This window comes from Danio aesculapii, chromosome 20 (assembly GCF_903798145.1).
Source record: "Danio aesculapii chromosome 20, fDanAes4.1, whole genome shotgun sequence".
Lineage (NCBI taxonomy): Eukaryota > Metazoa > Chordata > Actinopteri > Cypriniformes > Danionidae > Danio > Danio aesculapii.
In genome coordinates this window covers 46,259,615-46,331,703 of record NC_079454.1, presented here as the reverse complement: position 1 = coordinate 46,331,703, position 72,089 = coordinate 46,259,615, and the positions used below count along the sequence as shown (strand labels likewise).

The following is a 72,089-nucleotide window of genomic DNA, read 5'->3' as shown; positions in this document are numbered from 1 at the left end:
ACTATTGACTTTTTATAGTATTTGTTTTTCCTACTATGGAAGTCGATGGTTACAGGTTTCCAACACTCTTCAAAATATCTTCATCACTGTGCATAGTATACATACACAAACGCTGACCATTTTTGGTAAATCTTTCTTCGTTTGAACACAAATAAAGATGTTTTGAAGAATGTTTTTCATATTTTTCCTACTATGGAAGTCAGTGGATTGCAGCTTTCAACATTCTTTATAATATCTTCATCATTGTGTATACATGTACATGCATACATGCTGACCCTTTTTTTAGATCTTGTTAAACACAAAAGAAGATATTTTGAAGAATGTTGGAAATTGGTAACCATCGACTTCAATCGTAGGAAAAACAATTACAAAATATCTTCATGCTTGTGTGTACATACACAACCATTGACCCTTTTTTTTTAGTTGAGCACAAAAAAAGATATTGACTTTGATAACCATTGACTTACATTGTATTGTTTTTTCCTACTATGGAAGTCAGTGGTTACAGATTTTCAACATTCTTCAAAATATCTTTTTTTTTGTGTTCAACATAAGAAATAAAGAATTATAAGGTGAATAAACCAAACCTTTATGATTTTAGTTTAAATTCTGATTTGATTTGTTATTTTCAGCAGAAATTCAAACAGATTTATTTAATTCATTTAAATGTCGAATGTAAATTCACTACCACCTAACAGTCTCCAATTTGAACCTTTAATTTGTGTGGTGTGACGTTTTCTGATAACAAAAACTTCTATGCAGTATTAATTTTCATGTCTTTCCTCAAACCCCTTTTCATTCTTTGATTTATTTTTCTTCTCCCACCATCATTTGATGGTCATTTGCCTCTTTTTCCAGAATACATGAATGCTTGGTGCCTTCAACTTCCTCTGATGCCAGTAATGTCTTCTGTTTCCTGGTTGTGTGTGATATTTAATAAGCCATTGGCTGCTGCCTGACAGATCCTGCTCACTGACTATAGCATTAAGAGAACTGTAGTGTTTTACAGCAATGATGTGAGGCACTACAACTCCTGAGTGAGCTTGAGTGGCTTTTATTCAAATTACTGGAAAGTTCAGCTGCCTGTTACATCATTGTGAACATTACAGACTTCCTCTTTATTTGGATGACCTAGTTTTTCTCCCAGAACTCAGAGTTACAATGCAGATGTGCATACGTTTTATGGGTTTTTTTACATACTTGTCAAGTTAACAGCGCATGAATCCCTTTTGTGGGCTTCAATGACTTGAACATTGAAGAAGAAATAAATGAATGGATGGATGTTTGGCTTCTGCTCTCAAACCAGCATGATTGATTGAGTAGGGCTGCACAATATATCGTATAATTATCTTTATTGCAATAATAGTAAATGCAATATATGTATCGCAGACATCTATTTGATGAATTGGTTGTTTAACTAAATTAGACCAATTAAGGGCCTTGCTATTTTAGCCCCGCCTCCCCTGTAGTTGCTGTTCTGCTATTGGCTGAAGGTAAACCCAGATATAAAAATAAATACGTATTGCGGGAAATGACAACAGCCAATCAGAGCCAGAATATCTGCTGAGGTTTTCACTCATTCATAGTGATTTAAAGGCTAAATGTTTGCACCTTGACACTGTTTGTCTGAATTAAATCTGAAAAATATCATTTATGTTTATTTTAATATTATTAAGTAAATAAATAATTAAAAACACAGCTAATAAAAAAGAGCATTTTTTTCTAGGGAAATGTTATATTGAAAAAATATTATCGCAATAGTCAACAACAGTATTGCATATTTTTCCAGTATCGTGCAGCCCTATGATGGAAACGCATGGCAGAAAAATCTTTATTTGTCTATATATGAATGAACATAATGCTTTTTAACTGCTGAAACTGCGGAATATGGTCATACAGATGGCAATTTAATGTATAACATGGATTTTTACTTAGTTTTGGACGTACACAATCATGTAGGAATCATACACATAATCATATACAAAAGATCTACATACACATGGGGCACAAGACGTGTTTGGCACGATGTGTTGCTATTTTCAGACCAGCGCAACCCTAATTTTCCTGTTTTGCGCCACGTTGTTAAAATAGCAAATCCATTTGTGCCACTTTGTGGACTCATGGGTGTGCTGGTCTATAAAGGAGGTGTGTTAAGGCGCGTTGTTGGCGCGTTGCTATTCTGGGGAACTGAAATAGACTGCACCACTGACCAACTAAAAGCTGGTCTAAACGCTGGTCTAAAGCATTAGTTGTGCGCCTTAAACACTTACACATTTCTTAATACACACAGGATGTCCAACAATACTCCAATATCTTTACATATGGAAAAAAACTTAAGGATTAAAATGTTGCAAAAATTATTATTTTACATAAAAATAAAAACAACTACCTCCATCATCTTCCCCTCATCATCTCAGGGTGCTTTTCCAGTTTATTCATGACAATTTGCATTTGCATACTGTTGTTATTATTATTAGTAGTATTATTTATTATATACATATTTATATTGTTTTATTAAAAACAAGCTTAGATTTGTCCACCTGTCGGGTTTTGGACCATGTGGGGCATAAGAATTAGACATGTTTTGGATATAACTCAGTTTTTGATCACACTTCCTTATTATTGTTCTTTTATTTGTTTGCTGGAAATTAGAACTGAATTTAGAAATAGTTTTAAAACAAATCTTTGCACTTAACAAACAAAATTAAACATGTAGGCTGATGGATGTCTTCAGTGGAGTGCGTACAACACCGTTTCCTTACTCCACAAAGGTAAAGACTAAAAGTGAAGAGAAAGAGAATGTAAAGAGGCTGAATGGAGGACGCTCGTTCTTTATCCTCGTGCTGCAGATGCTCTGTTTAACTGTTTTCTCGCTAGCGAAGTGTTCAGTTTGTCCACTTACAAAGTCCACTATGTGAATAGCAAATCCGCCATGGCACGACGCAACTGACTCTTAAAGGGAATGGGAGAATGGGAGACTGCGATTGGTTTAATGCACGTTATGCTCAAAACACACCCATAACTCATTAAGAGAATAAGCACAACCCTGTTAGACCATGCGCCAGGGCGCAGAGCATATTTTTCCGTCCTTAAAATAGCAAAAGTGTATTCAGACACGCCCTAATGCTTTTGCGCCATGTGCTTTAGACTTTGCGCCTAGATCGTTAAAATAGAGCACATAAACTTCATCTCCACATCTGCTCTGAGTGTGCTTTTGCGAGCATTTTACCTTTTTATTTGAGAAAAGTTATCGTCAAATCAAGTACAAAGCATGTATAAATTACATGTATAATTAAATATATAAAATAATCAATAAAGCTAAAAGAATCACAGTTTTTTATGTTTAAATTTTACCTTGAGTAAAACTACTACAAATTAAACTAGAAGTTGCGCAAATAGTTTATAACATATAAACACTATATTGTTCATTCATTCATTTTCCTTCAGCTTAGTCCCTTTATTAATCAGGGGTCGCCACAGCGGAATGAACCGCCAACTTATCCAGCATATGTTTTACACAGTGAATGCCCTTCCAGCTGTGACCCAGTACTGGGAAACACACATACCTTCTACTTTTTGTATGATCGCAGATGGAAACTTCTAGCTTTTTTCCTTAAAGTACTCCACATATAAAATACAGTTTCCTTTGTTTATTTCTGCCTCAGAATCTGTGAAGACAAGCTCGAGCAGTCGAACATCTTTAAAATGGAGGAGCAGGGAGGAAGCCTGAAGGAGGTCATCCAGACGTGTGCCTGCTCCACCTACAGCATCCCCTGCTCCTCATTTCCCTGCCCCGGAAGACCCAGCGAGACCAATGGAGAGTCCGACTCGGGCCTCAGTTCCTCCTGAGAGCCACACACTCAGAGTCTATAAACTTCCCACAATGCATCACAAGTAACGCACAAATACACTCTGTCATTAAGCCAAATGTCGTTTGAGTTGCAGCATATAATCACGTCAGATGAATGTTGTAGGGGAAAAGCATAAAACGCTATCTTAAAGGGATAGTTTATCCAAAAAAATGAGCATTTACTCACTTATACTCTCCCTCAAGTGGTTCTAAACCTTTAAGAGTTTCTTTATTCTGTTGAACTCAAAAAAATAGATATTTTTAATATTGTTTGAAACCTGTAACCATTGACTTCAATAGTTGTTGAAATAATATGGATGTCAATGGTTACAGGTTTCCGGCTTTTGTAACCATTGATTGCATAGTAGGAAATACTATGGAAGTCAATGGTTACAGCTTTTCAGCATTCTTCAAAGTATCTTCTTTCTTGTGTGTAGTAGAGGACAAGAACAAAATGCTATCCTTAAAGGGATAGTTCACCCAAAACATTAGCTTTTACTCCCTTTTTACTCTCCCTCAAGTTGTTCTAAATCTTTATGAGTGTCTTTATTCTGCTGAACACAATATAAGGTATTCTGAAGAATGTTAAAAGCCTGTAACCATTGACTTTTATTGTAGGAAATACTATGGAACTCAGTGGTTACAGGTTTTCAGCATTCTTCAAAATACTTTCTTGTGTTGTAGAGGACAAAAATAAAACATTATCTTAAAGGGATAGTTCATCCAAAAAACAAACATTTACTCGGTTTTAACTGTCCCTCAAGTGGTTCTAAACCTTTATGAGTTTCTTTATTCTGTTAAACACAAAGAAGATATTTTGAAGAATGTTAAAAACCTGTAACCATTGACTTTCATTGTAGGAGATAAAAATAATATGAAAGTCAATGGTTACATGTTTTCAGAATTCTTCAAAATATCGTCTTGTTTGTTCAACAGAAGAAAGAAGATTTGTAGCAGGTAAATTGTGAGTAAATGATGACCGAATTTTAATCTTTGAGCGAACTGTCCCCTTTAAACGTATTCAAAACAATATTTTTGCTTTGTAGACTATTTGCTGTATAGCTGGATGCAGAAATTGTGTATAGAATGGGTATTTTGCTTGTATGCAAACAAATGTATAATTTTTATTATTCTAGAGCAGCAAGTATTGAACATTTATGCTATTTAGTATTCAGATGTCACGAACAACAGAAATGCAGGACTTCACTGAATTGATTTATTATCTAATGCTTATTATTTAATAGCTCTCACTTTGAGCTATTGAAGTCTCTTAAAAACAGATTTCTTTTTTAAATGACACTCATTGAGATGTATATTATTATATTGTCACTACTATATAAAACCACACATTCATTTTAAAGGGATAGTTGACCAAAAATGATTCATTTCAGTTAATTTACTCACTCACAGACCATCAAACATATATAATTTTAGCTGAAATCCTTCATAAAATGCAACATTGGGAGTCCAAATGAATAGCCATGGCTTCAGTTTCATTTCATAATACCTCGATGCATTATCAGGAGCATCTAATATTATTTCAGTAGGCCTGAATATGTTTTTTTTGACTCTCAAGATACCATTAGCTGTTGGCTTGTATTGTATGAGGAGTTCAATCTTCTTTAATGTTCTTGTATGGCCTGAGAGTGAGTGAATAAACATGAATTGGCATTTTTGAGTGAGCTGCCCCTTTAAATGAAACACTGATGGTCTCAGCAGAACAAAATGGAGTCTTTTTTTATCAGCTGTGCAATTGACTGAACTGTTTGTGTATATGTGTGTGTATATTCGGATGGATGTGCTGCTGGTTTCAGTGTGTGTGATTCATCTCGTTTCCTTTCGCAGAGAATGAATACACGCGCACACACACACACACACACACACACACACACACACACTGAACAATGCTCTGAGAGCCAGAATAAACTAATTTAATGCCAATCACAGATTCTGTTCTTCTCTTCAGGATGGGTGCTACGAAATCATTGCAACACATTGGTTGTACACTTTTAAATGAGTTGCATTATGGGTAGAAGGTAGCAGTGTTGTTATTTTACTGTCATGGATTACTGATTTTGAATTAGATTCTTCTATATTTATTTCTATAAAATATGTTTGTAAGTGTATCCTGAATAAAAATACAGTTGAAGTCGGAATTATTAGCCCTTATTTTAATTGTTTTTACTTTTTTAAAATATTTCCCAAATGATGTTAACAGAGCAAGGAAATTTTCACAGTATTTCTGATAATATTTTTTCTTCTGGAGAAAGTCTTATTTGTTTTATTTCGGCTAGAACAAAAGCTGTTTTTAATTTTTTTAAAACCATTTTAAGCGTAATATTATCCCTTTTAAGCTATATATTTATCAGATAGTCTACAAAACAAACTATCATTATACAATAACTTGCCTAATTACCCTAAACTCCCTAATTAACCTACTTAAGCCTTTAAATGTCACTTTAAGCTGTATAGAAGTGTCTTGAAAAATATCTAGTCAAATATTATTTACTGTCATCATTGCGAAGATAAAATAAATCAGTTATTAGAAATTAGTATTAAAACTATTATGTTTAGAAATGTGCTGAAAAAATCTTCTCTTCTTTAAACAGAAATTGGGGGAAAAAAATAAACAAAGAGGCTAATAATTCCGTGGGGCTAATAATTCTGACCTTAACTGTATGTGTGGATGTTGTCAAAGCCAGTCAAAGATACTGAGGAATAGCATTGTGCGCTGAATTTATACAGGTTTTATTTATAACTTGTAATAAGTTTTATTTTAGTTAATATTTAATGATTTTTGTTTTTCTTTTTAAATTATTATTTTGTTATTATTTTTGTTTTAATCAAACACTTTTCTTAGTTTAGTTTTTAATTGTTTTGTTTATAGTTTAATTATAATATAAATATAATAGCAATTCATTCAATTCAATTTTCAAAACTGCTGTCATTGTATACAAAAATCAAAATATAATAAAAAAAAAAATAAAAATAAAAAGGTTAATCGATTTGGATTAAATACCATTATAAGCACACAATCATGATTACATTTGCAGACGAGGTCATGTTGGCACAAATAGTCACATTAAAGTTGCAGTGTGTGATCTGCCAAAATGCTAACAGGTTAGTATAATATCTTTGAAACAAAGTCCCTCCACTTCCGTCCAAAGCCACGCCTCCTGAAATCACGAGTGTGCGCATTGCGACATGACTGCAGACAACCCAATAGTTCATGTCATTCTCCATGAAGAAATGTAGTTAGTGGTTGGCCGACGGCGTGCAGGAATTACATTTGTTACTAAACCATACTTACATGCTACTTCAGACCGAATATTCAGAGTAGCGGTAAACAATATAGGGAGCACGTCACAGGTTGTCGCTGTTTAAAACTGAACCAATGTGAATATAAAAGCAACTTCAGCTCAGTAAAGCAGGCTAGGCGGAATAGCGCTGTTTACTTCTGTTTTGTTGTTAAACTAAATATAGATCTACATTATCGATGCTGTAAAAAGGACGTTATGAAACTGAAAATAGATTTCAGTGGCTGAACAACACTTCTGTGCATATAACCCATTCATAACAACACAATCTACATCAGCTTTGCATGAAGCTAAATTAGTTTTGAAACAGAACATCACCTCTCTAAAAGAAATACTTCAGCCATGGTGTCGTCCTTCCTCCAGCATGTAAAAGTAACTCCAATATTGATTCAGGTTTTTAAAAAGTTTTGATTCTGCATTTGATTTTACAGCGACTGTGATTGTCTTGTGTGCACATGAACACGCGGCGCACAAGCAGGCATGCACACGCATGCCTGCGGGTATGCAGGAACAGTGATGGGCAGAAGCCCAAATCTACATTTGTTGACAGAGTTTGGGCTACTTATCATAATTATGGGAATTATTGGCCCGACAATATTTAATTGGATGAACATTTTTTAGTCTTCTGCCTTACCCAGAATATAAAAATACATATAAATAAATTTAGATCATTTACTTTAATCAATACTATTGGAATTTGAAGTGACTTTCAACCAATACAAAACATGTTTGAAGACAATCACCACACAATGAATTAAGTAATGTGGGTTACATTAAAAAAAAGAACTTAAAGAGCACCTATTTTACCCCTTTTCCAAGATTTAAGAGATGTCCTTTGTGTCTCCAGAATGTGTCTGTAAAGTTTCAGCTCAAAACATCCATCAGATTATTTATTAGAGCTTTCAGAAGATTGTCATTTTCAGCTCTGAGTATCTTGCAGCTGTTTTAGTTGCCTGTGCCTTTAATGCTGGTTTTCCCCGCCCACCGTTCCCAATTGCCTGTCAGAGTGTGCCTCAATCTCTGGCTGCGTGAGATAAACAGTGACAGACATGAAGGAAGCAGATCTCGCGTAACGTTTGTGAGAAATACTACAGTAAGAACTTTCCCAATGATTGTTTGATGTATTTGTTGTGGAGTTAAATCAAACCCTTTGATGAGTCCGAGAAAAACCAGGGATTAAAGCATCTTCTTTTATAATTGTACTGACATTTAAAGATGGTAAAATCGCTGTAATTCATTAACATGCACTGTTTTAAAATCGTTTTAAACTTGTAAAACTCATTCTTGATCACATTTGATGATGATTGATGATCACAGAGAGCTGAACAGATCTTTTAATCCCGGTTGCTTTGCGCAAATCTTGTCTTGTTGATCTGATTATACGTGTTACTACGGAGATGTGTTAATACGTGGCTGTCAATCAATTCAATGTGCGGGGAAACCGCACTCCTACGTCACGTTGTGGTCGGCCTCAAAATGGGAGGGACTCGGATCTTATTTTAACGTCAGGACAAAAGAGACTTATTGTCTTTATATCACCCCAATATGATCGTGGACACTCTATACCCACACACAGTCATGTCCAAACAGGTTTTAAAAGATCATTTTCATCAAAGGTGCCCTTTAAATAATATTTTTAACCCAGCAGTTGGGTTTGTCCCAATTAACCCAGCATTTTATTTGCGTATACTATAGGTAATAATCATTTCTATCAAATTAAATATTTCAAATGTTTGAATGACTGTGTTGGTGTAGTGGCAGTAGTGTATGTGTGTGCATGTGAGAGTGTATGGGTGTTTCCCAGTACTGGGTTGCAGCTGAAAGGGAGCTGTGTAAAAAATACGCTGGATAAGTTGCGGTTCATTCCGCTGTGGCAGCCGAAGGAAAATGAATTTATTAATGATTGTGTGTGTGTGTGTGTGTGTGTGTGTGTGTGTGTGTGTGTGTGTGTGTGTGTGTGTGTGTGAGTGAGAGAGAGAGAGAGAGAGAGAGAGAGTGTTAGTAAGTTTGTGTCTCCGTCTGCATGTATGTGTATGTTTGTGACTGAGGAAGTGTGAATGAGGTTGTGTGTGTGTGAGAGAGAGTAAAATAGTGAGTGTGTGTGCAGATGTGTCTGTATATATTTGTGTGTGTGTGTGTGTGTGTAATGTGAATTTATATATTTGTCTATGACCATACATCCAAAGCATGAGGGGGTCAGCATTAAATATTATTATGAGCACACAATTAAGCTTTCATTAGCAGTTTTATGAGCACACAATTAAGCTTTCATTAGCAGTTTTATGAGCACACAATTAAGCTTTCATTAGCAGATGAGGTAAGTGAATAAATGAAAAAAAAAAACTTTTTAGGTTGGAGCTATGAAACTTTAACAGAGGATGCTAAACGTTGGAGTAAGTAGACTTCATTCAAGTGCACTTTAAATGTGTGATGTTAAATTGCTCTTTTATCTCTTACAGGTAAGCTGCTGATAGATGTGTAGTGTCATGCGTTTGACTGCATTAATATTTGAACACTGTGCTCGGCCCCTTCCTGTTTATTTTTCCACCTTAAATATAAAAGCAGCCAAGGAAAAGCACCAGCAGATCTGCTCATGTTCACTCTAAAGCAGGGGTCGGGAACCTTTTTTCAACAGAGCCATTTCTGATTTTTATTTTTTAGCAAATGCATTATTTAAAGAGCCATTTGGATGTATGTATATCTCAAAATGCCTCTTTAAAGATGCATTTACTACTGTATCACTGCTATAAATATACAGGTTTAAACTAAATTTAATTTATGTCGGTGCACAGCTCAAAAATAAACAAATATGAAGCATCACATGTTGAGCAAGTCCATGAATGAAGAAAGACCGTCCTTTTATTGTTAACAGTTCTTATTAATTTTGCTGTAAAAAATTACAATAAAGAGGAAATTGTAATTGTATTTTCAATAGGAAAGTGACGGTTATAATATTTTATACAGTAAAATATTATTGAAGGGGGACAGCTGGAGAGCCATAGGTTCCCTACCACTGCTCTAAAGGCTGTGTCAAATCACCGATTTGAAACTTTATTGTGATGAAGTCGGATTTCTGTCTTAAAATCCACCCCAGAAAGAATCAACCTTTATCCTTTTTCTCATTACTTTATATGAGTATTTGAATCAGTATTAAGTTTTTGAAATGATTTTGACTGATGAAAGTTGATAACAATTGTCCTCTTGTGGGGCGATTTGTTTTGCAGCGTAATAGATTTACAGTATGTATCACACCACACACACGTAAGATAAACATCACACTACATTAATCGTACTAAAAACAACAGCTTCCCATTCAAATTCAGCAAATCTAGCTGTGTGTAGTGTACTTATTTGTTTTGAAATTGTGACCTGTAATTGTTTTCCACATATAAAGCAAGCATGAAAAGAAAGGAAACGACTCGCCTTTTTCCTGAAATGAAGTTCATGTAAATAGAGGAAAGGTGTGACGCTTTATTTTCGGCATGTTACACATTAAAATGTTTTTTTCACTGTTTTTTTTTATTTATTTATTTTTTCTCCTTTGGTCACAATGTCTGGATTTTCACACTTGATTATGTACACTTACCGGCCACTTTATTAGGTACACCTTACTAGTACCGTGTTGGACCCCTCTTGCCTTCAGAACTGGCTTAATCCTTCATGGCATAGATTCAGCAAGGTGCTGGAGATATTCCTCTGAGATTTTGGTCCATATTAACATGATAGCATCACGCAGTTGCTGCAGATTTGTTGGCTGCACATCCAAGATGCGTTCCTGTTCCACCACATCCCAAAGGTGCTCTATTGGATCTGGTGGCTGTGGAGGCCATTTGAGTACATAAAGGGATGAACGTGGTAAGCAACAATACTCAGGTAGGCTGTGGCGCTAACACGATGCTCAATTAGTACTAATTAGCCCAAAGTGTGCCAAGAAAAAATCCCCCACACCATTACACCACCACCAGCAGCCTGAACCGTTGCTATAAGGCAGGATGGATCCATGCTTTAATGTTAATGACAAAGTCTGACCATCCGAATCTCGCAGCAGAAATCGAGACTCATCAGATCAGGCAACATTTTTCCAATCTTCTATTTTCAAGTTTTGGTGAGCGTGTGTGAATTGTAGCCTCAGTTTCCTGTTCTTAGCTGACAGGAGTGTCACCCGGTGTGGTCTTCGGCTGCTGTAGCGTGTCCACCTCAAGATTTGACGTGTTGTGTGTTCAGAGATGCTCTTCTGCAGACCTTGATTGTAACAAGTGGTAAATTAAGTTACTGTTGCATTTCTATCAGCTCAAACCAGTCTGGCCATTCTCCTCTGACCTCTGGCATCAACAAGGCATTTGTGCCCACAGAACCGCTGCTCACTGGATACTTTCACTTTTTCGGACCATTCTCTGTAAACCCTAGACATGGTTGTGTTCGTGAAAATCCCAGTAGATCATTCGTTTCTGAAATACTCAGACCAGCCCATCTGGTACCAACAACCATGCTACGTTCAAAGTCACTTAAATCACCTTACTCCCTCATTCTGATGCTCGGTTTGAACTGCAGCAGATCGTCTTGACCATGTCTACATGCCTAAATGCATTGAGTTGCTGCCCTGTGATTGGCTGATTAGAAATTTGCGTTAATGAACAGTTGCACAGTTGTACCTAATAAAGTGGCCGGTGAGTATATGTTGTTCCATTTATAAATGCTACTAGAATGTTCTTTGTACTTTCATCTGGTTTCCTCTTTTAAAAAAATAATCAGGGATGCACCATTATGGATTTTCTGGACAACAGCTTTGAACAATAACTATCTAAATTTACAAAAATATATAATTTTGTAGACGTTTTTATCCAAACAAACTTACACATGAGAACAATCATAGTAATCAAAGAACAAAAATATGCAAATCATTTGACAATTGCAATGTGAACATGGCATGTTTAAACCACTAGTTGAGCAGCTATGGGAACAAATATCCCATTTTATCCCCTCTATATACCCATTTTCTTTGGATGTTTTATTATATTACATTTAGTTTATTGAGTTATATCATCTATAATCCAGTGTTAATGATTCTTTCCTTGAATACTGTAGTGAACTAGATATTTAATGCCATCTAGTGCTCAGTAATATTTCCTCATTATATTCTCCATATTACTCCTGATCTCAGAAATCAATACTGTGGTGAAAGCATGTTAAAAGTTTACCATGTGTTTCCTTACATACATTAACCTAAACCACAAATCTGTTAGAACTAAAAAAAAACACACACACACACTAAAGACTAAAATGACTACAAAATGCGTTAAAGGCGTAGCTCACCCCCCCCCCCCCCCCCCCCCCCAAAAAAAAAATCACAATTCTGTCATTTACTCCTTTCCTCATTTCAAACATTGTTGAAAATGTTTATTAAAACATGACAGAAAATGTTTTGAAAAGTGTTGTAAACCCGTAACTATTGACTGCCATAGTAGGAAAAACAAATGGTAGTCAATGGTTACCTGTTTTAAGCTTTCTTCTAAATATATTTTACGTTTAACAGAAGAAGAAAAGAATCTGACAAAAAGTTTAGAGTAACTAGTGAGTAAATTTTCATTGTTTGATTAACTATCTCTTTAAGTAAGAAATATGTTGTCAATATAACTTTACCTTATAAAATTTATGACAGAATTAAGTAGGTATTAGTCAATTTAACGATTGGGATATTACGCAACGCGCTTTTCAGCATGTGCGTGGGAGTTGTAGTTCAGATTTTCACTAAGTCCTTCGTTTCAAGACGGTCACAGGACTACATATCCCAAAATGCCTCGCTCGAGCGTCCCGTACGCCCACGGTTAATAAACGCAACGACAGTAATCCCCCGCTGCCATAGTGACAGAGCGAGAGAAGCGAGCGGAGAAATCATAATATAATTTACCATTTACCTATTCATTTATCCACAGAAACAATGGACAACTCCGGTAAAGAAAAGGAAGCTATTCAGCTTATGGCCGAAGCTGACAAGAAAGTAAAGTCTTCCGGCTCTTTTTTAGGAGGAATGTTTGGGTAAGATTAAATGGATGCTTCCGTTCTTGTTTATCCGATCTGTATCCGCTAGCCTGTAACAATATTGTTAATATAATCATGCTGTCGAGCTTTGGCTTTAGGTTTACCAGTTAAAACTGATTATATAACAGCATAAAAGCTACAAATATATTGTAATTATATTGTACAGGAGACCAAAGCTGTGACAGGCCGCTTTGCGCATCAATCGATAGAAAACAGGCTTGTTTATTAAAATAAATAGCAGATTATTTTTTAGATTCATGTCTTGCATGATTGTAGTGATGTAAATTGACCAGTTGTTTCATGTGGTTTGATGATTTGGCTCGTGAATGAAGTGTTTTGTGTTTTGCGCATTAGTGGCGCAGTGCCTGCGGTATTTACATTCATTTCCTGCTTTTTTATGTCAGAATAAAACTAGTTACAAAATAGGAAACTAATATATAATCATGCTCGAACACAGTATCATGCTACTGCCACCATGTTCAGTAAACAATTTGACATTGCATCCGAGTGGTCAAATTTATATACTCAGACAAATGAATATTACATTTTGATAATCATATTAATACACAATAAAACCAGCACCAATTAAAAAATGTATATCTAACTGATTTGCCACTGTCATTCAAACCAGATTAACCAGGTTTTAATCTCATTCATTCATTTTCCTTCAGCTTAGTCCCTTTATTCATCAAGGGTCGCCACAGCGGAATGACCCGGCAATTTATCCAGCATATGTTTTACCTTCCAGCTGCAACCTAGTACTGGGAAACACCCATGCACACTCATTTACACACATACACTGCGGCCAATTTAGTTTATTCAGTTCACCTATAGTGCATGTCTTTGGACTGTGGGGGAAACCGGAGCACCCGAAGGAAACCCACGCCAACACAGGGAGAACATGCAAACTCCACACAGAAATGCCAACTGGCCCAGCTGGGACTCCAACCAGTGACCTTCCTGCCGTGAGGCAACAGTGCTAACCACTGAGCCACTGTGTCTCTCGTTTTTAAATCTCCAATAATAAAATGCAGTATAATCACTTATTATTTGATGTAGTTTAATAGGTTCACAAGCATTATTTGAAATATTACAGTGTGCACCTTGAATTTATCTGTAGTTTATGTAGTAAATGTCGTGTTTTAGTACACTTAGGCTCACACTTTTAAGAGTCCAGTGTCTACAGCGAAATAGCAGTGAGATTCCATACAGATGCTTTAAACATTTAAGGACATGTTTGGTTATTTTTAGTAAATAAGCTCTGACCTAGTATGTTGTGAAATGGATTTAATTCAAATGGGTTTGATTAATATGATATGAACTGACCCAATTGAAAATTCCCACCAGAACAAAAGTTTTCTAGGCCTTTCTGTTTATTACAAGCCATGCATTTCACCTAATACCTAAATAATAACATGTATACTTATAAAGCTTGTGGTTTTTAGCATTAAAGTAATAATATTGAGAAAATTCAAAGCTGAATATTTTGACTTCTTTCAGAGGAAATCACAAAGTGGAAGAGGCTTGTGAGATGTACGCCAGAGCGGCCAACATGTTCAAAATGGCCAAAAACTGGAGTGGTATGTGCCTTTTTTTAACACCTTAACAAGGATTGTTGTATTATATAATGTTTAAAGGGGCAGTTCACCAACAATGCAAATTTGTTGTTAATTTACACCCACTCAAACTATTGAGATGTAAGTGATGTTTTTTTTTTTTCAGTAAGACATTGAAGAAGATTTCTAGCTGAAAAAGTTATTCGTAACTCATACATATTTTTTTTAACAAGCAGCAGCAAAAAATAAAGCACAATTTCAAACATTTTGATTTCTACATCATCTGAAATCTGAATAAATAATCTTTCCATTGATGGTAAACATTTTTGGCTGAGATCCAGCTCTTTGGAAATCTGCAATTTGAGGGCTCCAAAAATCTAAATATTATAAAAATCGTCTTTAAAGTCGTCCATATTAGGTTCTGCCTTTCAATAATTAATAATTACGTTTTTAGATATTTACGGTAGGACATTTACAAAATGTCTTTATGGAACATTATATTTACTTAATAGTCAAATGATTTTCGGCATATTAAAAAAAACTAAAATTTTGACGATGTATGTTGATATTTCCTACAAATATACCCATGCAACTTAAAGGGGTAGTTCCCTCAAAAAATGAAAATTTCCTCCCTCGAATGATTCCAAACCTGTTCCACTTTCCTTCTTCTGTTAAACTTAAAAGAAGATATTTAAAAAGCTGGATACCTGTAACCATTGACTTGCATAGTATTTGTATTTCTTACTATGAAAGTCAAGGTTTACAGGTTTTCAGCTTTCTTCAAAATATCTTCCTGAGCATTTATCAGAAAAAAGAAAGGCAAAGAGTTTTGGAACCACTTGAGGGAGCGTGAATAATGAGTGCATTTTCACTTTTGACTGAACTATCCTTTTAAGACTAGTTTCGTGCTCTAGGGTCGCATTCTTGTGTGAACTGTCCCTTTAAAATAGGCCATTACCCAACATACATTCAGTAGACTAAATGATCACCAATCCTCAGTCATACATTTTAATACAAATGCTGAATCATAAATATAATTAAAGTCATTAATGAATATTATTTTTTAGCTTTATTTGACAGGATGTATTATGATGTGTGTTTAAAACCGAGGATGTTTGTGTGTTGTTTTCTAGCTGCAGGCAATGCTTTCTGTCAGGCGGCCAGACTTCATATGCAGCTTCAGAATAAACACGATTCTGCCACCAGCTACGTCGATGCTGGAAACGCTTTCAAGAAAGCTGATCCACAAGGTGAAGACAAACACTATTACTCTGTGTCATAAACATCACAAAGCTGATTTATTCTGAAAGAGGAGATACTGATGATGATACCTGACTGCTTTGCATAAGCATACATTTTTTTAGCAATTGTATTTTTATATTATATTTCAAATTATATATGCATTTTATATATGTTTATATATATATATATATATATATATATATATATATATATATATATATTTTTTTTTTTTTTTTTTTTTAATTATATATAAATTTAAATTTCAACATTTATTTAAAGTTATTTCTTATTTTATTTTCAATTTTTATTTGATATCATCTTTATTTTAGCCAATATTTTGTTATTATCAGTATTATTTTAGTATGATTATAATTTTTTTTAGCAAATCTATTTTATATTTCATATCAAATATTTCTTTTATATGTATATTTATATAGAATTTTAAATAAATTAAGTAAATTAATTAAATAAATTGTACAATTTACATTTATATTTAAAATATTTCTTTTTTATTTTATTTTATATTTTTGTTCGATAATACCTACATTTTAGCCAATATTTTATGTTATTATTGGTATTATTTTAGTATGATCATAAATAAGAGTTTTTAGCAAATCTATTTTCATATTATATTGCATATTATATATTTATTTTAGATGTATATTTATATTCAAATTTTCATTTTTAAATAAATGTTAATTAAATGTTGAAATAATTTCAATTAAATGTTTAATTATTATTTATTTTATTTGATATCTTTATTTTAGCCAATATTTTATGTTATTATTAGTATTATTTTATATCACATTTTTATGATATGTTTTTTCATAGTTTCATTTCATTAAGAACAATAACTGGAACTGCTCACAACTTAACAAGCATTGTTGTATTATATAACGTTTGGAGGGACAGTTCAGCACAAATTTATTTTTGCTGTTAATTTTCTTTTCTTTTTCTTTTATGCCGTTTTCTTTTCTTTTATGTTTTTAGTTTGATGTACTTTGCTGTTAATTCATTTTTTTATGTGACAATTTGTATAATAAATATTTTTCAGAGTTTCATTTTTCATTAACAAGAGCAATAACTGAAACTGATGTCATTTTGACTCTATTTGGCATAAGAATAAATGCTGCTTTGCAAAAAAAAAATTGCTGCATTGCATCTAATATTAGTGGCATTTTCAGACAGCAAAGGTGTGAAAATTATGCCATTGCCCACTTACAATTATGTTATGCAAAAACAGTTATGCAAACAGTTTATGGGTGAAAAATGGGTTTTAATTTGTATTGATTATTGTGATTATTTAATCATCTCTTTTTATGAACTGATCCCAAACCTTTGGGTTATTAGAAGTCTATTATTATTATTATTATTATTATTATTATTATTATTATTATTATTATTATTATTATTGACTGCTTAGAATCCAATCAGTTGTTTAATTTCAATTTTATTTATCTGACTGTCTAACTCTTCCTCCTCCTTCTCTTTAATGCTTGCGATTAGAGGCTATCAAGTGCTTAAACGCAGCAATTGATATTTACACAGACATGGTAAGATTTTTTTTGTAGCTGTCAAAATCATATATTGTTGATCTGTGAACATTTTAATCAGCAATACACCCGTTACGCTCCCCCAGAGCAGTTGAACTGAACTGTAATAGGACAGTAAATCATCCAGTCTCCATTTCAATATCTGGTAGAAATTTCAGAAACGTCTCTAGATGAAGTGTCTAATGTGGAAGCAACAAATCTTGGAGATGTTAAAGTGGACCTATTATTCAGAACTCACTTTTATAAAGGGCTTAAACACAGCTGTGTGGCAGCAGTGTGTGAATATAACCAACTTCTAATAGTAAAATTGTATTCATTTTATTTATTATAATCACACTTGATTAAAAACCGTCTGTAGAAACACTTTCATTGGCATTCTCCCTTTGTACGTGTCATCAGAAGGAGTAAACCCCTCCCACTAGTGACCATCTCTGCCTCATTAGCATAGAACGTTAGTCTTGTTTTTGAATCTGCTGCTATACTGACACATAGGCATTTACAGCTCCACCCTCTTTTGAAAAGAGCTCAATCTTATTTGAATTTAAAGCGACAGTCACCAAAATGACACAATTAGGATCAAAGCGCTAAAAGAGGCAGAGTTATAAAACATTATTTGGGGCTTATTTTGAGATGAAACTTCACATACACACTCTAGGGACATCAGAGACTTACTTTACATCTTGTAAAAGGGTCCACTTTAACATAGAGCTGAAAGCTTGATAGATGCTGAATAAAATATTCCATTGATGTTCAGTTTTGTCTCCTCTATTCTGTCTTCAGGGAAGATTCACCATCGCAGCAAAGCATCACATCACAATCGCTGAGGTTTACGAGTCAGAGCTGGTGGACATCGAGAAGGTACTGACATTTTTTAATGGCCCATTTCTACTGAATGGTATGGTTCTGTACATTACAGTACACATTTAGTTCCACTGTCAACACTACCAAAATATTGAACCGTGCCATACCACTTTTTGGTATCCTTTTCTAAGAGTATCTAGCACATCAGTACGGTACCAAAGGAGTGGAGCCAGAATGAATGCTATTGGTTTACAGAAAATCGTCACTTGTGCGTGCAATAACATAATGGAACGATTACACAGGAAGTGTTATTTTTAAACACCGCTAAAACATGCCACCTTAACTCTATTCTTAATAAGTATATTTATTTATTTATTATAATAATATTTATTATAAAAATGTAATATATTTGTTTAATTTATAATAATGAGAGAGAGTGTGAGTGAATGAGTGAAGCAGCAGGAAAACAAAGTAACAGGGTGTCCACGGGGTCTTAAAGTATTAAAAGTTGATAAATCAAGGCGATTGAGGGTGCTTTCACACCTGCATTATTTAGGTCGGTTGAATCACACTAGAGTTTGTTTTCCCTCATGGTGCACTTAGTTTGGGCAGGTGTGAATGTGGCAATCGCATTCGAGTGCGCAACAAAAGCGGACCAAAAAAGCAGACCGAGACCTTCTGGAAGAGGTGGTCTCGGTACGCTTTCAAACAAACCCTGGAGCGGTTCGTTTGTGGTGAGAACATGATCCGAAATAAAACAGAACCAACCGCAAAGAGTACTGCGCATTATGGACTAATCCAGCTGCCGTAGTCTAATGCGCTGTCCCATCTTATGGGGTTTGGAGGAAAAATACTTGTTGACAGTGCTGTACCCAGAGTTTTAAACAGAGAGGGAAAAACATTACCTGATGAATCGTTGGTAGTATTTCTGGAAGATGACCATGTCGCAGTTTAGCTAAATTAATTCACGCCTCTAAAACATTGTTTTCCAGCTGCAGCTGCGCTTTATTCTCGAAATGTATAGTTTGTCTAAAGTGATGTATGTGAACTAGTATACTATGACCAGGGATACAGTCAGCCAGTGCAGCCGGTTTGTTTACTTGCGGCAGTTCCATTGGCATTTTCCCGCATGTTAATTCCGACCAATCGAAAAGCAGTTTAGGAAATACGTTCTATAACATCTGGTCAATGAGTGATGTGGATTTTGGAGATATATATATGTGTGTGTGTGTGTGTGTGTGTGTGTGTGTGTGTGCGCGCGTGTGTGCGCGTGCGTGTGCGCGTGCGCGTGTGTGTGTGTGTGTGCGTGTGTGTGCGTGTGTGTATATATACATGTATATGTATAATTTTTTACATTTTTTTAAATAATTTTTTTACTACTGCTATTTACTGTTTACTATGTTTTTTTATTATATATGTATGTCCTTTTTTTAATGTAAACTTTATAAGTGTTTTGGCAGTACATTTGTAACATTTGTCATCCCAATAAAGCGATAATTGAATTAAATTAAATTGAGAGAGATAGAGATAAAATAGATCTTTCAGTAATTTTGTCAGTACTACCAGGGCTTAAAGTATTCCGGCACCATGCCGGATCTCCGGCGTTCGGCCGTGAGAGAAAAAAATATTTATATTTTAGAGCCTGCGCATGCGGTTTAATTAGGGATGCTCAAAATAATTGATTAACTGTTAACCGAAAGGGTGCGTTTGTAACCGATTAATGATATCAGTTAAACGATTAAAAAACATTATTTTATATGTTTTTAAAGTTTGGCTGCAAGAAGTATATTTCTGGTCACAGTTTGAAACAGATGAGGTGACGTAAACCAGCGCTGAGGCTGATTGCCTGCTCCATGTAGCGGTGTCATAAATTTAAACAGGCTATTGATGATTTAGTGAACAATCAACAAACCAGCCTTTATTCCCATTTGGAAAGTTGACAGTTATTAATAGTTCTTCTACAATATCAGTTTTTAAAATAGCCTACATAATCTACAAATCAAACAAATCAAAAGATTTTCTTGATTTTTTGTATAATGATAACTAAAGTGAGGCTTTCATTTTACAGCTTATAAAACGTGTTTGCAAATTAATGCAATATCCTATGTAAACAACAAAATTGTTTTACCAAAAGTCAGCATATGAGCCTTGAGGTTCATTGTCATTTTCTTTCACACGCAGCGCGCGCACATGAACCGCGAGTGAGATGGAGTAAATAAGTCATAATCATAAGACATAATCTTTAAACTAATGACTTGTATTAAAAACATTGACAGAGGTTTTGTGAAATAAAAATAACAGCGGAGCATTAATGAAATATTTCCTGTGGAGCGATCGATTTGAGGTAGCCTGATATTTTTATTTGACTGAGGAAGAAAAAAACAGCAGACCCTCAGCCTCCTCTACTGTACCAGCTCTATCTTCTGGTCCAAATGTCTTAGAGTTTGCAGGAACCTTGCTTACAACCCAGAAAAAAATTAAAAAGAAGTGATAATGGCCTTGATTTCATTTCTAATCTTCAGTTTAGCAGTTCAGTTCTTTAGCACGTTGAGCACTTGTTATTCAAGCACGTTGAGCACTTGTTATTGTTTAAAAGAAAACACTTTATTTGACATAGTACTTTTAAATAATGGTGTAAAGCACAATCATTGAAGAGAGTGCAGTCCTCCCTCCCGCCCTCAGGATTTTTATTTACTTTAACCCCTAAGTACTACAAATATTGTAATTGTTGTTAGTAATAAATGATTATTATTAATAATAATACATTATAACTACTTTAATAATAATAATAATAATATATAATGTATATCTTTTTATCTTTTTTTTGTCACTCAATGATAAACAGAACAGTAAACTCCATTAAAGTCTTAATTTTTGTTTGGTTAATTAGTTAGTTGGTTGTAATCTTTTACATTGCTGTCGCTCAGTGCTAAACCGAACCGTAATCTGTCTCCATTTAAGCTGAATCTGTTTCTCCCTGTCCATAGGCAATTGCACATTATGAACAAGCTGCTGACTATTATAAAGGAGAGGAATCAAACAGGTAAGCCTGCATTACAGAAGACAGATAATCAAGCTTTTTTCCACTCCATGTATAACCACTTTGTCTCTAAGGTAAATTGTGGCATTTAGAATGTGAGTTTGAGCCTTGATGTGGTGTGTTTGCTTCATTCACAGCTCTGCAAACAAGTGTCTGCTGAAGGTGGCTTCATACAGCGCTCAGTTAGAGCAGTACCAGAAAGCAATAGAGATTTATGAGCAGGTAAAACATCTGTGGCAGATTCTTCCAGAGTTACTCGCTCTCCTGCAGTTGCTCAGGCTATATTTACACTACTCAACATTGCATTGTTATTTTCACATCACAGTCTACAGTGATACAAAATATAAATGCACGTGTAGAAAACGTTGCACTACATTTACACTAAATGAAGTTACTGGAACATAAAATATTTAGTTAAATTTTGGTTTGTACATACAGTTATTCAAATATTAAATTGACACTTGCCATGATGACAGTAAAAAAAGGTTTGACTAGATATTTTGTATGTATGCATGTATGCGTGTATGTATGTATGTATGTATGTATGTATGTATGTATGTATGTATGTATGTATGTATGTATGTATGTATGTATGTATATATGTAAGTGTCTTGAAAAATATCTAGTCAAATATTATTTACTGTCATCATGGCAAAGATAAAATAAATCCGTTATTAGAAATGAGTTATTAAAACTATTATGTTTAGAAATGTGTTAAAAAAATCTTCTCTTCGTTAAACAGAAATTGGGTAATAAACGGGTCTAATAATTCAGGGGGGCTAATAATTCTGACTTCAACTGTGTATATATATATATATATCTTGTTGTGTCTAATACAGTGAAACATTTTAAGTATTTGCAGTGATCTTAAATTTAACATTCCTTTATTAAATGCAATTTAATAGTTGTTTATAAAGAATATGTTATCACTTGTGTAAAAATTTGCATATAGGCTAGAATTTGGTACTTTAATATTATAACTTCTTTTTCGGTCACATGGAGATCTTTTCTGAAATGTACTGTAGATGCCAATTTGGATGATATCTAATATTGTTTATAACATATTTGTGTTAAAGGGGACTTATGCAAAAAATCCCTTTTAAAATGGATTTAAACACTGTTAAGTGGCAACAGTGTGAATTTAATAATATTAGTATTAGTAATATTAGCGACTAAGAGGCATTATGAATATGGAGCATTAAAACTATCTTCTGAGCCATAGAATTTAAAACAACAGTGACTAAAATGGCACATATTAGATCAAAGCCTAAAAGAGCGAGTTTCAAAGAGTAATAAAAGATTATTTGTGGTGTATTTTGGGCTAAACCGTCACATACACACTCTAGGGACAGTAGAGACTTATTTTACATCTTGCAAAAAGAAGCATAATAGGTCCCCTTTAAAACAAAAACTCATTAGTGTAAACATGGCCTACATCACTCAGCGCTGCCTGTCTGTGTGTGTGAACAGGTTGGAAGCAACACCATGGACAATCCCCTTCTGAAATACAGCGCCAAAGAGTATTTCTTCAAAGCCTCTTTGTGTCACTTCATCGTGGACGAGTTAAACGCAAAGGTCAGTTCTCAATCTACACATCAGGATGCAGAGATTAACATGGAGAACAAATATAGATGATTCGTGGGATTTCTCTGTTGCAGCTCGCTATTGGAAAGTACGAGGAGATGTTTCCAGCCTTCTCAGACTCAAGAGAATGCAAACTGCTGAAGGTTTGTGATAGTAGAGTGTGCTGTATAAAAGATTCAACCGAAAATAGAACACTCTTTATGCATTTTGGCTGAGTGTTTTGAACAGAAATTTAACAAAAAGTGTTTTGAACAGAACATGAACAATCATGTAACCTATAAAAACACACATTTTAGTAAATACATACTAGTAATACCCTGGTAATCACTAGATTTGGTCATGAAATGCATTCATTCATTTTCTTTTCGGCTTAGTCCTTTATCATGAAATTTGACTAATGGTTCATTTCTAAGGAACAATTGTTATTATGCCATTAATTGCCTGTTTTGGGGCCCAAACATAAATTAAAGATATGACCAAAAATGAACATATACTATAATAATAATAGTTAATATATTTGAAGCTACGCTCACCACTTTATTAGGTACACCTGTCCAACTGCTCGTTAACCTAAATTTCTAATCAGCCCATCACATGGCAGCAACTTAATGCATTTAGGCATGTAGACATGGTCAAAATGATCTGCTGCAGTTCAAACTGAGCATCAGAATGGGGAAGAAAGATGATTTAAGTGACTTTGAACGCGGCATGGTTGTTGGTGCCAGACGGGCTGGTCTGAGTATTTCAGAAACTGCTGATCTACTGGGATTTTCACGCACAACCATCTCTAGGGTTTACAGAGAATGGTCTGAAAAAGAGAAAATATCCAGTGAGCGGCAGTTCTGTGGGCGCAAATGCCTTGTTGATGCCAGAGATCAGAGAAGAATGGCCAGACTGGTTTGAGCTGATAGAAAGGCAACAGTAACTCAAATAACCACTCGTTACAACCGAGATCTGCAGAAGAGCATGTCTGAATGCACAACACAGCCAACCTTGAGGCAGATGGGCTACAGCAGCAGAAGAACACACCATGTGCCACTCCTGTCAGCTAAGAACAGGAAACTGAGGCTACAATTCGCACAGACTCACCAAAATTGGACAATAGAAGATTGGAAAAACATTGCCTGGTCTGATGAGTCTCGATTTCTGCTGTGACATTCTGATGGTAGGGTCAAAATTTGGTGTCACATGAAAGCATGGATCCATCCTGCCTTGTATCAACGGTTCAGGCTGGTGGTGTAATATGTGGGGGATACTTACTTGGCACACTTTGGGCCCATTAGTACCAATTGAGCACTGTGCCTACCTGAGTATTGTTGCTGACCATGTCCATCCCTTTATGACCACAGTGTACCCATCTTCTGATGGCTATTTCCAGCAGGATAACATGCCATGTCATAAAGTGCGAATTATCTCAGACTTGATTCTTGAACATGAAAATGAGTTCACAGTACTGAAATGGCCTCTGCAGTCACCAGGACTCAATCCAATAGAGCACTTTTGGGATATGGTGGAACGTGAGATTCGCATCATGGATGTGCAGCCAACAAATCTGCAGCAACTGTGTGACGCTATGAGTGTATATGTGCTTTTTTGTAATTGTAATTATTGAAAATGAATATGTAACCTGCCATTTTTGCATTTTTTATAAATTTATGTTGAATATATCTGCATGTATGACAAATAATTTTTATGTCTGTGAAATCCAAAGATTCCTGGTGATGGGTTGCAGCTGGAAGGGCATCCGCTGCGTAAAACATATGCTGGATAAGTTGGTGGTTCATTCCATTGTGGCCACCCCTGATGAATTAAGGGACTAAGCTGAAAAGAAAATTAATTAATGAATGAAATCCAAAGATGAACTTTTATTTTCAAATGTTTCATTTCTCTATGGTGGCTTTGTCATGCTTTTTAGTTATAAAAGAATTGTCACAGATTAATGAGATCAATTGATTCTTTTGTAAGTTGTCATACAAATAAAATGAAACAAAGCAGGACCTAAATACACTGAAAAAAATGTTTTGTCTTGTTTTAGTCCAAATATCTAAAAATTAAGTCAAGAAGCATTTTCTAGATTAGTAAAAAAAGTGTTTTCAGAAATAAGTCATGAAAAATAAGTGAGGTTGTTTTATCTTAAAACCAGTAAAATAATTAGCCAGTGGGGTTAATCATGATCTAGTTTTCGGTTTGAAATAATACTCTTTTGACAAATGATTTGACTTGTTTTAAGGAAAACTCACTTAATTTTAAGAAACATATTTCTGAAAACAAATCAATATTTTTTTACTAGTCTAGAAAATGCTTCTTGATTTAAGACTTTAGATATTTGGGCTCGAAACAAGACAAAAGCTCTAGTTTTTTTTGCAGTGAAGGTGTATGTCTCCCCTTGTGGCTAAAAAAGAAATTGCGGCAATCGTTTGATTTAAATAATCACAATTAAACAGTTATTCAATAATCACAATAGACCATAACTACTGCTTGACTTTCATTAATGTTAAATGGTCTGTATTTATAAGAGATTTGTCCTTACAGAAACTTCTAGAGGCCCACGAGGAACAAAATGCAGAGGCTTTCACAGAAGCGGTAAGATGTCACCCTCTTTCCCTTGTATGCTTAAGCTCAGCGTGAAATGGAAGTTATGTTATAATTAGCCCCCCTGAATTATTAGCCCTCCTGTATATTTTTTTGGTCTCCAATTTCTGTTTAACGGAAAGATTTTTTTCATCACATTTGTAAATATAATAGTTTTAATAACTAATTTCTTTTATCTTTGCCATGATGACAGCATGTATACATTGTATCATTGTACAATGATTTGCCTAATTACCCTAACTTGCCTAATTAAGCATTTAATTGTCACTTTAAGCTGAATACTAGTATGTTGAAAAATATCTAGTCAAATATTATGTGCTGTCATCATGGCAAAGGTAAAATAAGTCAGTTATTAGAAATGAGTTATTAAAACTGTTATGTTTAGAAATGTGTTGGAAAAAAAATCTCTGTTAAACCGAAATTGGGGAAAAAAATAAAGAGGGGTGCTAATAATTCTGTATACTCTATATATTTGATCATTCAGGTGAAGGAGTTTGACTCTATCTCCCGCTTGGATCAGTGGCTCACCACCATGCTTCTTCGGATCAAGAAGACCATTCAGGGCGACGAGGGCGACCTAAAATGAACTGGACGGTGGGGAAACCCACTGCATGGCGCCCTCCTTCCCCACTTCCATTTCACATCTCTTCTGTGCAATGGCCAAGTCCAGGTTTCCCAAAAACAGTATGTCAAAACGCATTGCTGCAACATTTCTAGAGAATATACTTCTAAGCCTGTACTGTTACATTGATATCCAGTTATATAATATAGCACATATCAAACATTTAGCACTCCAGTTCAAAAAGATCTGCTCCGGTTTCCCGGGGTATTTCTGGAAACGCGGGTTCAAGGGAAAGTCAATGGGGATTTGAGATGTTCCTCGTGTTTCTTTCGCAACAGCCGCCGAATTGGGATGTGCTAGAGCTGCATGAATTGTACAGATGTAATTATAAGTCAGTGCAGCAGGATTTTCTTTTTGTGTTACTATTATTATTGTTATTATTATTATTATTATTAAAATTTAGACAGTCATTAATTTTATTTGAACAGTTTTTGTCGTCTGATTGTCTAAACGGCATGCAGGCCTCAAAATGCAGATGTCATCCATGTTTAATTTAATCAGTGTAGAAGTTCTTATTTAAGCTCACCACTGGTAGTTTTGAAAGTAGGATTGAAATCCATCCTAACATGCCCTAAATGTGTCAAACATCATAGAAATAATGCAGTTTTTCTTCAATGACATTTTGATTTTGGGCTGTAATTTATTTCATTTAATAACACATCATTATATTGTGAATTATTAATTTTATGACTTGTCAAGAAAATATTATTAGTCTAATAATAGTATCATTTAAAATACAAAGGTATTATTAGTCTAATCATATTATATTAGTCTGAAAATTTATTTATTTTTATTTTCAAATTGTCTTAAAGGGACAGGTCACCCCAAAATGAAGAAAGTTGTTCATTTACCCTCAGGTTACAGATGTTAGTGACTTTTTATTCTTCAGTAGAACAACACCAACAGAAGGATTCTGGCTGAAACTGGTCCTTGGTGATGCATAAATTACACCACTCACGTGTAAATAGACATGTGTACATTTTGAGTTTACTCGCTTCACTCTAACACCAAATTCGCTTCATTCGTGCGTAAAATTCACTTCACAACAGATGAGGATTCGCGTCATGGGCAGGGTTTCTATCTACCCGGTGACTCTAGCTTCATTGCCAGATGACTAACATGGATTTTATTGAGAGATTAGTTGTGCTATATGTGCTTTAGGAAGGCTGAAAAACGGCGTAGATTCATTCGGCGCCGTGTCTAAGTCCACTAGGTTGTGATTTCAGAGTTGCACCCAGCTCTGTGAGTTCATTAACTCCTCCAGAAACTAAACCTGGATGATGAAAGCTTTCAGCTGTGCTTCCGACTGAGCCGAGCTCAGTTTGATGAGCTAGTCTCCGGTGTCACCAGGACGATTTCTCTTCGGGACACCAACAACAGGCACTACGTCATAATTACGCCCATATTAGAGCAAAGTAATGAGAAGAGTAACGCATTACTTTAAAAAAAAAAAAAGTAGTTCTATTTTAGTTACTTTTTTGAAAATGTTACTTTTTAGTTTAATTAATTTGCTTTTAAAAAATAAATTACTGAATTTAAATGAAAGTAGTCACAACGAATGCCGCAGTCAATGAGAGAATGTGTTCATTAGTTTGAACGCATAGAAGAAAAGGAAAAGGGGATTGCCTCAACGGACAATGATTTGAAGACAAATGGTACAAAAGAAGCAAACACATTGCTTTAAACTTTCAATAATGTGTATACGGCATATACAGCTCTGGGCTCAGGAAGTTCTCAGATAACATCCTAAATAATTTTTTGATGTGTTTTATTAAGGTAAATGAAGGTGTAGTTTATACGGTGCAGTGTATATGCTTTAGGAAGACTGATAAACAGCATAGATTCATTCGGCGCCGTGTCTGAGTCCACTAGATCCTTTCAGAGGTGCACCCAGCTCTGTGAGTTCATCAACTCCTCCAGAAACTGTACCTGGATGATGAAAGTTTTCAGCTGTGCTTCCGACTGACCCAAGCCCAGCTTGATGAGCTATTGTCCGGTATTTCCCCTTGGGACACCAACAGCAGGTTCTATGTCATAATCCCGCCCATACTAGAGCAAGCTCCTGATTGGTTAAAGCAACGCAAATCTCCGCTAAAGTTCAGATTTTCGAACTCAAGCAAATCGCATGGTAAGCGTGTCAAACACTCAATTGCACCGCTTCATTCGCACGAATCGCGTCATTTGCGCCACCTTGTTTGCGCGAATCACGCTGCAGGATGTCTATTGGCGTCTTTGCATTGACTTAACATGAAAATCACTCGCACAATGAGAGTCTTTGTAAGACCAACAGGTGGTGATTTAGTATTTATTTTTATTTATAGATTTTTAAATCTCAAAAGTGATGATAGCCATTGACTTTTATTTTATGAATCACCAAACACCATCTTTAATGCCTTAACATCTTCTTTAATGCTCCACTGAATAGTTACCAGCATCTTGTATTGCCTGAGGGTGAGTAAGGGGCCGTTCGCACATCGTGTTTTTGTGCAAGCCAGTATATTATTTTATCAAATATTATTTTATCCAATGGAGACGTGCAGCTTGCATGTGCAAATTTGGAGCAACATGCTTTTCCACGTGCAATTAGTTGAAGACATCTCAAATTTTCAGAATGTCAAATGTGAGTCATGTGACTAGAGCTAACCAATCAGCATCATACTTTGTATGGAATATACACATTTCAGTAATAACATTAGACAATATCAGACAAATGCAGCGCACCAAAACCCTCGAGAGAATGGTTGATGGTTGCCTAGCAATGGCCACGGAAGCATGAGTTCAAAAGCGCATTGAAATTGATAAAGTGATGATAATTGATTAAAATGACGATATGTGAACGGCCCCTCATTTTTATTTTTGATTGAACTGTCCCTTTAAATTGAACCACCACCACCATCATCAGCACTGAAATGGATGCGTTTGTACCCCCCCTCCCCCAATATAACCTTTATTAACATGCTCTCTGTGTGTGTCGTGTTGTGAAAGCATAGCTCATGTACACTCTCCACCTTCCGTGGTGTTTAGAAGCGCATGTCATTCTGTTTTACATGTCGTGACGTCTCTATTTTACCATATTCTAGAGTTTATAAGAAGCCATGAAAATGTACCAAACGATGTACTTTCTCACAGAGCAACTGATGTCTTTGCTGAATGTCTGTGAGGATGTACGGAAATAAAAACCCAATATTGAAATGGCTACACCATTCTGCCTCTTCAAAGTCTGTCAGATTGATTTCCAATTTGCATGATTTGGAATGTTTGCAGTCACTGACGTGCTGAGATAAAGTAAAATATTGTTTTTTGCTCTATTATATGCACTTCATATATAAATAATGTATCTAATATGTGACTATAACATGACGGTGAGCATACAGTAGCCTTTATTGAACACATATTTAGAAATGGGCAAAGAGATTGGGACTATGGAGCCTTTTCACATTTCTGGGTTTCTCAGCAGCAGAAGTCATCATATTTGGTTAACTTGGAGCGCAGTGAATGGGAGAATACAACAAATTATTTTTTACAATCTCATTTGCTGAAATAACAAACGAAAAACTCAATGGTGTTATCAAGATGTTCAGAAAAAGGAAAAAAATAGTGTGAGACTGATAACAGTCATCCAGAAGAGTCAACGACGTCAAATTTATTGTCCTGCCCCCAACTCTGCATTACAAGCGCCTCACACAAGCTGTAATTCGTATTTTGTAATTTGATACTAAGATGATGTAATAAATACATTAAAATGTACCTAAGTTTTAAAAAAAAATCTAAATTTGAAAAACTTTTAAGGGTTTAAGATTAAGATGACGGTTCATAACAGTCTTGTGAAAATGGTCCATTTGCATTTTCCTTTGGGTGAAACGATTACTGTTCATTAAATGTGACTTGTTCGTGTTCTGGCCACATGGGATTGGTTGTATACTTTATTAAAAATGTATTTACTGAGTTTGGTCTTTTAACAGTGGTCCCCAACCCCTGGGCTGCGGACCAGTACCAGTTCATGGATCAACTGGTACCGGGCCGCACACTAAATCATAATTTATTTTCGTTTTTATTTATTATCCAAGTCTGAACGTTCTTTTATTTTATCCATTTTCTCGGTAGTGGTGGGCAAAGCGAGGCTTCATGAAACACTGAAACAGTTGAAGCAAATGTGTTGTAGTTTCGAATCGTTTCGAAACCCGTCTCTACAGTGACACCTAGCTGCATTTTATGTATTGCTTTGGAACAGCTTCAGCAAAGAAACCGTTAAGCAAACCACATGTTGTAGAGTTGAAGTTTTTAGTGATTTAGTGAAGCGGTGAGTTCCAGACTAGCATGTCTGAGATAATGGGTTTGAATCCAGGGTGCTGCAGCTATAGATGTTAGTTTTTAAATGCTCTGTTCTTGTAACATTGATCTGACATCCGAATTAACCCTTTGTGAATAAATACGTCTTGTTTTGACTCTAAAAAAGTAACGTTATTAAAATGCATCAAGTCATAATTGAGGAGTGTCTGTACAAGTCGGGATTTGAACTCGGGACATTTGCAGCACAGTTACTCTGTGCACACGCACAGTCCACTAGGCTACATGAGACACCGAGATGTAGGGATGGTTGACATGCAACTGACATTTCGACAGTGTTCTGAAAGACTGTACCGAAGCATGATCTGAAACACCCAGGTCACATGACTAAAGTGTTTCGAGAGGCTACATGAGATAATGTTTTCTCCGACTCTTCTGAAACGCTTCTGAAATGACTGATGCTTTGAATCACTTTAGCCACATGACTAAAATGTTCCAAGACACCAGGTCACGTGACTAAAGCGATTCAAAGCATCAGTCATTTCAGAAGTGTTTTGAGACCTGATGAATCTGCTTTTGACTGACAGAGTCGGAGAAAAGCTTTTATACTTGACGCGCTCGCTGGAAACACGAGCATTTCTCATGTGAGATTGCCAATTGTGCAGACGAATATCAAATATCGCAAATTAGAAAAGGTTGGTCAGTTATCTATGCTACTGTAAGTAATGTTTATTCAGCAATAATTCTCCAGTACCGACAGCAGAAGCGTTAACGTCAGAGCGTATCGATTCTTCTGTCTTTTACAATGTAGCACCGAAACCGATAAAGTACCGAGTTTCGGTACCCATCCCTAGTTTTAAAAGCACTGTGTTAATGCTTAAAATTATGGTTAGCATTATTATTACAACATTTTTCTACAGGAAAAAAAAACGCGAAATATTTCCAAGTATTTCAAATGTAGTTTGTGTTCGTAAATGCTAGGCTAATATGAAATGCATGCATAGCATTATATAAAGTTTAAATTTTTAGAGCTTACAGTTAACCAATCTGTCGGATTCTGGATTAAATTAAATTTCTACATAAAATAAATATTTTCAGTAATTAAAATCTTTTTTAATAAATAAAATGTAAGAATAGCACTCACCAGCGAGCACATTTAACTGCACAACATGAAATATTATTAGATTATTGTAACAAATAAAAGCAAAAGACTGTATTGACCTTATTCTTCAATGCGGAAGTGTTGCAAGTTCCAATACCATGCAGACAAGTAGAATAATATAATATAACAAAAGATCAGTTTGTAACGTGAAGCAGTATAACGAGCCGTTTTGTACATCTAAAAAAACAATTGAAGTGAATGAGAGCGGAAGTTTTGAGCCAAAAAGAATCCAATGGCTGCGTACGTCAAGAATAAGGTCAACGCCCTTAATTATGCAGAATTTTAAGGCTTAATATAAATTAAAGGATGAGCAAAAAAAAAAATGGACCCCCTCGCAGTTGTCATGAAGTGTAATATTAGTTCTACTTGGGCTTGGCGATTAAAATCGGTATCGATATTTATTGACCGAACACCATTGTCAATATCGTCGGTATGAAGTTTCGTTATGAAGTGCTATAGTTTTATTAAAATGTGGCTGCTGAGTGCGCACCTTGGAAACAGTGCCAAAAAGCTTAGGGTGTAAGTTTGTCATTTCCAATGGAGGCACGCGACTTGCACGACACGCATATGGGAGTGACGCACATGTGTTGTGCTAGCGGTGGCATGTGAAACACACGCATTTTCCAGCCGCAGCTAGTTAAAAAAACATCTGAACTTCCGAATGCCCCGAGCGCACCGCGATTCATGCAAGTTGAACTAACCAATCTGCTTCACACTTTGTATGGAATATCGTATGAATATGATTTGTTCGTTACTCATCCTCATGAGAAAACGGTTGATGGTCACCTAGTTTAGTGAGATGATAGGGGAGCGCGAGCGCAAAGTCCACAGTAAAGGTCAAGGAATCCACACGTGATTTTTTTCGTGTGAAGTTCTACACACAAAAACATTATTTTTCTTTACCAGGCAGTTAATATTTTATGTCGGGCTATGAAATTGACTCCCTTTTGGAGCCAACCTCTAGTGGCCAGTCAAAGAATTACATTTTTAGCCACTTCCATATTGGCTTCACAAGGTTGCTGCTTGGTAAAACCTTAAAAATGAGTCTTTTCAGCATTTACAAGCAGCAGTAGGATCTATCTAACAAAAAACTGTAAAATCAATATTTTGATATTTTCTATATACAAATAAAGGGAAAACAACAGCCGAATTCAACAGACACTTTATTTATCGATTTTAAGTAATGCTGTCATGGTTTGCAAATCATAATACAGATAATAGGATTAAAAAATGATGCATTTTGTTAGTTGTAGTGTTGCGCATAATAAATATCAGCGAGAAGCATTACTGACAACAAAAACAATTCTGCGGTAAACAAAACGCTCCATAGAAATCAAAGAGGAAATCATAAACAAACAATTGAACACCGTGATCTCTTAAATTACACACATTATAGACATTCTGCACAGGAAATGACATTTCAGACATTCTTCGTAAAGCAAAGACGTAATTACAGCTGATCATTCGAAGCAATACTTGATAAACTAAAGTGAAGTTATTCCGCAGTCTCTCCGACAGAGATCTCCATGTTGTTTGATTCATCTGCAGTGTGTGTGTTTTGGTCATTCTCCTGTTGTGTTTCCGCACAGTCTGTTTCCTCCACTGTAACAGCCTGAACCGTCACACACTCTTCAACTGTGGTCGATGCCAGGACGTTCTCTGCTTCGGATGTTTCTGCATTAGTTGATGACTCCAATATGGCGTCAGAAACGTGACCAGCAACGCTGATGGGCACAGAACCGGACGCTATGGAATGAGCGACTGAAATCGGGATGGAAAATGGGACTGGCATCCCGATGGCCGAAGCGTCCAAAGAGATAACGCTGGTCCCGTCGCTGGTGACTAGCGGCTGCAGCGTCCCGGAAGGCACTTCTGTCTGGATGACTGTGAGGCCTGAGACGAGAGCGATGGTTCCAGATCCAGCCCAGTCTCCAGAAATGGTTACGGGCTCTCCGATTGTGGCCACGACTTCTTGAGTCTTCCCCACGTCGCTCTGAAGAGTCTGAGCTTCAGAAACAGCGGCCGCTGCCTTGTCCTTCTTCTGGGAAGAGCCTTTGGGCTTCTTGGCTCGGTCTTCAACATTTCCCTGCAGGACCACCAGGTAGTTCTTCCAGGGGGTTTGTTTGTCATGGGTCTGCATATAAACCATTTTTGTTATATTAAAAGAAGACACTAACGGGAAAAGCAAGCACTGGTCTGGTTTGAGATTTTGGGCTATTTACAGAATTATTAGCCCCACTGTATATTTTTTTCCAACACATTTCTAAACATGATAGTTTTAATAACTCATTTCTGATTTCTTTTATATTTGCTATGATGACAGTACATAATATTTTACTGGATATTTTTCAAGATACTAGTATTTAGCTTATATTGTATAATGACAATCGAAAAAAATATAGCTCAATGGCGAATTCAGACTGCATGATTTTAGCCCCGATTTTGAGTTGCCGACAGGTTTTGAGAAATCACCGACAAATTCCTGAAATCACAGGCAAATCGGTGCTTATTTCACATGAGTAACAATCACACAGTGCGAACTATCAAAGACACAATCTGAGAGAATCGCTGATGAGTAGCCGGCACCCGTCAGATATTTGGCATGCTGAATATCTGGACCTGTCTGCGATTCAAATCATGGCGTGTGTTACAACTAAGTTGTCCTTTTCTTTGTCTCACCTTATTGTGTCGTTTTCTGTTATTCTATAGGCTACCATTTTAATATGGTACAGGTTCTGATTGGCTAATGGCCCGTTTCCACTGAGTGGTTCGGTACGCTTTTATGACAGTTTCCACTGTCAAAGGGTACCTAAAAGCGGACCGTACTTTTTGGTTACCCTTTGCAAAGGGTACCTAGCAGGGCTAAAGTGTTCCCAAAGGCGGAGCTAGACACGCAGATGAACGCTATTGGTTTACAGAGAAGCGTCACTCACTCATGGAGCTAGCCAGAATGAAAACAAAGGAACCGCCATGTTTCAAATACAAAACCGAGACGTTACATCGTAATACCATATACATATAATAATGTCGTTGTCTTGATATACAGCCACAAAGCCAAGAAGAACAAAATCTGCCATGTCCTGTTTTTGTTTTACGAGGCCGTCTGAAAGTGTGAGCGGTTTCACTTTCTCCAGGGAGCTCGCGATCGTGTCTTTATTTGAAATAAGGAACTTGAGTTGATGATAATAACATGCGTGTGATTACTGAAGTGCTTCTGACATCCAATCCTTTCAGAAAAGGACAAACGCGAGAGTGAAGCGTGGAAAAACAAAAGAGCAAATGATTCTTTCAGCAACCTAAACCATGGACAAACTGCCATGTTTATCAACACCTTTTGGACTATAATGAACTCGGAATGAAGGAATTACTTTCTAACAGAGGTTACATGTGCTGGCGAAGATTACAGACAAAGATGAGAGATTTGCACTGACATACTGTGGGCTATTTGTTGCATATTTTTAACCCAGATAAGGCTTAAATGTATGCTGTGTGTAGTGTTTCTGTAATTGGTAACATATCTGAGACTGTAAGGGTCTGTATGTGTTCATATATGTTGCATTTATTTATTTATTTAGTATAATTGCAGACATTACAGTAGGCTATTTCGCCCTGTCATTGATCTGCAGTTATAATCAAATCATGTTCATAGAAAAGTTAATAACAAACATTTATGCACAAGTATTTATGTGTATAAAGCATTTGTTTTGTGAGAAATGCTTTTCATATGACATATGAACGACCCGTACAGCTTTATTTTGAGCGAGATTTCCTCTAAGCGAGAATGACGTCGAATGAAACTTTCTGTCGTACACCATGCCCACCATTGGTACCCTCTAGGCGGTGGAAACGCAGGCCTGATAAAGGTGACCTGTATCGTAACGTACCAGTCAGTGGAAACGGGCCATAAACAGGAACTCATTTGTGGTGCGATGGTTGCTGGGAGTTTAGAGCTCCTTGATTTCCCTACCACTCCGGCCAACGACCAACCTTTATTCTTGTCGAAATGTCCATGTATGCTCGCAACTTTTAGCGAGTTTGAGCTTGTAGGGACGTCCTGCCTATTTATTTGACTACTTTTTACTTTGTTTATGTCCAGGGAGGAAGGTAAGCTTCCTGTATTTTTTTTTCTTTAGAAATTAACAGGTAATTTAGTTTATTTACTTAGCAGTAGGGCTGCTCGATTATGGGAAAAATCATAATCACGATTATTTTGGTCATAATTGTAATCACGATTGATGAGTAATCACGATAATTCTTTTATCTCGATTAATGTTTTTTATAATCGTCAGAAGCCAAAATTAAAATCGAAACTAAATTTTAATTAATTGAACAGCCCTGCTTAGCAGATTTTTTTCTTTGTTATTTTGGCCAGTGGCCACCCTGAAGAGATACTCATTTAAACTATTATTTTTCTATAATAAATCTATTCAATTACTCTTAACTGAGTGTCCGCGTTTGGTTGTCGACTAAAGGGGATCTTTTGCATACGTTTTTTTTTTTATATGTTTGGGAAATCCACCATCAGCAACCTTTTTCGTTTATTAATGCCCATGTTGTTTTCCCTTAGACTTGGGTCTTAATACGTGTGAAATGTGTTCTGATTGAAAATAACATTGGCAATTACCTACAGCCAATGAGAGAGCAGCATCCACTAGTATGGGTATCTGCAGGCCAGTGGGAGGTTGGGGGAAGAGTTAAAAGGGCTTCTTTTCTGTCTATTTGAACCCAAGAAATAGAGGAAAAACTAGTGTAAATTTGGCAGGAGGATCCGTCTCTTTTTAAATGTTTCGTCTGACAATATCACAAAAGGGTCGAAAAAGAAAAAAGGTAGAGGAGAAATTGCTCATTCCCTTCAAAAACCAGGTGAGCACACCAAGTACATTTTCTACCCCACTAAAGGTGTCTTTCTCATTATGTAGTTAATAACAGAGATATTCCACATGACCTCGCGCTGTTTCCATGTTACTTGCGTGTGTTTTGTTGTGAGACGTAGTGTGCAGACTAAGACAAAGTTGTCTGCGATTCTTCTATTGTAAAGTCATGCAGTGTGAAACCCCGTCGCAGATCCATCTCACAGTGTAAACACTTTATCGACGGAACGCTACCCCATATAGTCATGCAGTGTGAAAACATCTGTGACGCCACTACTTTGAAAATCATGCAGTCTGAACTCCGCATAAGAAGGCTAATAATATTGACCTTAAAAGAGTTTTAAAAAAATTAAAACTACTTTTATTCTAGTCGAAATAAAACAAAGACTTTCTTCAGAAGAAGAAATATTATAGGAAATACTGTGAAAATGTCCTTGCTCTGTTAAACATCATTTGGGAAATATTTCAATAATAATAATTCACAGGCGAGTTAATAATTTTGACCAACTATATGTAAACTTGATAGTTTTATTTCTCTCTATATTTTAAAGGGATTGTTCACACAAAACCCAAAATCATTTACGCGTCCTTCACTTGTTCCAAACCTGTTTGTGTTTCTTTCTTCTGTTGAACACAAAAAAAGATATTTTAAGGAAATATGGAAACCATTGACTTCCATAGTATTTGTTTTTCCTACTATGGATTGTCGATGGTTACCGGTTTTCAGATTTCTTCAAAATATCTTCTTTCGTGTTCAACAGCAAGCAAATAAAGGTTTGGAATCACTTGAGGGAGAGTAAATATTGAGTAAATGGTCATTTTTAGGTGAACTATCCCTTTAAGGTTTTTACTACGGGATTTGTTCATATATCAACTACCAAAAACATAGTAAAATTGGTGAAAATTACTTTCTAATGCCATGAGTAATAAAACAAATCCTTTATAGAAAACCTTTGACTGCTCAAAACCCGGCTCAAAATTCATTCAGAATATATAATATGTGACCCTGGACCACAAAACCCCCAAAAAAATCATCAATTTTTGTAAACTTTTGTATTTTATAACCTGAATACTGAATAAATAAGCTTTCCATTAATGCATTGTTTGTTGGGAAAGAACAATATTTCATGATGAAAATCTGAAATCACCTTTATATTTGAGCATATTTAGTTCTTAGCAATGCACATTCATTCATTCATTTTCTTTCAGCTTAGTCTCTTTATTCATCAGGGGTCGCCACAGCGGAATGAACCGCCAACTTATCCAGCATATGTTTTACACAGCGAATATCCTTCCAGCCGCAACCCAGTACTGGGAAACACCAATTCACTCTCACATTGCCAAAAATATACCTTAAGTTGTTTTGGTCCACGGTCACATATAAACTGGGGAAGTGTGGTGATATTTAATAATTAAACATTATTCCCCTTGTCTTAAATCTCAATTAAGTTTACTCCTCTTAACTATCCTAACTCACTGAATACGCAATAAGAATTTGGTTCTCTGTAAAGGATGCTAGTGTGGAGTTTTCCCCCCAGGATTTTAAGCAATGAAAAATAACATGCATTATTTATAATATCTAATTAATATTATTGTGAGTTTGATTACTACAGATAGGTACAACTGGCATTTTGGCACTTAGTGGTTAGCACTGTTGCCACACAGCAAGAAGGTCGCTGGTTCAAGTCCTAGCTGGGCCAGTTGGCGTTTTTGTGTGGAGTTTGCATGTTCTCCTGGTGCTCCAGTTTTTCCCACAGTCCACAGACATGCGCTCTAGGTGAATTGGATGAACTAAATTGGCTGTAGTGTGTCAATGTGAGAGTATGTGGGTGTTTCCCAGTACTGGCTTGTGGCTGGAAGGGCATCTACGGCGTAAAACATATGCTGGAATAGTTGGCGGTTCATTCCTCTGTGATGACCCCTGATAAATAAGAGACTAAAGCCCGTTTCACACCACAAGCGCGAGCTTTTCCAGCATGTTTTTCCGGCGTCCATGTTAACAGATTAGATCTTTTTGCACGCTGAAGCGGCAGTGCCGCGATAGTTTCGGCGCTGGGTCTATTTTTTGCCGCACTTCTCACACTCAATTAAAGTGACAGTGCATTGCTAATTACCAAAAACACATTGAATGACAGTAAAAAGTATCAATTTTACCCAATAAATGCATCGATAAGATCCACTGATTTATATATATATTCAATCAAATGAACTTACACGATTAAAAAACAAAGCTAAATTTAAAACAATTTTAGTATCAGTTTTGCACAGTAAGTTGCACACTAGTTTGATCATGCATAAATATCATTGTAACTATATTGTATTGTACCTATAGGCCTACATTATTCTGACAATCAAAAACAAAATGGCATGAAATCACAGACGATTGTCTTCTGAGTGCACCAGACATGAATGACACTCCTCACAGAGCTTGAGAAGCACGCAGTCCTGTACGATATATATAATTTGTAAAATAAAGACTGGCAGGTTAAGGAAACAGCATAGGAGGAGGTTGCCGCCGGCCTTGGTGCAGATGAAAAGTAAAAAAGTGTATTTGATGAGATCAGTTGCAAAAACATGTAATTGCCATCTGAAATGTTCTGCTAAAATTAACATTTTTCTCAGCCTCCTGTTTATGTTCAAGTATTTCATATTAAAGGGGATGAAAAGAACTTATTCGTCACTATAAAATAAAAATTTCTGAGTTTACACACAGGAGTCTGAGAAAAATGAGATAGATAGATAGATAGATAAATGGACAGGCAGACAGGTAGGCAGACAGACGGATAGATAGATAGATGGATGGATGGATGGATGGATGGATGGATGGATGGATGGATGGATGGATGTATGGATGGATGGATGGATAGACGGACGGACGGACGGACAGATAGGCAGGCAGGCAGGCAGACAGACAGATAGATAGATAGATAGATAGATAGATAGATAGATAGATAGGTGGACAGGCAGACAGATAGATAGATAGATAGATAGATAGATAGATAGATAGATAGATAGATAGATAGATAGATAGATAGATAGATAGATAGATAGATAGATAGATAGATAGATAGATAGATAGATAGATAGATAGATAGATAGACGGATATATAGACGGATAGATAGATAGACGGACGGACAGATAGGTGGACAGATAGGTAGGCAGACAGACAGACAGACAGACAGACAGACAGATAGATAGATAGATAGATAGATAGATAGATAGATAGATAGATAGATAGATAGATAGATAGATAGATAGATAGATAGATAGATAGATAGACGGATATATAGACGGATAGATAGATAGACGGACGGACAGATAGGTGGACAGATAGGTAGGCAGACAGACAGACAGACAGACAGACAGACAGATAGATAGATAGATAGATAGATAGATAGATAGATAGATAGATAGATAGATAGATAGGTATAATAGACAGAGATAGATTGATCTGTGCAGCAGCTGCCGATGAGCACGCTTGCGGTGTGAAACAGGCGTAAGCCAAATGAAAATGAATGAATGAACTGGCATTTTACATGTATATTGATTATGCTCATGAACAGGTTCCAGCATGGATAATGATACTGTTGATGTGGTAATGTTTGTTGTCTGTAAAAGTTTTTGAATACACTGAATATTAGGAAAATGAATGTTTTTGAAATACATCAAATAAAAAAATGCTTATTATTAGGGTAAAGTCTAAAAGGGATACATCATATTAGACCAAATCTACAATTAAAAACGTAAAATAACTGATATTAAATATTGTTATAACTCAAAATGTGCTTTTTTGTGCTTCTTTTTAACAAAAGAACACTTATTTGACCTTTAAATATTTTCTAATACTTAAATATATCACACAAAAGACATGTCATGAGACTTCAGGAACAAGTCTAGTTGGAATTTTTCATTTCCCTTCTGCTCCCTATAAAAACATTTACAGCTCTTTCTGGACTTTTTACTGTATTTACAGTGAAATATATCCTGATTTAATGTTGTAATGCCGTGCACTGAAAGCCCATGGGTGTGAATTTATATATTTTTATAGACACCATAAACTCAATCATAAAACTGTGCAGTGTGAAGTCACAGATATTCACCAGAGTGTGCCGGCGTACGGTGGACTTGTCTGTGAATGTTCTCCCACACATGCTGCACATGTACGGTTTCTCTCCCGTGTGGATTCTCTGGTGTCTCTGCAAAGCGTTGAGTTGGGTGAACTGCTTATCACAGTCCTTACAATGATACGGCCTTTCACCTGTGCAGAAAACGACGTCAGCTTTTAATTTGCCATGAAATGCAATTCAACTTTGCATGATAAAATTTGATTGATGTGTGATGTACTTTTAACCCTTGTGTGCTGTTGAGGATGTTTTCATCCACTCCGGGGTGATTTTGAGGACTAATTTGGCCACAGTTTTCTCTGTGTTTCAGCAAATGCAATGTTTTTGGTCATTAAATCTTATTTTTTACACATATTTTAGGGAAATGCTTTGAAATTGTTCATTAAAAAAAATCGACAGCACACTCTGGGCAAATTGACTACCCTTTTGTTATGTTCAGGGCTGGTTTTGCCCCATTGACTTCCATTATAATAACATTTTTTGATTGCAAAGCCATGACACCATATGCATTCTTGATTGTTGCTGGTTTTCTTTGTTGGGAAGAGGTCAAATGTGTAATTTTTACTGTTGATTATCAGTTGCAGTGCAAAAAAAGCTTAGTTTCTGGCTTTTATATGGAGTGTCAATGGGGAAAAAACAGCCACCAACATAACTAAAGGGTAGTCAATTTGAACAGTACACAAGTATTAAAGTCTGTGTGAAGTGTTAAGTGGACTTCAACTAAGACCATGTCCACACATACACAAATATCTTTGAGTTTTTCCTCCTTTGTTAAAAAACAACAACATTTATTTAAATGAAATGGAAAAATGCCCTATGAAACGCTGTCAAAAGCATACCAAAGCAACAGGTGGCGATATTCTCCTAACCATAAAGCCATGTTGGCCAATCAGAAGTCTCAAAAAAGGCTTATTTCTGGTGTTAAATGTAAAAGGGATACAGCTGTGGATAAGCAGTGTAGCATACATTCTGTGAGATTGTACAGTAATTATTAGTATTTTTATATTACCTTCAGGGGAAGGTTTATGGTAGGGGTAGACGTTAATAAAACACATTTTACTGGTGAACTGAGAACGTTTTCAATGCTTATATCTTCAAAATGTGAATTTTGTCATTGTTTTAAAGTACGCTAGCTCATATATAACCTTAAAGGATGAGTTCACCAACAACATAAGCATAAATTTAGCATGTTTAGTTCTTAGCAATGCGCATTCATCCATTCATTCATTTTCCTTCAGCTTACTCTCTTTATTCATCAGGGGTCGCCACAGCTGAATGAACTGCCAACTTATTCAGCATATATTTTACGCAGCGAATGCCCTTCCAGCTGCAACCCAGTACTGGGAAACATCCATACACACTCATTCACACACTCATACACTATGGCCAATTTAGTTTATTCAATTCACCTATATCGCTTGGCTTTGGACAGTGGAGGAAACCGGAGCACCCGGAGGAAACCCACGCCAACACAGAGAGAACATGCAAACTCCACAGAGAAATGCCAACTGACCCAGCTGGGACTCCAGCGACCTTCTTGCTGTGAGGAGACAGTCCTAACCACTGAGCCACCGTGTCGCCTCATTGACATCCATAGTAAGGAAAAATATACTATAGAAGTCAATTGTTGCTGCTTTCCAACATACTTCAAAATATCTTCTTTTGTGTTCAACAGAAGAAAGAAACTCAAACAGGTTTGGAAACAAGTGGGGAACGAGTAAATTATGACGGAATAAAAGTTTTGGAGGGTGAACTATCCTTTTAAGACTAACTTATGCCCCGTTAACGCTGTCGGTCTTGATGCCCAATTCCGATTTGTTGCCTGTGTCTGATTTCTTTTGCCTGTCCGTTTACACATTTTCTTAATTGTGACCCATATCTGATTCATGCGTTTACCCTTGCCATACTATTTACAACGTTGTGCATGCGTAAAGGTGGGTTCTAGCATCTGCGCCACACTAGCCACGATGGAAGAAATTGTCTTGCTTTTAGCTCTGCGAAATATACGAAGATTGCCCCACTTTAAAATGATTTTGAGGTGGAGGAGGAGGAAAAGAGCAGTCATCGCAGCTTGCGCTTATGGTTTATATATAGTGTCCTCAACCATTCATAGGTATTTGTGGGTACGAGAGGGATCTCAGGTCTGGTGGGAGCAAATTGTGGCGACTGACCACTTTCCTCCTTTATGTTTCCTCTGTTGTTGTTGTTTACCACGTCGGCGTCTCCACACACACGCTCTTCCTTCTACGTCATTAAACCACGGAGAGGTCCCACAATGTCGCAAGTTTAATGACGTACAAAACGGAACGCCTCAATAAACCTGATCTGCCTGTTTGACACCACATTGTCATCTCTCATCAAATTGCTTTATGTTATCTGTATGCTTTAATAAATGTGACGTGAAATGCAGAGCAGGGTTGATTTTTGAAGTAGAGAATACCTGTGTGTATTTTGACATGCTGGTGGAGCGAGTTCCTCTGTGCAAACGCTCTGCCGCAGGTCTCGCACTTGTAGGGTCTGGAGCCCGAATGGATTCTGTTGTGATGTTTGAGGTATTCTTTAGATGCGAAGCTCTTCCCACAGTTCTCACACATGAATGGCTTTTCTCCTAGAGAAAGAGAACAGGAAGTCATTACCTTTCCTCATCATTATTTCTTTTAAAGTCACAGGATTGGGTTTCCCTCACCTGTGTGGCATCTCCTGTGGTACGCCAGCATGTGATTCTGGGTAAATCTGGCATCACAGAGGTCACAGGCGAAAGGTTTCTCTCCGGTGTGGATCCTGAATTATAATAAAAGGTATTATTATTATTATTATTGAGAGGGAAATATAAGTGGTGTCACTATTTCAGTAGGTGTAATATTTAGTTTTTAAGCATTCATATAATAATTATGATTTAACCCATTTTATTCATTCATTTTCTTTTCGGCTTAGTCCTTTTATTAATCAGGGGTCGTCACAGTGAAATGAACCGCCAACTTATCCAGCATATGCTTGACACAGCAGACGCCCTTCCAGCCACAACCCAACACTGGGAAATGAACCCATTTTAGTAAATTTTACCCATTCAAACTCAACATAAAAATGCCAACTAACCCAGTCGGGACTCGAACCAGTGACCTTCTTGCTATGTGGTGACAGTGCTAACCACTGAGCCACCGTGTCACACCTGCCACTAAATCATGTGCTACATTATATAGCATTAAAGGTATAGTTCACCCAAAACTGAAAATCCCGTCATCATTTACACACATCATTTACGCACATGTTGAGCACAAAAGAAGCTATTTAGAAAAATGCTGAAAACCTGTAACCATTGACTTCCATGGTATTTCTTATATTGTGTTCAAAAGAAAAATAAAAGCCATAAAGCTTTGTAACCACTTGAGAATGAGTAAATAATGAGTACATTTTCATTTTTGGGTGAACTTTCCCTTTAAATGAAATTGTACCTATTATGCATCAATTTACTTCAGCACCACAAAAATTAGGCTAAGACTCAAATCTCTTCCATAGTCTAAAGTCAAAATTATAGGTCGTCCTCTGAATTTTCTTTCCTTTTTCAAATATTTCCCAAATGATGTACAGAGCAAGGAATTTTTCCATAGTATTTCCAATAATATTTTTTCTTCTGCAGAAAGTTTGGCTAAAATAAAAGCAGTTTTTAGTTTATTTTTTCAAACCATTTTTAAGGTAAATCAGGCCCGTAGCCAGCCTGGTGAAAGGGGTGGTTCTTTTTTTTCAAAAAGTTGACCTATTTGCAGTTATTCACCTTATTTTCTATTTAATTATGAGGTACTACATTTTAATGACATTTTGAGCACTTTTGTCCTGTTTGATGTACCAAAACATTTCATTAAGGATTTGGAAAAAACATACTTTAAAATACTAATTTACTTCATGATTTATCATTAAGGAAAAAATAAAGGATTCGTTAATCTATTTTTAATTAAAAACTGTAGCTTATGTTCAATTATTTAGGCAAATAACTGTCTGGCCAGCACATTCAACTTTCCTCAGTTAGAATTTGGCCATTTGAATAAAAAAATAAACAAATAAATAAACAGTAATAATGTAGAGCTTCACAATGTTTCTAAATTTTTCTCTTGTAAAAACGTTAAATTGAAAATTCATGGATAACATTAGCCTGATTAGTATTAAAATAACTGTAATAAGGGCCACCTTTTCTGCTTCATACCTTTTTATTGATCATTTTTTGACTTGGGTCCAAGATTTAGAATAAAAGTTACCTGTAAAAATGTGTTCTCTATTTAACAACAATACAGAAGGTCAGTAGTGAAAGATGACTTAACTTTTGTAGGCTTTGTTTTCTTGCACAGATTTTGGACTCATGAAAAATAATTGTTTGCACTGGCCAAAACTGATTAGCTGAAGTCACGACAGCTAACAGAGGACTCCACTTGGTCTTAAAGCCTTCGTCAATGGGTTATTTTCACAATTTATGATGGAATAGCAGTCAAAACAGAACAAATAAGCTTATGTATAGGACAAATTCTGGACCTTTGTCAGTGGGGGGGTGGGTCTTTCGAATCACCCTAACCCCCCTGGCTATGGGCCTGTCAATATTATTAGCCCTCTTATTTTATTAGGAATATTTTTTTTGTTTGTCTACGGAACAAACTATCATTATACAATGACCTGCCTAGTTAACCTAATTCAGCCTTTAAAATGTCACTTTCAGCTGAATACTAGTGTCTTGAAAAATATCTGGTAAAAAAATCAGCTATTAGAAACTAGTTATTAAAACTATTATGTTTTTTAATATGTTGAAAAAAAATCTCTCCATTAAACAGAAATTGGGGAATAAAACATACAGGGGGCTAATAATTCTGACTTCATCTGTAAATAATCCCTGCCATGTACCTCTTATGGGTCTTGAGCGCTGAACTCTGGGAGAATCTGGAGCCGCACTCATCACATTTGAAGGGCTTGTGTCCCGAGTGTGTCCTCTCATGCAGAGTCAGGGCAGTTTTGGAGCTCAGAGATTTGCCACAGACGTGGCAGTAGTGTCTGTCCGTGCCACCCTCGTGGACGTGACGTCGGTGGCGTGTCACGTCCTTCTTGCGCTTAAAGGTTTTGTTGCAGACGTCGCAGGGGAAAAGGCGCTCGTCGCTGTGCACGTGCCGCTGGTGGATCTTCAGGTTGCAACGGTTGGCAAATGTCTGCTGGCAGATATCACAGCGAAGTGTAGTGTCCGTCTGAACCCCGTGACTGACCTTCAAGTAAACATGATCCGATATTTCAGTATATAATAATAATGAACATGCACAATATTGATATCATGGGCACTTTTCATTTTTAGAATGCTATTTACGGTGGCTCAGTGGTTAGCACAGCAAGAAGGGAGGACGTTGGCGTTTCTGTGTGGAGTTTGCGTGTTGTTTTCCCGAGTTTCCTCCGGGTGCTCTGGTTTCCCCCACAGTCCAAAGACATGTGCTATAGGTGAATTGGTGAAACAAAATTGGCCTTAGTGTATGAGTGCGTGTGTAATCGTGAGAGTGTATGAGTGTTTCCAGGTACTAGTTTGCAGCTGAAAGGGCATACCCTGCGTAAAACATTTAATAGAATAGTTGGCGGTTCATTCCGCTGTGGCGGAATAAATAAATGACTAAGCTGAAGGAAAATTAATAAATAAATAGAGTGCCATTTAAAGTTAGTGTGAAATCAAAATTTACCATGTTTATTTTGCTAGCTCACATTGTTATTCTTAAGATAAATAATTCATCCGTCAATTCACTGAAAATGTTTGTTTGCTGTGGTAATCTTTAATCAAAATCTGATTATTTGATTTCGTGTTTGGAGTTGCGATCCTTCTGTTGACGCCAACGTCAAGAGTTTTCATAACAACTGCATATTAATACCCTCTCTTAACTTTAAGTCAAAGACTATAGAATACACAAGGCATGTCACTCGTATAGATTTGAATGGGGAAAAGTGTAACGGTCAATATGGCGAATGAAGCCCCGCCTTCTAGTACAGTAGCCAATCATCGATCGCTATAGACTGACATTTCAGTTTCAGGCAGAAAAGCTCAGATCAGACGTGTGCTGGGTGGTCAACAAACACACTGGAATATCAGCGAATACTTGGTTCAAAGACATACGAAATATATCGAAATAAAGCTTGAAATCTCTACTTTTAAATGAACCAAGTGCACTGGAAAACAAAAGCTTTTTTGCTTTTGTAGTCTGTTTGAAATGAACGCACATTCAAACACACATCACATGACTACTCAAACACCCACAAACTTGTAAACAAAGAGTCGCTGTTATTTCTGAAGGAGATTCGCCATGAAGACCAAGTTGTGAATTACTTCAGAAAGCAGCGCGATCAGACGATCATTATCTAGAGGATGATAATATGTAGAACGGCCATTTATGAGGTTAGTGTCGTGATCTCGTTCCTTTTGAGTGCGCATGCGCTGAAAAAATGCTGTTTTTGTTTGATTCGGACGTTTAGAAACTAAACTTATGAGACGGTTGTTGATTAATTTTATTCGTGGTTCCAAATATGTAATGTAATGTAAGCTTGGCAAACAGTTTTGGAGAATTTGATGTTTCCCCATTCAGACAGAATCCCCGAGCATACTGCCCGAGAAGTGTTTCAAAGATGGCCGCAGAGTGAAATGACTTGCCTTGAAGGGACTTTGGCTAAGTTGGCTATGAGGAAATGATGTGCAAAAGAAAGCCCCGCCCCATACTCAATATTCCATTTCAGTTGGAAGTACATCAACATACTGAAATAAAAGTCTCAGCAACCTTCCCGTTCACGTAGACTTTATGAATATTCAGATTGTTGCCCCATACACTGGAGCCAATTTTAGTTTATTCAATTCACCTATAGCACATGTCTTAGGACTGTGGGGAGCACCCGGTGGAAACCACGTCAACACGTGGAGAACATGCAAACTTCACACAGAAATTACAACGTGCCCAGCTGGGACTTGAACCAGCGACCTTCTTGCTGTGAAGCGACAGTGCTAACCACTGAACCACCGTGACGCCCCATGATAAAAGCTTTAGCATTAAAAAAAAAAACTATTTGAAACCATCATAACTCCACCTTCAAGTGTTTCAGGTAGCTCTTCTCGTAGTAGAAGCAGCGGCTGCATTCCTCACATGTGTATTTGGCGATTTCTTTCTTGACTTTCTTTTCAGCTTCATCTGCCTCCATTTCCTCATCAGGAAGAAAGTCCGATTCATCAGGGTCGTCCTGAGGCACATAGGCAGGAGATTCAGACCCAGAGTCATCAATAGTGTCTTTAATAGTGTCATCCAACGCATCCTTTGATGATTCTGCTGCTGGATATTCTGCTGTTTGTTGCTCTTCTTCTTCATCTGCATTGTCAGGTTCCTCAAGGATTTCCGTTTGCGTCTTTAATTTTTTCAGAGGAAACTCTACATTAACTCTACGACCTGCTAACCTTCCACTTCTCCTGCCGAGCACATCAGATTCGCTCACAAATTCAGCTGATTTTACTCTCTTTTTTCTTTTTATAGCTTTTTTAACATGCTTGGTTTTGATTTCGGCATCTAAGCCATCTTTCTCTACACATTCGTCTGAAGCAACATTAGGAATTTCCACCTCACAAGCATCCACCAGGTCTTGGCATTTCAGGAGTTTAGCCATTTGTAATATGTTAGCAATTCCACTTTTCTCCACCTCCATTGTCCCCGAATACGCATACTCTAGGAATTTGGAGAAGGAGTGTGGTGAAAAATCACAGAGGAACATCTTGTTTACCGGGTCTTCTGTTAGGAGGTGGGTTTTGAAGTAAGCGCTGGATGCGGCCAGAACCACCTGATGGGCTTCGAACTCCTCCAGCTCTCCCTGAAAGTCCACCTGGATGGTGATGTCGCAGAGGTTTCCCGTGGTCCTCAGCTTCCACATGGCGCCGAGCAGGTTCTTGAGGTGACAGCTGGACTGCAGTTGGATAAATCTCTCACTCATTTTCTCTGCTTTCTGCATCTGCCAGAAGAATCGAAATCAGGTATGTTATTTAACATTTATATCTAAATGCATATACTAGGGCTGCACGATATTATTGTTGAGTATCGAGATAACGATATTCATTCATTCATTCATTCATTTTTTGTTAGGCTTAGTCCCTTTATTAATCTGGGGTCGCCACAGCGGAATGAACTACCAACTTATCCAGCACGCTTTTACACAGCGGATGCCCTTCCAGCTGCAACCCATCTCTGGGAAACATCCACACACACTCATTAACACTCATACACTTTGGCCAATTTAGCCTACCCAATTCACCTGTACCGCATGTCTTTGGGCTGTGGGGGAAACCGGAGCACCCGGAGGAAACCCACGCGAACGCAGGGAGAACATGCAAACTCCACACAGAAACACCAACTGACCCAGCCGAGGCTTGAACTAGCAACCTACTTGCTGTGAGGCGATAGCACTAGCTACTGCGCCACTGCGCCACCCGCGATAACGATATTTCTTACAAAAATAAAATTAACCTAGGAAAATACTATTTTTATTAGCTAGGCTTTTAAATTAGTGCTGGGCAAAGATTAATCGCATCCAAAATAAGTTTATTTTGACATAGTTTGTGTATTATATATTTTATTATGGAAATGTGGCGCACACACACATACATAGAAACAAAAAAAGTTTGTTACATAGATATTTAAATTTATATACTTTGTATTATATACATATATATTTTATATCTATTAATAATTACTTTCTCAAATATATTCATGCATGTATTTATATAAATATAACAAATATACACAGTACACACACACACACATATATATATTATGTCAAAACAAACGTTTATTTTGGATGCGATTCTTCGTGAAAATTTTTGCCCTGCACTATTTTAAATCGTTAATTTATTTATTGATAATATTAAAATAAACAGGTAAAACATAATTTTCAGATCCAATTCATTCTAATTTGTTACAATAAAATAAAAAACGGTGTCAAAGTGCAAAAGTTTAGTCTTTAAAACACTATGAGCGAAAACCAGATATTCTGACTCTGATTGGCTGTTGTCGTTTCGCATCATAAGTATTTATTTTATTTTCAGCTCTGGGTTCACCCTTTGGGCTTCTCCGGCCAATAGCAGAACAGTAACTACTGGGGAGGTGGGGATCAAGATAGTAAGGCCTCATCTGATTGGTCATACGCATAAAATAAATGTAATTTATCACACGATACATATATTGCATCTACTATTATCGAGATAATGATAATTTTGCGATATATTGTGCAGCCCTAGCATCTACAAAATCATAACAAAATTCTATTCTTGACCAAATTTAATGTTTTTACTACTTTTAAATCTACTTTTGAAACCTTATAAATCACTTTGCGTTGGTTGGGATTCATTATTAATTAAATGAATATATGAAGAGTTTAGATGCATAAACCTCTAAGTGTTTTCTGAAATAATCTCTAGTATAAAAGTTGGTTCACTTTTATAATACACAGAAAAAACATATTTCTTCTAAATTTTTGCAAAGAATGTATGTGCAATGTATGTGTAAAATGTATTTTATGTTTGAGTGTTTACTGGAGTAAAATGTGTTTTAAAAAGTATGCTTTTTTATTCTGTTATCTACTGATGACATTTCTTCCTAATATAAAATAAAATTGTCATTTAGAGTATTTGTTTTTGCATAAAATAAGTAGAAGATATCATGTATCAAACTTTTAAAGAGTTAAGAGATCATTCATTCATTCATTTTGGCTTAGTCCCTTTATTAATCTGGAGTCGCCACAGTGGAATGAACCACCAACTTATTTTTATGCAGCGAATGCCCTTCCAGCCGCAACCCATCACTGGGGAAACACATACACACTTATTCACACACACATACACTACGAACAATTTAGCCTACCCAATTCACCTGTACTGGACTGTCTTTGGACTGTGGGGGGAAACCGGAGCACCCGGAGAAAACCCACGTGAACATGCAAACTCCAAACAGAAACGCCAACTGATCCAGCCGAGGCTCGAACCAGCGACCTTCTTGCTGTGAGGCGACAGCACTACCTACTGCGCCACTGCATCGCCTTAAGAGATCATTTGGTGTGAAAAATCCATGCTTTTCCATCCCAGCATATAAAAACATTTGCAGTTCTTACCAAATGTCATTTGGATAATCCTCTAAATGCAATATTGTTCATTATTATTATTTGGAAGTAAAATTATCAGATCTTTATAAAAGAAAATACTGGTTAAATCTAGAGAAACAGCATTTTTAATTTGTCTCTTAATTAATTTCCATAGCTATTTAACTTACATTTTCTGTGACACATTTTCATAACAGGTTAAATCCCTTTGAAATACGTTCGTAAATTAATAAAACGTATTAAATCCACTCTATTTATGTAGTAAAGCGTTTATTATACACTACTGCTAAGCTAGTGCATTAATGGACCAGAGCTTAATTAAACTTTAGCCTGGTATGTCACCCCTAAATATACAAACCAATACTTCACAGTGTCCTTCAAATGTGTTGAGTACATAATTACTCATTCATTTGTTAGTACAAAACTGACACGAGAACATGAAGAGAAATATAAAACATGCTAAACCCGTTAGCATCATTAGCTTCGCATTCGGCTATTAGTTATCTTTTTTGCTAATGTAACTTCGAGGACAAACAGACGTGCACATCTCGTATGTTTAATGTCTATCTGTGACATGCCGTGAAAGGAGGGTTTGCAAAGCAGGCTGGAAATCTCTTACCGTAAGGCCAGTAAAACGGCAGCCCTGTACAAATCAAATCCACGGGCACAACAGGAGTATTTCCGGTAGAACGCGCGCACCCGCAGAACACTTAATCCGAAGGCATTATGGGAAATTGAGTTTTTCCTTTATAGTTTGATCGTAAGCACTCTACTGTATATTATTCAACATTTTCCAGACACTATGTTTATTAAGAACAGAAGACAAACAGAACAATACAAAAACAACATGTATACAATAATATTTGAAACAATAACACACTTAAAAGAAACAAATTCGTTTAAAATAGTCATTATTTTTATTTTGTCCCTTTTCAGAGGTTGTATTTTATAAAGGCAAGAGATCTTTAATGTTTCTTACATTTAAGATATTTATAAAGGAAAGACTTTTTTACCCTTTTTTGTTTAAATTTACGGCACCAATGTAACCCCGCCAGCCCTACACCATCCAACCCGCTCCAAGCTGGTATTGAACCAGCAACCTTCCACATGGGAGTCGGTTGCTCTACCAAGGAGGCTAAAGACCTGCACAGCACTTATTAGCTGGCCTCCGTTACACTCTCATGGTGATAAAGGACTTATATTTTAGTAAAAGAGAGAAATACACTGCACTGTAAAAAATAATATGATCAATTAGTCATGACAGCATATGTTATTAGTTCATTGTAACTTATTAAACTTAGTTAATCATGTTCTAACTTAATTTTATAAGATACACAAGCTGTTTTAAGTCAATTTAACATGTTCTATGGACTTATATTAGGTTAATTTGATTCAGATTAACAATTTAAGGCAACCAGGATTTTCTTTTTTACAGCGTGCTAACATTCTAAAGCTGAACAAGCCTTTTACTGTGTTATATTTAAATTATTATGATAAAAAGGTTGAAGCACAAACATAAACTGAACGCAGGTCCAACTCAACATGAAATCTTTTTTTTAGTAAATAAATATTAAATGACTGTCATGATGTTTCCTCTGTCTATTTCTGACGAATATGATGTTGTTTATTTCTAATTTAGCCTATTTGTAATGATGGTCCACTCAAAAAAGCATTTCTGCTGCTTGTTCAATCTACTTATACACTCTCAGAAATGAAGGTACGCAAGCTGTCACTGGGGTGCTACCTTTTCAAAAGGTACACATTTGAACTTAAAGGGTCCATATTGGTACCTCAAAAGTATATATTAGTAAACAATTTAAGAGGAACACTTTTGTACTTTTTAAGTACTCATATGGACCCTTGAGGTATCAATATGGACCTTTAAGGTACAAATTTGTACCTTTTGAAAAGGTACCACCCCAGTGACAGCTCGCATAAATTTATTTCTGTGAGTGTAAAATGAGCTGAAACAACACAATTCTTTGGATTTTTTTTTAGGACAACTTAATTTTTTTATTTTCATTCCACTTAAATTTGTTAAGGTAACTTAATTGATTTGTGTTGGGACAACATGAATGAATTGTGTGGAACCCAGCATTTTTTATTCCAGTGTAACAGTTAAAATCAAACACTAAAAACTAGGAATAAATCGTAAACACTTACCAGGAAAACTGTACATTTCAAAGTCATTCATTTCAACATGCACATGATGGAAAAAAAATCCTATTGCATTTTATTTTAATGAATTGTACACTGTAAAAGCGAATAGTATTCCTTACTATGAAAATTCTAGTATGTTTACTTAATTTTAAGCAAATTGTTGAGTTTACTAGAAATGTATTAGTGTTACTGACATAGTAAGGTATAAAGTTCCCATAACTAATGTAATTTGAGTAAAATTGCTTATAAGGGCTAAGTCATGCTGTTACGCATGCGTACTGGGTGGTGATTTCCCATCCCCCATCTCGATTCACAACCCAACCCAGCACCATCGTCGAAGGACAGGATTTCATATTGAGAAGATGTACTGCAGTAAATCAAGGTAAACTTTTCATTTTAATTACTACTTTGATTTTATTTGTATAGTATCAGTAATATGTTTATTTCCTGCACTTTGTGTATTGTTTGCTGTTTTGTGAACTTAGTTTTAGCCCATGATGTTGTGACTTAACGTTTTGACCTCTGCACGTTATTTGCAATACTGTCTACTTTACTAGATTAGCTATTTTCAGCTTCCTAGTTTCTTTTAATAACTTAATAATTTGTAGAAATAATTTGTAAAGTGGGCGTTATGCTCTTAAAGAGCGGGCGCGCCATTTCAAATGATGCACTGAGAGAGCGAGAGCGCGCTCAGTGTTGCCAGATTGAGCGGTTTTGAATTTGAGCGTGTACTTGCAACGCTTACAACGGCTGTCATCTCTCAAGGACACGACATCCTCGCCCCGCTCCTCAACTTCAAAACAGGTTATAATATTCTCCTGATTTTTGGACGGTGTTTTTTGGTTTTCAGCGGGTTTTAGAGCTGTTATGGGTTGGAATCTATGGAAGCCCGTTCCCGCCACTGAATAAAAAAAAAAAATTCATTGAAGAAAAAAAAAAAAAAAAAGTAAAAAAAAAAAAAAAAAAAAAAAGTTAAAAAATTTTTTATTTAAGTCAGAATTCTGAGTTATAAAGTCGCAATTCTGAGATATAAAGTCAGAATTCTGAGTTATAAAGTCACAATTCTGAGATATAAAGTCAGAATTCTGAGTTATAAAGTCGCAATTCTGAGATATAAAGTCAGAATTCTGAGTTATAAAGTCACAATTCTGAGATATAAAGTCAGAATTCTGAGTTATAAAGTCAGAATTCTGAGTTATAAAGTCGCAATTCTGAGATATAAAGTCAGAATTCTGAGTTATAAAGTCAGAATTCTGAGTTATAAAGTCGCAATTCTGAGATATAAAGTCAGAATTCTGAGTTATAAAGTCAGAATTCTGAGTTATAAAGTCACAATTCTGAGATATAAAGTCAGAATTCTGAGTTATAAAGTCAGAATTCTGAGTTATTAAGTCGCAATTCTGAGATATAAAGTCAGAATTCTGAGATATAAAGTCAGAATTCTGAGTTATAAAGTCGCAATTCTGAGATATAAAGTCAGAATTCTGAGTTATAAAGTCGCAATTCTGAGTTATTAAGTCAGAATTCTGAGTTATTAAGTCGCAATTCTGAGATATAAAGTCAGAATTCTGAGTTATAAAGTCGCAATTCTGAGTTATTAAGTCAGATTTCTAACTTTTATTTCTTTTGAATTTCGACACTTTCTTACGACATTTCATATTACGTTACGGGAGTTCCTGTCGCCAGCAGGTGAACGTTTCTGCGACGGCAAGGTATGGTCAAATTTACTTTTTGGTATGATAAAATGATATGAAGTGTTACAGTAAATTACGTGTTATAATAGAAGCCTTTGGCGAGTGTAAAATCCGAAAGTTTGGCGCGTGCTCATGCGGTTTCCTAGACCGTAGTCCTGTTGCTTTTATGGACAATTAAGCATGGTAGTTTAATATCATTGCACCAAAAGGGAGTAAAATTAGGTTTAGATTCAAAGCTTGCTTTGTTTTGTACAGTGTACTAACCACAAAAGTACATGCATTTTGTTTTCTGGCTTATATACTCGGTCTAGGCTTTATATTGGCCTCTAGCCTCACTATGTTTTCCTATTAAAACTATCATTGTAGGATGGACGAATTAATAATTTTACTGAGGGAGAGAAACATTCCCGAAACAACTATCAAAAGACTGGAGGAAGACAAGGTAATACTGAAACAAACAATTTAACACACACTTTAAAAGTCATAATTTGGAAGAAGTGGACATTTTTATCCATGTTTAAGTCACTTGCAGTTTTATTTCTTAAAGGGATTATATACTGTTTATTTTACAATAAATAACTTAAGCTAAACACTTTGGCAAAGCTCCAGTGTTTACCTAAACACTTTCGATTATACGTCAGTTTACTGACTGACTCTTAATATTAACTAGTTGCTTGTTGACAAGCATAATACTAGCAGATTGGCTGTTTATTGGTACTTAAAAAACATATATTAATGCCATATTTTGCATGACCATGTTTTACATCCCTTTTTAAACCATACATAGTTACTAAGAGGCATACTTAAAGAAAACAGTACTACACAATTGGAGAATATTACAGACATTTAATACATTTACTGAAAAACAAAGTACCAAAATGTATGTCATGGCAGAAATTAAAGACTTAAAGAATGAAAATAACATGAACTTGCCATTTATAACCAGTAGATGGTAGCAGAGGTTAACTTATTTAGCTCAGTTACTGTATCAACTCCCCAGATGTTTCAATGTCTTTCTTTTGGATTTCTTATAAAAAGACATCAAATATAGCACGTTTACTGTATTACAGTATATAGTAAAGGAAGTACAAAGTACAAGAAGTCAGAGTGTAATTTAAATGTAAATATTGAAACCCATACACCAACAGACTTTAAGAGTAATTTACTTGAATACATTAGTAACTTATTTTACTAACTTAGTTATTGTATTTGACTGTACAAGCTGCTACATATATTCAGACAACTAAGATTTGTTGTTATGTAGTTTTGGTACCCAAAATTTAGTCTGATTTACTTTATGCACAACTCTATTTTATTCTTCGACTCATCAGATGTTCATATAACTCAGTCATATTAACACTTGCATTTGTAATTCCGGAATCTGCATAGGTGGATTACACACACACACACACACACACACACACAGACACCTATATGTTGTGTGTCTGTATTTATTTATTTATTTATTTATTTTGCAGATTGATGTCAGTGTCCTACTGTTAATGACTGATGATCAAATGAAAAGCTATTTTCCTTCATATGGAGACAGACTGGCTGTGATGGGATTTTGTAGGAGGCAAGAAAGAGAACCAGGAAAGAGAACTTGCAGGAAGTCAAAGCTGTTTGAGCGCCTTAAATCAAAACTGACCAAAAGACAAAAACCTGACAATTCACAAACTGAAACCCAAAATACTACAAAAAAACATTCTCAGCGTATTGTAAGAAAAATTGAGATGGGGTGGATGCACCATGATGGGCAGGGCTTTGTTCAAATGAGAGCAAAAAAAGGAGGGGGAACAAGGAAGTTGAGTGTTCCAAAAGAATGGAAAAGGAAAGAGCTGATTGAGGAGGCAATTTGTCTGTTTTTTCCAAATGGAAAAAATTCTCATGGGAGTATTTCTGAGTTTGAATTGGATCTAACAAATTATCAGGAAGTGTCACTAGATGCAGAATCTACAGTGGGGGAAATGTATAATGCATCCAAACTCACAATGATGAGGTTCTACTTGACAACAAAAAAGGTGGAGAAAGAAGTGGAAACAGAAAGTGAAGAGGAAATGTCAGATCAAATGGAGGACTTTCATAGTAATAACCAGGATCAAAGCCTTCCCTCTACTTCCAGTGGGATGAATGACTTCTTTCCTTCAGAAATGGATGTTATTTATGTAGATAGTCCGGTTAATGACACTGCATCTCCCTTTCATTCCACAGAGGATCATGTTGCAGAAGATGACCTGAATGTATCTTTTCAAAGTTCTTTAGTGACCTTGCCTGATTACTTGGATTCAAGCAATGTAGTGACAGTACTCACTGGTGACATCATTGGAATAGATGAACAAAACTTAGATGACACTTTGCCGCTGAGCCCAGAACCCATTGCTCCACAGACAAAAATCCTTGTTGTTCATCGTGGACAAATATTTTCTGAGCTCATTGCCCATTTCTGTGATGAAACCCTTACTCATACACAGAGTGAAGTAGAAGTGAAGCTGCTCCTCCCAAATGGACAGTTTGAGATGGGCCATGATGTTGGTGGAGTGTTTCGGGATTGCTTATCAGAGTTTTGGCAGGAATTTTATGATCAGTGCACATTGGGGAACAGTTTTAAAGTTCCCTTTCTTAGACATGACTTTGGCAAAGAAAAGTGGGAAAGTGTGGCCCGAATAATTTTGTTCGGCTGGAAGAAAGAGAAATATCTCCCAATAAAACTTGCACCTGTCATCCTCCAGCAAGCAATACAGGGATCTGTGAAAAGTGATCTGATTGAGAACTTTTTGAAGTATGTCTCAGAAAACGAGTGTGCTGTGTTAGAAAGCTGCAGAACAGACTTCTGTAGTGCAGACCAGGAGGAATTGCTTGAGACCTTAGACAACTACAGTTGTCGAAAAATTCCAACAGATGAAAACTTCAAGCAAATTTTGGAAGAACTGGCTCACAAAACTCTCATTCAAGAGCCAGCTTATGTTCTTTAACAGTGGGCAGGCATACTTGGACCTCTGAGGAAGGACCTTGAGGAAATTGAAGATGTGTACTGTGCATTACAACCAACAGTGAGGAAAATTGTGCAATCTCTCAAATTTCCTGAAACTATGAATGTACAGCAAAAGGACATTACAAAGCACTTGACAACTTACTTGAGGGAGTGTGATGCAAAACGGCAGTCTCTGTTTCTTCGATTCTGTACTGGATCAGATTTGTTTATAGGCAAAGCTATAACAGTTGATTTCACAGACCTTAAAGGGTTTGAGAGAAGACCAGTGGCGCACACATGTGGCTGTTTTCTGAGACTTTCAGTGCACTATGACAACTACCCTGATTTCAGATCTGAAATGAACAAAGTCCTTGAAAGCAACATCTGGGTCATGGACATAGTTTAGTGGATTTAGTCTGAGTTGTGGCCAGCTCCTATGCAAGCTATTGTTTTCAGTCATTCTTATTACACTTCATACAGTTAATTCACACTGTATACAGTTTTGCACTTAAATATTGCTGGCTACATTGAATGCAGACCAACCTTTATTATTTTTGATGATTGAGTTTTTTTGTATGATTGAGATTTGATACATTTTTTGGTGCAACCAAATGTTTGCATTAAATCATCAAATTGTTCATTTCAACTGTTCAGTCAAATAGGTTTGGAACCGTTCAAATGGTTTATTTTTCATACGTGTACACACTGTACAATTATTTGACAAGTACATAAAGTAAAACGATCGCTTTAATTGTTCACTGAATGTTGGCCTTAAATAGTGAAAGTTTTCTTCATTGTTACAAACAATTGTTTACATTTAATTAATGAAAGTTGCAACAAGTTGTACAAGTTGCATCTACCCTGAGATAAACGTCTTAATTATTAAAATGTATTTCTAAAGAGATAGTTCACTAAAAAATTTTAATTTACTCACTATTTACTCACTCCTCAAGTGTTAAACAAGCCTCTATGGATTTATTTCTTCTGTTGAAAACAAAATAAGATTGTTTGAAGAAAGCTGTAAATCTTTAACCACTGACTTTTATAAAAGAAAAAAAAATACTCTAAAAGTCAGTGGTTACAGGTTTTCAGCTTTCTTCAAACAATCTTCTTTTGTATTTAACAGAAGAAAGAAACAAGTAAAGAGTGAGGAAATTGACAATTTTCATTTTTGCGCGAACTATTCTTTTAAGTTTGTGTTTCTGTACAGTTGGGTGTTGCATTAATGTTAACCTTTCATACAGGCCATAAGTGAAACATTTGAACAATTTTATAACATTGTTTTATTGAAATAGTTTTAATGGGGTTTGTTTTATTTTTTCTTGCACCACATTGTAATGTTTAGTTACTCATGCATTAAACAACACAACCTCCATATATTGTGTCATGTTTTTTTTTTTTTTTTTTTGAGAATTCAAGATGGAGTGAGTAGGCTTCTACACTGAAAAAAGTATGGAGTAGGGGTGAATTTCTGAACTTTTAAAATTAATTTCACTTAAAGCTCTGTAGTGGTGCACAAAACCTAACAGCCACTGTATCATGTTAAAATTATTACAGGTTCATTAAGCATGTATAGGAAGAACATTGGGAATGCTATAGCATTTGTTTGAAGCAAAAATGTACTACTACAAAGTTGAATATTTAATAAAGAAAAATACCATTAAAAATTCAGTTCCAATTAAATTTTTATTTTAGGTATAACACAAAATACAGACAACATATCAGTTTACCTGTAAAACCCTTTAGTTTATATTTTAAATATACCTCCCCTTTATACTCTTTTCAAGGTAAAACAAATGAAAATTCTATCAATTTTGAACAGTTTCAGTACTAATGCTTTACAGTTTAAACAAAATTGTTTTACTTTTTAGTAGCAAAACACTGTTTCTTCTAAAACTCACGTCCTCTGTTTCATTTGCATTCAGGTTAGGTCTGAAAGTAAAGGTGGAGCACCACAAAAGTGTTTGAAATCATGTAAAAAATTTACATTACTGTAGTTGGGAAAGATGTTTATACATTTAAAAAGTAGTCATAAAAAAATTATTAATTTAATTTTGTATGAAGTGCATCTTGATGCATTTTTATTCTTATCTCATCTAAGCTTGCTGGCCTTCTTTTGCACTTGATGATGGGATGGTCTGGAACAAATTATTGATTCATTCTGAAAACACAAAGCAACATCACTGTGATTGTGTGTCATCATAAACAAAGAACTATACTAGAGGTCATTCACTGTACCTTAAGCACTGTGTCTGACAGACAAGGGATCCTGAAGGGTGTATGAAAATCATGTAAACAGTTGTTCCATCTTAATATGTATAGGTTTATTGATCCCATAATCCTAGAAGATAGGGCTGTTACTAATCAAATGCAATCAGCATCAATGAAATACATCCTTCAATTGCCACAGTGGCACAGAAGCTACATCAGATGTGTCATTCATTCATTTACTCATTCATTAGTAAGACAGAATTTATGTTTTAAAATTATTCTTTGTTTGCTGTGAGCATTGTGCATGCTGTTTATGTGCCCCAGGCACCTCACATTTTTTCAAGGGTACATGAAAAAAGCTATGTTATGTGATATGTCTATTAAATGCAGCTCAGTAGTAACACAATTGTAATGCAGAAAAATTACAATTCCAGTTGTATCAATAATGTTATGGTGTTAATGTTTTGTTTATAGAATTTTTTCATATAAATATATGACATGTCAGTGGCTATCCCAATTTAAATACTATGCCCTTAAATTATACACTATGGCATTTAGACAACTGGCTTGTTATCAGTTACATAATTAAAGATGTAATGACTTTTTGTGTTCAGTATTGTGTTGTTTTATTGGTTAATGTGCATAAGCAAAGTATACACACCTTCTTGGTAGAATGTTGTTCAGTGAACACAATGTTTTAATTACAAAACTGCACTGACTAGTGCATACATATTTGAATTGGTATAACTCTATACTGAATCATTCATGCATTCAATACACATTAAGCTGTCCTTTGCTGCCTTAGTGCTTTTTTAGCCTTGCTTCTTAGCCACAATAAATAGCAAAGCTTCTACAGTGGATAATATTTAAATATGAGAAAATTAAGCAAAGGTAAGTGTTGACTTGAAAGTTAATTACAATGAACAGTCTGGGGCACAATGGTAACAAGATTAATAATCATAGCCAAATAATCATAAAGTGAAATATAGCTCACCTGTTATCTTGAAAGACAGACACAGCACAGTGAAAGTAAGGTGGGAATTGCAGAGATTTTTAACCCCAGAAGGTTCTTTTGGGACTTTTCATGAAAAAAGCACAATAGAAGTGTTAAAAATAATGCTCATAGATAATAGTTTGTGTGTGTGTGTGTGTGTGTGTGTGTGTGTGTGTGTGTGTGTGTGTGTGTGTGTGTGTGTGTGTGTGTGTCTCTGTACAATAGCTTTACCTTCTAGTGAATGTTGTAGATAAGATCTCAATGGTGCATCTAGTCATCCAAGTCCAGTCCTTCAAGGATCAGTTCATGAAGCTTAAGGTACAGGTCTGTAATTTCATAAACATCATCTGACAGTGCAAGGTTATGTTCATCCAGGAGTTGTACGCACAGTTGAAAGACATCCTCATCACAAGGGTAGTCTTTAACTAAACACTCCTCTTTACAAATACTCAGTTTTGTTTGTTCAATTGGATGCAAGAAATTCTGCACTCCATATAAGCTGGGAACTGCAAACATTATTGAAGGTTGACCACTGGGAGCACGTGGGTTGTGAGTTGGCCTTATCCTGTGGCAATTCCAGGCACTGACTATTTCATCAAGCTCTTCCTTTATAAAATAAAAGCAACAAATTAAATTAATAAACACACTGTACACTGCATATTGTAGGTTATGTAAATATTAAGTTAATCCTAATACATAAACTGCAATATTATCTTTATAATTAAATTAAATATAGTAAACCAAATGTGTTACCTGTATAGAATGCTGAAAACAGAACTGGATGAGAGATTTGTCAATGAACGTATCAACAAAGTGCCCATCTTCTTTTAGCTGTTCAAAATGATCCATCCAAAATTGTATGCACTGGCTTCTCAAAGTGGACCACCATCGTTCAATTCTCTGGTTCCCCGTGCTTGGACCAAGAGTGACAGATTCGGCACTAGCAGTGCCTCTGAAGAATGTCTGCATATCTGCTAAATGCGTATTTTCAGTTCCATGGTCAATGCGAATTCTTTGTGGAAATCTGTTATTTTCAGCCACAGCTTGTAGGAAATAACCCGCAATTACTCGTGGGTCATTGTTCGTTTTGTATGCTTCAAGCCAGATCATTTTTCTGGAAAACCCGTCAATGCATCCGTTTATGCATATTCCGTAAGGTTTTAACTTGTCGTATCCGTCAATATGCCAACATAGTTTGGTCCGCGGCTGTTATACATGCGTCGCCGTAGACGACCGCGAGCGCGCAGATCAACCCCTTGTCCATCTAACAGCCGCATCAACTGGCGGACAGTTTCTCTGTCTGTAATAATGCCAGACAGCCAACATTTCTGGTGCATCCAACGATATCCATGTTGTCGTCCCGATGTCTGTAGCTGTTGGTGTATAAAACGTGCCACGTCGGCCTCGTCTGTTTTATTGCGTCTCCGCCACAACTGATTCCTACATAACGTTCTCTCAAGAGTCCGTAAACTGAGCTTTATATTGTGTGATTCCTCCAATAAAATTAAGATTTCTCTATTAGTAAAACCGCACCGAAAATAATCCTCTATAATATTTTCCATTTAGGCTATAGCATACAGTCCATTAGGAGGTCCACCAATGTCCTTGACCATACAGAAGATCCAGACTAACCTTTTTTCCTTCTGAATTGCGAGATATAAACTCAGAATTCTGACTTAATAACTCAGAATTGCGACTTTAAAACTCAGAATTCTGACTTTATAACTCAGAATTCTGACTTAATAACTCAGAATTGCGACTTTATAACTCAGAATTGCGACTTAATAACTCAGAATTCTGACTTTATATCTCAGAATTGCGACTTAATAACTCAGAATTCTGACTTAATAACTCAGAATTCTGACTTTATAACTCAGAATTGCGACTTTATAACTCAGAATTCTGACTTTATAACTCAGAATTCTGACTTTATATCTCAGAATTGCGACTTTATAACTCAGAATTCTGACTTTATATCTCAGAATTCTGACTTTATAACTCAGAATTGCGACTTTATAACTCAGAATTCTGACTTAATAACTCAGAATTCTGACTTTATAACTCAGAATTGCGACTTTATAACTCAGAATTCTGACTTTATAACTCAGAATTCTGACTTTATATCTCAGAATTGCGACTTTATAACTCAGAATTCTGACTTTATATCTCAGAATTGCGACTTTATAACTCAGAATTCTGACTTAATAACTCAGAATTGCGACTTTATAACTCAGAATTCTGACTTAATAACTCAGAATTGCGACTTTATAACTCAGAATTCTGACTTAATTTTTTTTTTTTTATTATTATTATTTTTTTTTTCAATTAATAATTTTTTTTTTATTATTCAGTGGCGGGAACGGGCTTCCATAGGAATCAGTCAGCTACATGTGGCAACACTGCGTGGCGCAATTCATTCAAATAGATGTAACGTTAACACAGCTGTAGGTCGACATTTTAAGAAAAGAAAACGAAACCTTTTTGGCCGCATTACAAATACAGTAGTTACCGTTGAACTTTAGTGGCACTTGTTTTGACGAAAATATGCGTGTTTTAAAAAAAGATTAATTTAAGAAGTAACCGGAAGCAGGTTAGGAGATCAGCTGTGGTCCGCCGTCGGCGAGCGGCTCATGACCAGACCAGTCGCTTTTTTTTCCCACGATCGCCGGGATTTTTACATTTTTAAAGCAATTTCTGCTCAAAATGGAGCCGTAAGTGTCGTTAGTAATTTAGGATTTCGATGCAATTACGATTCGTGTCACCGTATGAGGCAGATACATATTTACACATGATGTTAAGGGTGCTTATGCTAACAATCCCTATGAAACTAAAAGTTAAACTTGTGAAAATGCGAGAGAGATTGAAGAACACAGACAAGTCATATATTGTAAAAATCGCAATATATATTATTTGTCTTTTTTCATGCCGTTTTGAAGAATTATTCCAGTGTTAACGTTACGTTTACCTCAATGGAGTGTTTTTGTATTGCTGTAATGACAAATAAATCTGACCAGACGCGACTGAATATGTGTGACGGATACGTTAGTGATGAAATGGTAGCTGTTAACTTATGATGACTCGTATAACCAAGCACAGAAACATCCCTTTGTTAGCTCAATGTCACACAATGGCATCAACAAGCCTTTGTTATAAGCAAAGTTTCTGTTAAGAAACTTTAAAAGTATAAACGGGCTTTGCCAATCCTGTTTGTTTGCACTGTTAAAGAAGGTTTCACCTATTTAGGGCAAATACATTTGAACAACTACAGTGTTGTTTGGATTGTAGCTTTGAATATTGTGATGCATATTGTTGAGTGGTATTTGGTTTGTAATATCGTTATACTCTTTATAAATTTTTTCTTTTTTTATTTCAGACTACCAGTTTGTGAGCTGATATGCAGTGGAAATGTAAGTTTTGCACCTGCACATCAGAAAAGAGTGCACAACCTTTTAAACACTATTAAAATGTTACATCTGTTGCTTAATGGAATTGCATTGTATCATTGCATGTGTTTCTGATTACTGTTTTCTTTGTTTTAAAATTTTGCTTAGCCATGTCAATAACACTTCACGTTTTTGTGCACGACAGTGACATCCAGAAGGAAGTCATAAAGGAAACACCAGCTGATACAAGTGCTGCAGAGGGTTTGTTTCCTTTTCAAAACTTTGTGTAATTTTGTGAAATTGTGTGTTTGAATGTTATTAATGACTAATAATGTATTTGATTAGATCTTTGCAGAATTCACTCTAATATTAGGAAGAAATTTAAGATCAGAGTTCAACGCTGCATTGAACACACACCGCTCGTTTGAAATTTTCAAAAAAAGGAGGAAATTGCAGAAGAAAATTAGATGACATTTTGCAACAAGTTTATTCAAAGGTATTTTTGGGACATCATCTTTGAATCATAATTTGTATTTGATTGTTTCCACTGGTCTATAATGCATGTCTAACTGTCTTTACTTTTTCACAGTCATCTGATGTAATGCTTGTCCGCACAGCAGTTCTTCCGGGTCTTTCAGTACTTTTGAGGGATGGGTCTAAAGATTTTTTCTGGATATGTTTTGTAAGTAATATTATTGTTTCTGCTTTCTTATACTGGAAATGAAGCAGTCATTCCAGTTCCAGTCACTTCCAATTTTATGAAAAATAAATAAATAAAACAAATGCAATTAATGTAAGTATTTGAAAGTTAGAGGGATGTTTTATTATGGCCTTTGGAGCAAGAGCATTGCCATGTTGCAACTTGTGACGTCACAGGGTCAGTTAGTTTCATAGGCCAGTGAAGTAATGAATGCATTTATTTCATTTTTAAACACACTTGTTTTGAAAAAGAGGAATATTAGCTTGAAAAATAAAGTTTTTAATAAGTGTAATAGCTATGTAATATATTGAGAGTAATATAATTTCTGTTGGAAGAACCTGCTAGATTAAGATGTAAAAAGATAGTGTTAAAAGCCACAAAGTCAAAAGATGCTCCGTGTAATAGCCAACCCTGTGAAGTCACCTGCTGTGGGATTGTAGATTGGTGCACCCTTGCCCCAAAAGCCATAGTAAAACATCCCTTTTCTCTAAAATAAATATTTATTGATAAATTGGAAATCAGTGTGTTAAATAATGCAAACTTGACTGACTGCTTAAATCTAGCAAAACCAAGTGCATTTATGAATCGGTTCTCGGTTTATTATAATTTTTCCCCCAAAATATATTGATTTTGTAGCACTAAATGGTCTCTCACACATTTGCATTTAATTTCTTGAAAATGTTTAAAAGGTACTTTTAATGCAGTTTGTTATTACATTACAGTGTTTCTTTCATTTAAAAAATTGAAAGTTCCTATAGAATAGTGTCATGTTTAAAGGTTGGAGCAAATAACATTTGGTACATGGAGGAGTAGGGGCTAGGGTGTCACGATACTGGAATTTGGTACCAATTGATGCAGAAATTTTCAAAAAACATTTTAAGCACTGTTAAGCACATTTTTAAACAGCACTGTTTTGCCATTGTGTTCACATGCTCAACAAAAATGACACTTAACAGTGCTCAAACATTAGCAGGAAATGGATGTTTTTTTTTTTTTTATTTCAATATCGATTGGTACCAAATTCCATTATCATGACAACCCTAGTAGGAACAGTACAGGCAAATCTATTACGTTGGTCTACATTGAAGGAGTAGCAAAGCAAGGCGTTCTTATAAGAAGCATTTGAATGTAGTTAATTTATTGTACACTGTGGACACTGAGTGAAGCCTCCTGCAGCTGCTGGACAGTCATTATTTTTGTCTGACTTTGCTTGTTGGTCTTGGGGGGAAAAATAGATCCTGAAAAAAAGTGCTTGATTTTGATTAAGTTATGAATGTGTGTAGATTTAAATAGTCATGTTAATACGCAACTAGTTAATAGAGTAATTGGTCCCTATACTGAAGTATTACCAAATTAAGCACAAGGAATTGTAATGTTTTTCACCTATGCTTTTGGTCTCCTGGCCACATGCTTTATTAGTGTCATTTAGAATATCAAACTTTACTTATTTTCTTTCTCTATTCATAGGATGTGGATGTAGAGTCTGACTTCAGTGCAGTAGATGTTGGCCTGCTGATTGTCTTGCGTGAAGATGTCTAAAGGACCTCAATGTGGATGCAATGTGGGCCATTATACTGGAAGGAAAAGTGGTTATGGATGATGTCCCTACTTTGCCACACGCAGTAGGTCTGCTTTTTTTGCTTTGATTTACTCACTGAATTCGGACTACCCAAAGACTACAAGCAACGTATTTACTCAACGCGTGTTGCTTTAGCTGGGAGGGAAGCTTAATGTGTTTTTTTTTTTCTTTTCTTTTTTCTGCGAGTGCCTATATGCTGCTGTGCTTTATGTTTAAAGGTTCTGTTAAAGGATTTTCAAACATTTAAAAAAAAATTTTTTGTTTGTTTGCTTTTGCCATGTTGCTGTTTGCAGTGTTACATTTAGAATTGCAGCATTTTGGTGTTTAAAACACATTGTTTACCTAAAAAATGTATTGTGATTAATAGGGTTGTCAAAAGTATTGAGTTTGGTACCAATCGGTACTGAAATTTTAAAAGTGTCGATTTCCCACTAACATTGCAAGAACTGATTGGCCATTGTGTTCACATGCTCAACAGATATGACTGATTGGCTATGAAGTTCATAGTTTTTACCATTCTTCACCAGGTGCAAAGATACAAAGACACTGGATTATTTCAAAGCACTGTCGATTAGTCGATCCATCAGCAGATAGCTCATATGTCAGCTTATAGACAGATCAGCTGATCGACATGGCTTTGAAATCCTTCAGTGTCTTTGTAACTTTGTTTGGACTGCATGTGAACACAGTGGCCAATCAGCGGTGTTTAAGAACAAGCTCAGTAGCGCTCAAATATTAGTGGGAAATGGATGTTTTTAATATTTCAGTATTGATTTATACCAAAACTCAGTACTGGTACCAAACTCAATTCTTTTGACAATACTAATGTGATATTTTCTGTAGGAAAATCTAAACTTCACAGTCTAAAAAAATCAGCTTTAAAGCTAAACATCTGTTCCTCTGTGAGTGTCTATTTGCTGCCATGTTTAAAGGTGCTGGTGCAATGGCATGTTTAATTACACTAATTTAAGTATCTTTTTTTCCCCAAGTATTTAATTCTATATATATATATATATATATATATATATATATATATATATATATATATATATATATATATATATATATATATATATATATATATATATATATATACATAGATTTTCAAACATTTTAGTAAGCTTGGGGGTTGTACTTCTTTTTAATTATATTTTTGTCTGCATTGCTGTTACAGCACTTTAGTGCTCTTTAGAACAGGTTTTTACAAAAATGTATTGTGTACAAGTGTATTGTCATGCTAAAATATCATGTTTATTGTGAAACTGCTCTTTTTGTAAAATAAAATGTTTACATTTAAGATCTGTATAATGTCATTACTTGTAAGTTGAACTACATATTTTATGTTCAGTTTAATTGAAGAAAATGTGGAAACCGATTGCACGTAGTTTCTTTAGTTGACTTTACTTAAAATGGTGGATTAAAACAATGTTGACACTACTAGCATTTAAGATGTTAACTGAACATGGTATAACAGTATTAGTTAAATAGAGTTAATAAAGTAATCTTACTATAAAACCCTAAGTAAGGTTACTAAATATTCAAGAGTTTGTTAACTAGAATTTTCTATTAAACTAACTTGATTTTTACCAGTTAGTTTACTTTAGAAGTTTTAGGTTTCTTACTTTAAAGCCATAATTAACTAAACTTAAGATTTCCTTGTAAGTTTATATTGCAAAAATAAGGCAATCGGTTTCCAAACTTTTTTTAAGTAAACTGAACATGTTAGAATTTACAGTGTAACGTTTTAGCCTTTCAGGTGAAGTTTTACAAACTAATTTCGAGAGAAGCATGTGATATGATTAATCGTGGCTGGTCTCTCATCCATAATCAGCAACAATCCAATGAGATTGATTGATCCAAGACAATAAATAGACCGATTTCACCTTACTGCTTATCTTCATTTAGAAGAATCCCCCGTCCACCCCATCTCCACCTTTTCCTCCTTTACCAGGAGAAGCTCTCCAGACCTACCTGATCTCGGACTCCCTTACATGCTCATTCACCAGGCGGAAGCCCTGGGCTCAGTTATCTCCAAGCTCAGGGTTCTCTCCTAGGACAGCATGCCAAACCTGCTAATAGTGTCAAGCAATATCTAAGTGTGAACTCTTGAAAGTGTCAATTATATAAAGAACATCCAAAGTCTTTCATGCTCTTTCAGCATGTGACAATTGAGATTACATTTTTTTCCTCATTACTGATATACGCAGAAAAATCTCAATATATCAGTATTATTCATCCATATTATTGCCCTGGAATAGTTTCATTTGCATCTTAAATAGCGGGAGGCTTAAATTAGTGCTTTTCAAATGATACATTGTAAAAAAATGGGGTATCTGTTAATTAACATTTTGTGAAGCATGATGCATGGTGGCTCAGTGGTCGGCACTGTCTCCTCTCAGCATTAAAGGTGCTGGTTTGAGTCCCAGCTGGACCAGTTGGCATTTCTGTGTGGAGTTTACATATGATGGCATGGGTTTCCTCCGGGTGCTCTGGTTTCCCAGTCCAAAGATGCGCTATAGGTGAATTGGTAAGCTAAACTGTCCGTAATGTATGTGTGTGTGTGTGTTTCCTAGTGATGGGTTGCAGCTGGAAGGGCATCCACTGCGTAAAACATATGCTGGATAAGTTGGCGGTTCATTCCACTGTGGCGACCCCTGATTAATAAAAGGACTAAAGCCTGTTTCACACCGCAAGCGTGAGCAGCGCATACTTTTTCGCTATCCATGTTAACAGATTAGAGCTTTCATACTGCACGAAGAAGCAGCACATTAGTGTGAGGCGTGGGCATCACTGAAGCAGCAGTGCCGCGATAGTTTCGACGCTGGGTGTATTTTTTTGCCGCGTTGCTTATGATCAAAGTGACAGTGCATTGATAATGACCAAAAACACATTGAATGACAGTAAAAATGAACAATTTCACCCAATAAATGCATCGATAAGATCCACTGATTTTTATATATTCAATCAAATGAACTTAAACGATTAAAAACGGCAACAAATATTTATTTGGGCCCGAACTACAAAGCTAAATTTAAAACAATTTTAGTGTCAGTTTTGCTTAGTAAGTTTCACACTAGTTTGATCATGTATAAATATCATTGTAACTATATTGTATATAGTATATAAATATATTGTAACTATAAGCCTACATCATCTTGACAATCAAAAACAAAATGACATGATATCACAGACGATTGTCTTCTGACCGAGTGCACCTGAAAAGACATGAATGACACTCCTCATAGAGCTTGAGAAGCAAACAGTTCTTTAGGATCTACATAATTTGTAAAATAAAGACTTGCAGGTTAAGAAAACAGCATAGGAGGAAGTTGCCACAGGCCTTGGTGCAGATGAAAAGTAAAAAAGTGTATTTATGTATAGATAGATAGATAGACAGATAGAGAGATAGACAGATAGATAGATAAATAGATAGATAGATAGATAGATAGATAGATAGATAGATAGATAGATAGATAGATAGATAGATAGATAGATAGATAGATAGAAACTAGAAGGATAGACAGAGATAGACTGATCTGTGCAAAAGAAGCCGATCCGCTGTGTGCTGCTGACACAGCTGGTGTGAAAGGCAAACTGTGTACTGTTTCTGCTCTCCATACGTGCTGCACACGCGCTGCTCACGCTTGCACTGTGAAACAGGCGTAAACCGAAAAGAAAATGAATGAATGAATTGTCTGTAGTGTGTGTGTGAATGCGAGAGTTTATGGGTGTTTTCCGCTACTGGGTTGCGGCTGTGTAAAACATATGCTGGAATAGTTGGCGGTTCATTCCGCAGTGGCAACCTCTGAAATAGAGACTAAGCGAAAGAAAATGAATGAATGTACTGGCAGTTTTTTTTTTTACATGGTTTGTGTACTACACCAACCCAGAGAATATATCACTTTACACTATTAAAAATGTTAATAAAGTCACTTTTACGACCTTTTCAAGGTTAAAAGTTGTTGGAAGAAAGATTAAGGTGCCATAATGTAATTCAAAGGCATAAATAAACTGGCAAAATATAAAGAAATAAAAACATGAATCACAAAATACAGAGAACTGCTAATTCAAGGATATTTTTTAAAAGATGTTAGGAAAGATATCTAAAGAGACATGAGTAGTGGATATCATTGCTCCTATTGTATATACACTGTAGACACCTGCCAGTACTTTCCTTGTGACCTTTGCCAAACAAGATATTGCTCTTAAAATACTAAAGGGCAGCTGAGTTCATGGACAAACTGTCACATATATTGCTATCTCTGCATGCGAAAGTATACGAGGAGGTCTGCAGCTAATCTGCATGAATTTCGAAGGGAAAGAAAAAGCCGTCAGCAGTTTCTTTTCCCCCCAGTGTTTCTCATACTAAGAGCAGGTGTATTGAGATTCATGCAGCCTTCAAATTCAATCTGAAACAGGAGCAGCCTCCAGACTTGTACTGTGTGCTCGCAGATGGCCAGAGATAAATATAGATGAAGCCTAACAAGTTTAGTTTTAGGCTTTATTACAGCGCGTCTTGACAGTAAATCTTCTGTAGTAAATGAACGGCCTCTGAATTGGAAATTGCATTGCAGCATGTAGTCACTGTTTCTGGTGTTATTTATAGCCGCTAAATATTCAGTGATTTTAGGTCTAAAAAGACTGTGAAATCCAAATTGACAATGTTTATATCCAGTTGAAGTCAGAATTATTAACCCCCCTGTTTATTTTCCCCCCAATTTCTGTTTATCGGAGAGAAGATTTTTTTCAACACATTTCTAAACATAATAGTTTTAATAACTCATTTCTAATAACTGGTTTATTTTATCTTTGTCATGATGACAGTAAATAATATTTGACTAGATATTTTTCAAGACACTTTTATACAGCTTAAAGTGACATTTAAAGGATTTACTAGGTTAATAAAGTTAACTAGGCAGGTTAGGGCAATAGGCAAGTTATTGTATAATGATGGTTTGTTCTGTAGACTATCGAAAAAAAAATTTCCTTAAAGGGGGCTAATAATTTTGACCTTAAAATGGATTAAATTTTTTTTAAAACTGCCTTTATTCTTGCCAAAATAAAACAAATAAGACTTTCTCCAGAAGAAAAAAATATTATCAGACCTATTGGAACCCACATAGACCCAACATTCTCACACAAATCAGTCAAGTTTGGTGAAGGAAAAAACATGGTTTGGGCTTACATTCAGTATGGGGGCGTGCGAGAGATCTGCAGAGTGGATGGCAACATCAACAGCCTGAGGTATCAAGACATTTGTGCTGCCCATTACATTAAAAACCACCGGAGAGGGCAAATTCTTCAGTAGGATAGCGCTCCTTCTCATACTTCAGCCTCCACATCAAAGTTCCTGAAAGCAAAGAAAGTCAAGGTGTTGTAGAATTGGCCAGCCCAGTCACCAGACATGAACATTATTAAGAATGTTTTGGGTAAGATGAAAGAGGAGACATTAAATATGAATCTAAAGTACCTTGATGAACTCTGGGAGTCCTGCAAGAAAGCTTTCTTTGCCATTCCAGATGACTTTATTAATAAGTTATTTGAATCAGAGATGTCTGGATGCAGTCCTCCAAGCTCATGGGAGTTAGACACAATATTAACTCTTTTTCCACTGCACCATGACTTTAT

General features: G+C 35.9%; 4 protein-coding genes and 2 long non-coding RNA genes across 8 annotated transcripts in view; 4 read left to right on the top strand and 2 right to left on the bottom strand.

Annotated features, from left to right (window-relative positions):
- Positions 1 to 5,791, top strand: part of gpcpd1 (glycerophosphocholine phosphodiesterase 1) — a 39,410-nt gene extending 33,619 nt beyond the window's left edge. Inside the window, exon 19 of the mRNA XM_056445502.1 lies at positions 3,666 to 5,791. Coding sequence (XP_056301477.1) covers positions 3,666 to 3,849 — 184 coding nt within the window. The 3' untranslated portion in view covers positions 3,850 to 5,791. The remainder of the gene's footprint in view (positions 1 to 3,665) is intronic.
- A 7,231-nt stretch (positions 5,792 to 13,022) lies between these two features.
- Positions 13,023 to 27,002, top strand: napbb (N-ethylmaleimide-sensitive factor attachment protein, beta b). 2 transcript variants are annotated; one of them, XM_056481580.1, is made up of 11 exons: positions 13,023 to 13,203; positions 14,707 to 14,786; positions 15,896 to 16,012; positions 17,511 to 17,557; positions 18,338 to 18,415; positions 21,346 to 21,401; positions 21,536 to 21,620; positions 22,869 to 22,973; positions 23,057 to 23,125; positions 25,515 to 25,565; positions 26,059 to 27,002. In XM_056481580.1, exons 1-11 carry the CDS (start codon positions 13,106 to 13,108, stop codon positions 26,158 to 26,160), a joined length of 888 nt encoding a protein of 295 aa, XP_056337555.1. In that variant the 5' UTR covers positions 13,023 to 13,105; the 3' UTR covers positions 26,161 to 27,002. The 2 variants fall into 2 exon arrangements, with proteins under 2 accessions (XP_056337555.1, XP_056337557.1); XM_056481582.1 differs by lacking the exons at positions 13,023 to 13,203; positions 17,511 to 17,557 and having other exon boundaries at positions 14,713 to 14,786.
- Positions 27,003 to 32,795: 5,793 nt separating this feature from the next.
- gzf1 (GDNF-inducible zinc finger protein 1) lies at positions 32,796 to 51,450 on the bottom strand. Of its 2 annotated transcripts, none has more exons than XM_056445338.1 (7): positions 51,389 to 51,450; positions 47,725 to 48,630; positions 45,526 to 45,878; positions 43,328 to 43,422; positions 43,082 to 43,249; positions 40,618 to 40,775; positions 32,796 to 33,779 (listed from the first exon to the last, which is right to left on the bottom strand). In XM_056445338.1, the coding sequence occupies exons 2-7, from the start codon at positions 48,628 to 48,630 to the stop codon at positions 33,141 to 33,143; spliced, it is 2,319 nt and encodes a 772-aa protein (XP_056301313.1). In that variant the 5' UTR covers positions 51,389 to 51,450; the 3' UTR covers positions 32,796 to 33,140. The 2 variants fall into 2 exon arrangements, with proteins under 2 accessions (XP_056301313.1, XP_056301312.1); XM_056445337.1 differs by lacking the exon at positions 51,389 to 51,450 and adding an exon at positions 50,544 to 50,663.
- Positions 51,451 to 54,419: 2,969 nt separating this feature from the next.
- Positions 54,420 to 57,595, top strand: LOC130247407 (uncharacterized). The gene is made up of 3 exons (XM_056480631.1): positions 54,420 to 54,641; positions 54,990 to 55,065; positions 56,102 to 57,595. The coding sequence occupies exons 2-3, from the start codon at positions 54,991 to 54,993 to the stop codon at positions 57,593 to 57,595; spliced, it is 1,569 nt and encodes a 522-aa protein (XP_056336606.1). The 5' UTR covers positions 54,420 to 54,641; position 54,990.
- A 1,830-nt stretch (positions 57,596 to 59,425) lies between these two features.
- LOC130213812 (uncharacterized) lies at positions 59,426 to 61,300 on the bottom strand. Its single transcript, XR_008835500.1, has 4 exons — positions 61,031 to 61,300; positions 60,800 to 60,883; positions 59,833 to 59,935; positions 59,426 to 59,755 (listed from the first exon to the last, which is right to left on the bottom strand). It is a non-coding gene; the product is annotated as an uncharacterized LOC130213812 (long non-coding RNA).
- Positions 61,301 to 64,141: 2,841 nt separating this feature from the next.
- Positions 64,142 to 67,442, top strand: LOC130213813 (uncharacterized). The gene is made up of 4 exons (XR_008835501.1): positions 64,142 to 64,206; positions 64,388 to 64,678; positions 64,772 to 64,864; positions 66,350 to 67,442. It is a non-coding gene; the product is annotated as an uncharacterized LOC130213813 (long non-coding RNA).
- The last annotated feature ends 4,647 nt before the right edge of the window (positions 67,443 to 72,089 follow it).

Coding starts and splice junctions, on each gene's coding strand:
- gzf1 (XM_056445337.1), bottom strand. CDS start 50,609: ATGTTCACGTGGGTTTTCTCCGGGTGCTCCGGTTTCCCCCCACAGTCC. Junction 45,879..47,724: donor GCTACCTGAAACACTTGAAG/GTGGAGTTATGA, acceptor GTTTACTTGAAG/GTCAGTCACGGGGTTCAGAC. Junction 33,780..40,617: donor CCGTACGCCGGCACACTCTG/GTGAATATCTGT, acceptor GTTTATATGCAG/ACCCATGACAAACAAACCCC.
- napbb (XM_056481580.1), top strand. CDS start 13,106: ATGGACAACTCCGGTAAAGAAAAGGAAGCTATTCAGCTTATGGCCGAA. Junction 18,416..21,345: donor AGCTGGTGGACATCGAGAAG/GTACTGACATTT, acceptor CCCTGTCCATAG/GCAATTGCACATTATGAACA. Junction 23,126..25,514: donor GAGAATGCAAACTGCTGAAG/GTTTGTGATAGT, acceptor TTGTCCTTACAG/AAACTTCTAGAGGCCCACGA.
- LOC130247407 (XM_056480631.1), top strand. CDS start 54,991: ATGGACGAATTAATAATTTTACTGAGGGAGAGAAACATTCCCGAAACA. Junction 55,066..56,101: donor AAAGACTGGAGGAAGACAAG/GTAATACTGAAA, acceptor TTTATTTTGCAG/ATTGATGTCAGTGTCCTACT.